Source organism: Mizuhopecten yessoensis, unplaced genomic scaffold (assembly GCF_002113885.1).
Source record: "Mizuhopecten yessoensis strain PY_sf001 unplaced genomic scaffold, ASM211388v2 scaffold4477, whole genome shotgun sequence".
Taxonomy (NCBI): domain Eukaryota; kingdom Metazoa; phylum Mollusca; class Bivalvia; order Pectinida; family Pectinidae; genus Mizuhopecten; species Mizuhopecten yessoensis.
Genome location: NW_018405566.1, coordinates 75,771 through 129,014, shown reverse-complemented (window position 1 = coordinate 129,014; position 53,244 = coordinate 75,771). Strand labels below are relative to the sequence as shown.

The window sequence follows — 53,244 nt, the reverse complement described above, 5'->3', positions numbered from 1 at the left end:
GTTCTTTTAAATAAGCAACACAATGACTATTCTACGATAATAGGAAAACATTGCCTGACAAGCTAACACGTCTTCAGATTACAATCACGAGCTCTATTAGAGAGAAGAATGCCAGTATTAAAAACGTTCATAGCTTTGTCAGCTTAATGTCAGTTTTGTGAAACGTCCAAATAATACAGGCTGTTCAATTTAATAGATAAAGTGTTTTTAGAGGCTTTCTGATGTATACAATTATATTATAATAAACATCGCATTAACACCAGTTATACACGTGTATAGGTCGTAGGTTGACGCCGGTGTTGACGCCATACACGGGAAGACCATAGGCTGATAATTTTTCAAGTAGAATTGCATGTGTTAGGCTGTGAAATGCTTCTGATAGATCCATTAAAATAGCAGCTTAATACTTTTTTTCTTTTTCATCTAATTCTAATTTCCAGTCTTCAATAATGTTTAATTTATCAAAAACAACAAATGCGTTCCTGCCTCCTACTGAGTGGGTGGATCCTACCGGATCGTAACCCTTGGCTAGCGAAAATGGCCCGTGCCATACACGGGAAGACATGAATATTGACGGGAAAATATAACGTTGCATGCTTTATGAGCAGTGCGTTATATTGTTTATTATAACAAGGTATAATAGTATAGTACAGTGTTATATTGTGTTTATCATTGTATGAGGATTGTAATAGTTTCCACTATATTATTGTACGCTAGCATAGTAAGATGAGTGCTTTACGGTAAACCATATCATTGTTATATTGTACTTTATGATGACCTCTTGTTGCGCACAATAGTGTGCCTGAGTGATAATAAAAATCTCTGAAATCTCTACGTTATTGAAGACAGGTTGAACAAACAAATATATGTATTGTTAAAACACAAAATACCTAAACAAAGTATAGGTAAAAGAATTTGTATAAAGAAATATATCGGCATCACAAATGCATAGAAAATATGATTAAAACGTCAAATTCATTGTAAAAATATTAGAGAAAATAATTGAATTTTCTTTGTACGAGAGATACTGTACATTTTAAGTTCAAAGGTAAGTTGCTTTACCTGTATCTGTTGTCCAATTGACACATGTAGTCAATTATCAGATCATATAGGTCCAATATAAACATAAGTAAAGTATTTGTATTAAATTGACACATGTTTCAGTATACATACATAAGATGCAGTATTTATACACAAAAACAAGAAAAAACCCGTCCTATTCTATCCTACGGTACACTGTCTGACATACTCTTCACCTATTTATATACCAGGTAATCAAAACAACCAACGACAACTCATTGAATGTCATAGCTATTAAAACAGAGTCTTATTATATGAATTTTATACAAAATAGCTTTTAATATAGTAATCTCTGTTGGGAATCAAATTTAATAAAAAATCGAAGCTTCATAAAACAGTAATAAATTGTACAATATTCTACAGAATGCGTTTTATTATCTATACAATTGAAGATTCGGAAAATGTACACAATTAAGTTACTTACACCTTCACGGCAATAAGATCAATGCTTGATAAACCGACAAAAACTATATTCAGATTTAAATTTTCCGAATCTATATTAAACTTATATTTAACGATGACTTCAGCCGCCTACATATTGACCTTAACTCAGCGTTGTCGACGTCTATTGACTAATCTTCTTGTGTTACTGGTTTAGAGCACAATAACTAGTTTTACTGGTAGATCGAGTGGGTAGATCAGGCCTCAAGACCTGATAATTTGAGAAAGCTATAGTTGTACCTAAATTTAGGTGGTCAGAGTAATTTTAATTGTTTTAGGGATTAAGATCGACTTTCGGTAAAAATGACACCCCAATATATGATCAATGTGGGTATCTTTTTTACCGAAAGTCGTTCTAAACCGCTAAAAAATACTTTACTTACGTTTATTTTGGACCTATATGATCTGATAATTGACTACATGTGTCAATTGGACAACAGATACAGGTAAAACAACTTACCTTTGAACTTAAAATGTTTTACGCAATAAAATTATCAGATCCCTGTGGATCAGGCGATATGTGTCACACGAAACTGGCTCTGAGCCAACTAGGTCAGTTCATGACCACACCTCACTAATACAAACTTTTTACATACCTAACCGTTCTTTTAAATAAGCAACACAATGACTATTCTACGATAATAGGAANTTACATACATAACAGTTCTTTTAAATAAGCAACACAATGACTATTCTACGATAATAGGAAAACATTGCCTGACAAGCTAACAAGTCTTCAGATTACAATCACGAGCTCTATTAGAGAGAAGAATGCCAGTATTAAAAACGTTCATAGCTTTGTCAGCTTAATGTCAGTTATGTGAAACGTCAAAATAATACAGGCTGTTCAATTTAATAGATAAAGTGTTTTTAGATGTTTTCTGATGTATACAGTTAAATTATAATAAACATCGCATTAACACCAGTTATACACGTGTATAGGTCGTAGGTTGACGCCGGTGTTGACGCCATACACGGGAAGACCATAGGCTGATAATTTTTCAAGTAGAACTGCATGTGTTAGGCTGTGAAATGCTTCTGATAGATCCATTAAAATAGCAGCTTAATACTTTTTAGGTTGACGCCGGTGTTAAAAGAATAATACATATGGTTGAAACTCGAAGACATTATCCTGATGACATTCGATGAATAAGACAAACTTGCTGTCACATGATGTATTTTTTTCTAGAGGGCGTCCGGTGTCGATCATCGACAATGTGAGTTCGCAGAACAGTTGGGAATTTCCTAATCTATTTATAACTCTTCTTGATGGTATGTTCATTATTTGCCGCTCCTTTGCAACTTGACTCACGTTAAAATGAATTTAAAATGATAAGGTAAATAAAACACATCGTTTTTTCAATTGAACTGTCCACAAATATGCACTCCATTCTAGGATTGACAAAACATGTATTGTTTAATCCATATATGTGAGGATAATTCATAAATATATACAAATATCTCCAGCTTTAGTTCACGCTCAACATTCTCGCTATTCACAGAAATCCACGAGTTATATCAATTGTGTCACATTTGTACACCCTGGTATTCTACAGATTTTACTACTTTTACAGAATAGCAGCACAGTAACAGTAAATAGTTGTATGGTATCTGTACAAACAATAAATGTCCAACCAAATGATGGAAACATTCCATGTAGAAAAATCGACCCAACTAACTTAATCGTAACAAAACACGTATTTCTGGTTAAGGTACGAAATCTATGTTGAATGAATTTTTACTTTGAAAACAATTTCCTTTTCTACAGTCGTGATCCTAATGTTCGTTCATTAGTGAGGCTTAGACTCGAGTGAACATCAAATCTCGTTTGCTTTTTATTAGTAGTGCGCATAATTGTATAAGTTGTCGTTATAATAGAAAGTATTTATTCAATTGAAATCAGGTGAGATTGAAATAGACCTTTGACAAGACAAAAAGGTGCGTGTTCTAGTATGTATGCTTTGTATGTATGCCTTTCCTTTAAAATGCACCAATCTATCATTCAGTTGGTCTGTCATTATAAAATGTATCCGAAGATTGACCTCCTGTTTCACACGAAAAGTGTGTCTGGATTGAATATAAAATCTTGAAATCTTGAAATCTTGAAATGATATCGGGAAATCTGGACATGTATCGCTCTCTCCCACTCGCCTATCTGTCTGTCTGTTTCACTAACACCCTCGTCCGCCCCCCCCCCCTCCCTTTTTTTACAAGCAAGTATACATCTGCTTATGATGGTGATGAACATCTAATATTAGTGAATGCTTTTATTTATTATTCTGATTAGCATGATGTGTTGATTTCTGATCGTAAAATTTTCCCTTTCTCGATAGTTTCTCACACACACCAGTAGACAATTTCTGAAATAGATTGACACACCAATCTCTAAACAAATAGAGGACTAAACAGACTGGGGGCTACGGATGTGAAATATACTTCAACAACCACCATAAAACGGATACTGACTGAGAATTTTGCAGGAGTACCTTGATACACCTTTAACTACACGAATAACAATAGAGAACTCCGAAGGACAAATAAAGATGGAGAGACCCAAAGGAAGGATAACGAAAGAGAACACCGAAGGACAAATAAAGATAGAGAGATCCAAAGGACGAATAAAAGCAGAGAGCTTTAAATGCAAAAAATAGAGAGCTCCGAAGGACAAATATAGACAGACAGCTCTGAAGGACGAATAAAGATAGAAAGTAGTGATGGAGGAAAATGGTGAAATAAAAGAATACAAGCCGGGAGGTCCAGAGGGACAAAGCTATTCTTGCACCACACGTAACACCGTTGATTATGATTTCTTTCGAATATTTTTATCATGCTGATACGTTCAGCAAATTTAAAGAAAGAAGTGATATGGTGATCACTTTGTTACAGTTTATCATTAGCTTACTCTCCATTCAATTTTTTACATATTGTGCCATAGTTAAATTCTTTCAAGTAAACCCACAAACGAGCGCCCGACCGTAGATCGTGGTCCAATACGTTACACGTTCGACTGATTACATACACTGATTTCGTGTAGGCTTACAGGAAGTTAACATTCAACAACACAGGGTTTCCCATTCCTGATGGATATCGTTTTAACTTTAATTTAGCTATTGCAGACGTTTTCTGTTTATATCGTGTCACGTAAAAAGCCAGGCATACGTAACAAACCGCATCGCAGCTTTATACAAAGTGTAGACATCTCTCTGTTATACGGTATCACCCCCATCATGGTCCCGGTTGTTTCTGTAAAAGCCAAGGTAAGGTGGTGTAATGACTGATTATCACTAAAGTGGAAAACTAATGAACATGATACTATGCATTGAATATAATTATTCCAGCTTGTACACTACTTGTTTTAACTACTTAATTGTTTAACCCTTGTTTACTAGACATTAGCGAATATGTATTTACATTTCTCCGGCTGTACCCCTTTCTCGATACTGCAGGGGTGAGGCTCACTTTCACTCTCTGCACAACGTAGGTGGAGTATCGAACATGGCTCTACAAGTTTACAACTACTGTTACTTCTCATATCCCTATTTTATTTAAGAATCACTTCCATATATTGTGCTCAATAACTTCGCGGATATCTTTCATAAAACAAGTATTGTTAATAAGTAGATTGGTAAATATGACAAAAATGTGATCGCTTTGTCCTATCACATCAATAGCCTACGAATTCCTTAACTGTTAACAATAAGCTTACGAACAGTGCAGAATCTGGGCCGCACTTACCGCTTAACTTATTAAATACAAAGACTCCGTATACATACGGAATTAATTTAAATAACCTGTTTAAAGCTTGTGAGCCCTGATGTCTTAATATAAACCCATCCCGGAAGTAAAGTTGAATTGCGCAACGTCATCCAGACAGAACTGGTCGTAGATGAAGGTAAGAGTATTGACTAACTGTTACAGGTTATAGTTAAATCACAATCTATCCGATTCAATACACTGATAACTGCCTAGGTTCGTAGGAATATAACAAACGTTAAGCTACCTTTATTATCGAATACATTGTATCGGCCTTGTTAAGCACTCTGATTCAAGGACATTGAATGTTTTTCTCTCCCTTACAGGACATTGAATATTGTTGTTGCCTTACATGAATTTGAAGATAGGTTTCTCTCCCTTACAGGACATTGAAGATAGGTTTCTCTCCCTTACAGGACATTGGAGATAGGTTTCTCTCCCTTACAGGACATTGAAGATAGGTTTCTCTCCCTTACAGGACATTGGAGATAGGTTTCTCTCCCTTACAGGACATTGAAGATAGGTTTCTCTCCCTTACAGGACATTGGAGATAGGTTTCTCTCCCTTACAGGACATTGAAGATAGGTTTCTCTCCCTTACAGGACATTGGAGATAGGTTTCTCTCCCTTACAGGACATTGAAGATAGGTTTCTCTCCCTTACAGGACATTGGAGATAGGTTTCTCTCCCTTACAGGACATTGAAGATAGGTTTCTCTCCCTTACAGGACATTGGAGATAGGTTTCTCTCCCTTACAGGACATTGAATATTGAAGTTGCCTTACATGAATTTGAAGATAGGTTTCTCTCCCTTACAGGACNACACTGTGATTCAAGGGCATTGAATGTTTTTTCTCTCCCTTACAGGACATTGAAGATAGGTTTCTCTCCCTTACAGGACATTGGAGATAGGTTTCTCTCCCTTACAGGAAATTGGAGATAGGTTTCCCTCCCTTACATAACATTGAAGATAGTTTTCTCTTCCTTACAGGACATTGAAGATAGGTTTCTCTCCCTTACAGGACATTGGAGATAGGTTTCTCTCCCTTACAGGACATTGAAGATAGGTTTCTCTCCCTTACATGACATTGAGGATAGTTTTCTCTCCCTTACAGGACATTGGAGATAGGTCTATCTACCTTACAGGACATTGAGGATAAGTTTATCTCCCTTACAGGACATTGAGGATAAGTTTCTCTCCCTTACAGGACATTGAAGATCACTTGTGCTTCATGTGTTCCGACATCTGGATTTGTAGTATATTGTTCTATCACATCGTTCACGCGCGTTTTAACAATATTAACATAGTCAGTTTCATTACAAGGATCATTATTGAATTTCATTTTTTCTAACAGTACTAAGCATGTTTTCGTGTATCGGCTAGAAATATGGTTTTTGAAAGCAAAACTAGGTGGGATCGATTCCTCGATATCGAAATTCTTCTAACCTTCTCGCATATACATCATCACTGGGTGACTCTTTTACCAAATGGCGATCCAAACCCCTCTGTAAAATCATTCTGACCACCCCAGTTAAGGTCCAAATACAGCGGCAACAAACTATCAGGTACCTGCGGATGACAACACTCAGCTTGCAAGCAGGAATCGACAATACACGACACTCACGACCGCGCCTGGTGATTAAATTATCATAATGTATTTGTTCATATATTTTATATTTGCGATCTAATTGGTATGTCTAACGTCTATGTTTTTAGTAACTCTAGTGTAAATTCATCACAAAATGTTTTTGATAGAATATGAGTGAAAACATTTTCTAATAGACTCAGTGATCAAGTAAATAATATCCTGATGATATTAGACTTAAATTATATCTGTCTTTGTTTTCCCCCAGATCCAGAGTAATTGGATATAGTAGCTGACACTATGTGCTTGTTTGAGATATATTGTGGTAAGTATGCTATCATTAAAATAAACCAGATACACCTATAACGTTACAATAATGACAATCATGTAATACATGGGTGGTTGTATATTGTTTAGCGTCCTACTAACGACTATGGTCATTTAAGGACGTGCCTCCATGTATGTTGTGAATGCGTACATGCTTGTATGTGTGCCGGAGACAGGGTATGATGGTGTAATTGCCTCCTTGTGATAGTGCGGATCTGATGCCGACTTTATAGTGCTATCTCACTGAAATACCCTGTCGAAGGCATTCAGCACAGCATTCCGATCGACCACAGTATACTGACTGGTGAACCAATCGTTGCCGTTACCTTTTAAGCTGAACGTTAAGCAGGCAATAACAACTACCATTTTAAGGACTCGTTGCCTTCTTCACTTGGGCGAACGTTCGACAATAAAGCCAAAAGTGCGGTATTGCCAAGCAAGTAGCCGGAAAATAAAAGGTAGTTAGAAAAACAGAGAGAGATACATGTACCAGTTTTCCATTAACAAAACATTTCAGAGTATTGATGTGTACTTTACACTCAAAAGACCGAAAAACATGCAAGCCTACATAAGTCTCGCCATTGGTGTCAACCACAATTTACGATTGATTTAAAAATCAATTAAAATTGAGTATACTGTGAAATGGAAAATATATAATTAATTGATCAGGCAAAGGGAGATAACTGAATATCTAAACAAACACTAAGCAGGACACAAACACAACCACGTATAAAATCTCTACGAGTGCAATGTTATCATTAAGAACACATACGTATATATATATATTTGGTCACACAGCCACAACCACTTGACCTGACGTCCACGTGTACCAGCACAAAAGTCTTTGATACTTTAGACTGCATAACCTACACAATTGTACTCTTTTTTTAATTTCAAATAGACAAAAGCAATATGAGAGAGATGCGCAAAACACAGCAACATACATGCTCAAATGGATTTATTCATTATTCAGCCTTATTGCATATAAATTCGGATAATGCTGATTAAATTTATCAAGTCGATGAACAAGTCTTTTTCAAATATAACAAAGCTATCGTGATTAACATACTGTATCATCTATTGTATTTAAATGTCTAGTGTTCCGAAAAAAACCACCTCAGCATCTCTTAAAATAATCCTGTTGACATTTTCATCACATAGGGCAGCTTTGTAGGAAAGTGTGTATATATATATGACTGTGATTACTATATCCATTGATAGAAAATAAGAAAAATCAGTATTTATTGTTACACACTATTGTATAGCACACCAGGATATAGTGTTATATTCAATAAAAGCATGAGGGGTAATCTTCGCGAGACACTCAAATTCCTAACAACTTTTGGTTTAGCCAGATACATCTTGTTTAGTGAAAGAATGATTGTTTATGAATAAGGGGTAAAGGGTAGTGCTGTCCATGGAATTTCAAGGTCAGGTGACCTTCAAATTCGTGCTCGCAAAATATGATTCAGCAACAGTACAGTAAGATATTAAAGCATGCACAGAGGAATGGTCCCTACAGAGATAGGACGTGAGAGGTAATTTTATACAATGTATATATTATATATAACATTTTTATACATTATACAATTGTATATATTATATATATTATTTGTATACATTATAGAATTGTATATATTATATATATAATTTGTATACATTATAGAATTGTATGTATTATATATATTATTTGTATACATTATAGAATTGTATATATTATATATATTATTTGTATACATTATAGAATTGTATTATTTGTAAACATTATACAATTGTATATAGTATATGTATTATTTGTATACATTTAGTCAGTGGAACTGTCACCCACAGTCTGTTTTATAGTTAGTTTCTACATAACACTAGTTAAATCGTCATTATACTATTTTTGTAATTATTTCGTAATTGTAGCTCCGACCATTTGTTCTGCCTATGAGGATTAGTACAAATGTAATGCAGGAGAATGTCAGTATAAGATATTGTGGGGTTGATCTAACAAATCTACGAAAGCCCGGGACGGGCAACCGATAAAAATATCTCGCTATAACGACTTACTATCTTGTAATTACCACTCGCTAGTGGATTATTTCAAGGTAGTAACAAGTCCAATGTCGTTATCACGAGATAGCTAATTTGTTATTACAAATTAAGATGGTAAGTCGTTATTACAATATAGCTACGGTGTTTTTTTTCTCTGTGACCCGTACCGGTTTCCGTATAACGTGCTATAGTTTACACAATTTAATTTCGATATTTATTTCCAGGGATCATCCTGCTTACTGGATGTTTCAACATACCAAAGGTTCACAGTCAGGTCACCGACGGGGTTTACTCGAAAATTCGGAGTGGTCACGGCCAATCAGGAGCGACCTTACAACAACCAATCAGGAGCGATCTTATTACAGCCAATCATCCAAGCCTTGACGTAACAAAGGCTTCATTTCATTGTACAGCCGAGAACGTTTGTAATTGCCATCGTACTAAGGACAATGTTCTCGTGGCCGACTGTTCATATTTAAATATCGAAACAGTTCCACGTTTTCACCCTAACGTGACAGTTATCCATCTACAGGGAAACAGGATTACAAACTTCTCCGGTGAAGGGGTTCCAACTTCGGTTGCATATCTGGACCTTTCAGAAAACAAGTTAAAAACGTTCATCGGATTCCCATTCAAGGACATGAACAAATTAGAAAACTTGGATTTAAGCAATAACAAATTGCAATATACTAAAGCGACGTATAACGAAAACATTTTTCAGGGATTGTCTAGTTTGAAAAAGTTGAATTTAAAACGGAACAATATGAAGTTTGCAATAAGACACTTACAGTTTCCAGTCAGTATTTCCCAACTGAAATCACTAGAGACACTGCTGGTAGATGGGGTGGATTTAGTAGGTTTTGATGATAGTTTTATGCTGTTGACTCAGTTAAGTACTTTAGATTTATCCGGAAAAACGGGGGTATGTCACATCAGAACTGTAAGATCCAGCTTCTTTCGGAGTGTTTCTAATGTTGCTAATTTGGATATTTCTGATTGCAATATTCAAATGATTGAACTCGGAACGTTTCGTGATTTTAAATCTCTTCACACACTTAATATTTCTTCTAACGAATGTCTGACATTTCGAGTCCTATCAAACGTCTCAAATGACGTTCAGTACACCCCAGTACGTATCCTGGACGTCAGTCGGTTACACTGTACATTTGGTCCTAGTACAGTGATACACAAGGACGATATAAAACATCTGTATTACACTAACATCACACATTTGTACCTAGGGAGTAATCGGCTGTCTGTGCTTGAAACCGGTGCGGCAAGAGAACTCCCAAGAACTCTCAAATTTCTATCCGTCGCCGACAACGACCTATCTTTCGGACTGTACTATATTGAACTTATGTCCGGAATGCCAAATATAGAGATCATCCATGCGGAACATCAGGGGAGTCCCCATAATCTGGAGTCAGGCAGTAGCGACTGTAATGATTGGCGGGCACCACCATCGTCCCACAACCAGATAACATTCGGCCAATCTACTTCAGAATTACACAGCTGTAACAGAAATCCTATTCGGAAGTTAGGTCACAACAGTAACATTTTAACCAATTTCCCCTTTCCTCATTCGTTAAGAGAGTTTTATTACAGTAACAATGCAATGAATTTTGAAATAGGCTTTGTAGATGCCCAAAAAAATAATATTAGAATTCTTGACTTAAGTAATAACTTATTCCATTCATTGAGAGGCCCATTGGTCAATTTGAAACGTGTTCAATATATTGATTTCTCGAATAACTATTGTACTTACGTTTCCGAGTATTTCTTTTCCTTGGATAATGTTATCAAAACGCTATTGATTCAGAACAATTTGTTAGGACTTGTGCTATATAAAGATACTAGTGGAAACATCTTCAGGAATTTGACGAAATTAGAAATGCTTGACCTATCCTCAAATCACATCTACAATTTACCGCCACTTCTTCTAAAGAACCAATACAAAATGAGAATTCTAAACCTGAGTAATAACGCGTTAAACGAGTTTAGTTTGGACTTGTCACATATGAAACACTTACAGTATCTGGACCTGACGCATAACCAACTGAAAACGATCAAACCGGACCAGAGGGACCAGATCGATAAGTTAAGGGGCAACAATGTGACGCTTAATTTAGAAGGGAACCGTATGACCTGCTCCTGTGACCAGCTAGACTACCTGAAATGGTTAGATCATAACAAAGGTTTATTTGTCAATTTTCATACGTATGAATGCGAATTTCCCAATGGAACTCGAATATCTTTTTCAAACTTTGACCAAACTTTAACTGAAGTAACAAAGTCATGTGACAGCTACATCGGTATTATAGCCGTGTTTGGATCAATGATCGTACTGTCAATATCCCTGACTATCTCCGGTATCGTGTACCGGTACAGGTGGAAACTACGGTACCTGTTCTACCTGGCAAGGATCCGACGTGGCGGTTACACCCCTGTCGTTAGTGCGGTTGACGATGATGACTACGAGTATGATGCTTTCATATCTTATTGTTCGGGGGATTATCTGTTTGTTCTAAAACAGGTAGTTCCCAATCTCGAAGACAGTAAGGGACTAAAACTGTGTCTTCATCAACGGGACTTTATCCCCGGACAGGAGATAGCGCAAAACATCACTAATGCTATTCACCGAAGTCGGAAAACCGTCGTCTTACTGTCTAGGAAATATCTCGATTCCTACTGGTGTAAGTATGAATTCAACATGGCCCGAATGGAGAGTATATATTCAAGGGGAGGTAACACCGTTGTTTTGCTGGTTTTCTATGAGGATATTCCGTCCAGAGAGTTACCGTTTACAATGATGGACCTGATAGATAATGAATCCTACATTGAGTATCCCCGTGACGACACCCACGGTCAGGTAGTATTCTGGGACAAAATGGCTAAGTCGATTTCTCCATATCCGACAATTAACGTATAAATACGTGCCTAGTTCATCGTGGCAGTAGGATTCACCAGCATCTGACATATACTGTAACCCATAATTAGCCAGTATTTTCCCACATCTTCCTTAGATGTTACATTATTCCCCCCTCCGAGAAGACTCGTCCCGACACATAGCCTGGGGAATCCCGTAGGTCATCTCTGTGTAGAACTGGTCTTCCATGATCACACACCGCTACCACCTTATGTAACGTGCGGGCAGTCCCCCATCCAACTAGTGATCACGCTCGACGTTGCTGAACTAGTGAGCGGGTCCCCGGGCTATACCGCACTGCTGGAAAAGCAAGCTTGCCAGTAAGGCAGTATTTTCTCTCATATTCCATAGATGTGAGAATACTACACATCATCACAGACTAAACAATTCAACAAATATTGTTTAATATTCCGCTTCTCAATAAGTCAGTCCTCGAACAAAGTGGGGTCTTAATTATTTTACCTCCTTTTCATAATTCTTCCGCAAACTTTTTGTCCGACGCGTTACTTGTATTGCTTTTTTTTTTAAACTGCTTGGTTGATTTTAAGGAAACATGGCATATTTCATATTTATTGGCATAAGGTGGAGTGCAAGTGACTATTTTTTTATCAGTTAAAAACGTTGCGAACTCATTTTCCGTTTTTCAGAAATTTGTTGTGCTGGACTATTGAAGAACAAACATCTATCAATTTTATCAAAGATAGCCTCCATAATCTAAGGGTCGAAATCAGATATTGTTTGATTTTGCTCAAATTTAGTTTGAAGGCGTTCTTACATTTCGTGGTTTGGCAAGATCGTAGTCTTACTCATTTGCATTCTCACCTGTAAATATATTGTTAATATTACTTAGTTGTCTGTACATTAAATATACTTTTAAATTAAAGTTTAATTCATTCATGTTCAAATCAGATTGAAGTATTCTACTAAATGCTGAAATAAGAGTCAAATGTTGACTTCGTGTATGTTTAACTATAATGATCACAGCAAAACCTTAATATCTCCAATGTGAGAGTGTAACGGATCTTTCGAAACTGCTGCACATTATTTTTCTGAATGTAATCAATATAATAATATTCGCCAGACTCTCCACTAGAGTTTGAATCATGACACAATCATCTGTGTATAAATGTCCTACTAAATGGTTGTAATAGTTGTAATGATATACAAAATAGAGATATCTTATCTCATGTATCAAACTTTATATCGCAATCAAAAAGATTTTCATTAATATAATATTTGACTTCCCGTTACTATTTTTTGGAACATAATTATACATTCTTACATTCGGTTTTTTTCTGGGTTTTTTTCAAGTTATATGTATAAAAGATTTATACACATTTAATTAAAGAATTACTACATTACTTACAGGAGTTGGTGTAGCCCTATTTACAAATTCTATATCTATTTGCTGAAATTGGCTTTTGATCCTTAACAGTGTGTGATGGCTAGTGTGTTATACATATGGACTGTATGGCCTGTATCTGTTGAGGGAATAAATCCAATATCACCAAATATTTATACTCAACAATTTACCTTATATGAATACCAGTAACTCATTGTCTAATACTTGAAACTATTCACTGAAGATAATAGTCTAGTAAATATCTCAAATTAAATCTCAAGAATACTGAACAAGTCTGTTTACATCAAGGAGTTACTTCCCCTTATCCCAAACATCATATCAATGTACAAATATATGTCTGTGTTTCTTACCACCTGTTGTCACTTTAAGGAGAGGACTTAGATAGGCTATGCCTGATGTCTGATCCTATTGACAATTGCTTATATTGTCAATAAAATTTGTTGAAATTGAAATTGAATACCTTAACATTAAGGTACTCACCCTTATTTAACCGGTATCGTCGTCATTGCGTTTTTTCATTTTATCGATTAAAAAATCATTAAATTTTGTACTTGTTTGTTTATTATTTGCTGCTGGTTAACACGAAAAAAAATGAAATAGCTTTTTTTACTGATGACATCACACTTCCAAAGTTCCGCAAACCTTCTCGAAGTTAATTCAAAATAACAAAATCAAAACCCAAAATCTATTAGAAACTCGAAATCTATAAAAAGAAAGAAATCGAAGTTATCAAAAGCAAAATCATTATGAACCCCCAGACGAAACCTGGTGCCAGCGTTTATATAATCTTTCTCAGTCTCACACTCAACTCAGATTCTGCGCTTAAGCCCTTTCTCCAGTATACAAATTTTACAAAACAATTTGGAGGAACTTTGATATTTAGACTTCCGTTATCGATATCGAGACTTATCCCCCCTTTTATATTTGCTATATTGCATGTTTTAGAGGGTTTTGAGAACAGAAATTAAGTCTTGTTTCATAAATACGGGCCCACATGTTCCAGAACTATCAGCTTTTCTTCTGGAACGTGCGAAATCCGCCAGCATGTCTTCTGTCAAACCACGGACGTAGAGCATCATGATCGATGTTAGGGTTAGGGACACTGTGGACAAGTCTCTGATTGCTATCGAGTCGTGGTGCCTGGCGTCAGATTTAATCAAGTTTAATAAAAACATCTCAATTAGAACAACCCAGCAACGTAAACGTTTGGCTACCAGTATCCATCGATCTAGAAGATAATGAAACTAGAATAGGATAACAAATTGATTGGTAAACTGCTGTGCGAAAGTAGCGTCAGTTTGATCGTAACATTGATTACATATATAAATCACATGTACGTAGGTGATGAAAATATGTATTCTGTCTCTCATTTGGTTTTAACAATTTCCAAGACATATGTCTACTAAAAATCATACAGGTTCGGGGAAAGAATTTGCCTGCTGCATCCAAATATATTTAGTCGTAAGAGGCGACCAATAGGAGGCCCCTCGCAGATTCGGGGTTTTTGTTCTCCCTTCTGCTAAGGGGACATCAAAGACAACCTACCATAATCTGCAGCCTCCACTGTAACAATCGAGATATACATATATCTTTTTCTCATTTCTCTACGCTTTCTTTTCGCTTGTTTCCTCCCTGGTACTCGTCTTCACAGTGCCATGGCTGTTCCGAGGACGTTGTTTGAAGGTGACGGAACAATAAATAAACACTTCATCAGACTGTGTTACTGGTTACAAACCGGTACCAGCAGCATTTGCCAAACTTCTGGCAATGATACAACTGTATAATAGCAATGTGGAACCAGTTCTCCTGCGTGCTGGCGTGTCATTGAAAGTGACATAAAAAAGGTTTAAGTCTTCCATAATAGCTGTGTACGTAAGATCAATACAATTATGTGGCCAAATAAAATAAGCAATAGAGCCTGCTGAGGAAAAGGAAAAACAACGACGGATGGGATGGCTTGGGCATGTTTTGAGAATGACACAAAACAGAATTACCAGAGTTGCTTTACACTGGGCACCACCTGCCAAGAGAAAAGTAGTCAGAGGACAATAACATCAGAATTAGAAGAAATGGGATATCCTATGGGCCAAGCTCAGTTCATTGCCAAGGACAGGGGTAGCAGGCGGCAAACTGTTGACAGAACGCCATACCCAGATCTTAGTTGACGTTGCTTTATGAGATATTGCATTTTTGAAAGGTTATGACGGGGTCAAGGTAAGCGTAACCGTATTATACAGATGAACTGTGAATTTCTTAAACTTCTAATTTTTACTTAGGGCAATTTTGAACAAGCTATCAAAGAATCATATAAACTTTCTTGGTCCTCATAAATAAACCGAAATGGCCTTTCTTGATTTTTTGCAATTTTATATTTGTTTACTATCCCACAGAAATGCCAAACTAGGGGACAGTAATTAAATGTTGACATGATGGATGGAAGAATAGTAAACAGTTTATTTTCCAAGTCTATTTAAATGTTTATCTATCTCTTTTACATTACTTAGTTGTCTGGATACTTTTCTGCAGATCTAAGGAATGTGTGTGTTAAATTTAAGTTTGAAATCAATGGTTACAACTGGGTGTTTGACGTCCTGCTAACATTTAATATGATAATTAGTATCAGTTCTGGAGTAAGATCTTTGATTCTTTTGAATGCATGTACTGACAAACACAAGTCTAAAAAATTTGTAAATCATTTTATTATTTTTTTCGTTCCTAAAATGATGTCAGTATTTTACGGTATCATCTGTAGAAAGCAAACAGGTTTGATTAACGCTAACAATTATGTTTGACTCCATACAACTACTGATTTGAAACCTGATTTCTTGCGGCAATCCAGCAGATCAATACTGAATTAACAAGTGTTGCTAGATCAATTAAAAGTCTGAGATGTCCATCATGCATGATTGCAAGTTATTGAAAGCTATTCATTTTGTTGTCCAGTTCATTTCGGAAAAGAAAGCTATATGGGTCTTGTAATCCTCGTTGAACAATACTAACCCAATCCCAAACCAAACCGTAGACTGTTTTCATTGAAATTGTTCAACTGCTCAGCATGAGACGTCATGATCATTTTTTAACAGACTGATTTACCAATCAGAATATTTCAATAAACAAAATAATGTCCCTTGACAAACATATAAGAGTAATATCAGATACAAAAAAAAAAAACGATGAAATCTGTCTAGTTAGAGTTTTGCATTATCGCAACAGCTAAGTAAAGAAAGATCCAAAATATCCCAATATTGCCGACAGATGTTTTTTGATATTTTTAAAACATCCGAATGCAGATGACATATAGATGAGTGATATAATATCGCCAGTATTTGATACGCAAATATTTCAGGAGTGCTTTGAAAACAACGCGCCAAGTCATATCCATTTCGGGAGGGTTCAATATGAGGTTAGGGCAACTTAGGGGATACCGGGCAAGTTCGTCTCCGGGGTAAATCCGGCCACTCCTGATATGTATGGTCTTGAGCAAATATTTATAACTTTGAGGATCTTAGTAGAGCAGTTCACTGGACAGGATATTCACACGAAAATAATGGCGGGAACACTACATGTATACTGTTAGATTACTAAAAGCGAGATGTTTTGGGGTGAGAGTGGAAAGAAAATCATGACCTTAATTTTCTCTATTTTTGCAAAGTTTCTGTAAACCGAGTTGCTACTTATTTAGGTCATACATGTAAGACACCGACAGCTTCACATGTTGGTATACATAAAAGGTTAGCATATAGTTGCGTACTCTATGATATACGGATTTATTGAAATATCAATCTGGGGCAGGTTCGACCCATGCCCATCTTCGCTGGCCAAGGGTTACGATCCGGTAAGAGAAGATAAGTTAAATGTTATTTAAAGTCGGTGGGCATTTTAAAAACAAATAACATAAGCTCTATATAGCTTTTGACCGACATACACGTTACAACTTATAAAGACACTCACACTTGGTATATTAAATTTGGGCAATACAAATATCATATAAGATAAAACACTTCAGATTTCGAGCTATTTTTGGTATAGGCACATACATTTAGTATATTTTAAAACACATCAGATTTCATGTGATATAGTCAATAAATTAGTACTGATCTGATAAAATACATTTCAAAATTGAGATAGCGCAGGTGTGTAGAGGTTGAGGTTTCATTTGCAGGTTGAACATTTGCATTGTGTACCGTTCCAGGAGATATTATAGATTTTGAAGTGAGTGAAGTTATTTGTTGTCCTACATGTGTTGGGTAGATTGTTCCAAAGGCAGGCTGCTGTGTATCTGAAGATTTCATGCCGTATGTAGTGGTTCTAAATTGTGGAATGTTAATATGTTGGTGTATCTGAAACTGTAGTTTTGGGGTTTAGGTGTGACAATGTTGTGGAGGCTTGAGGGTACGGTTGTGTGTATAATTTTGTTTTTCTATTGCTATTTGTCTCATTCTTCTAATTTTTAAAGTAGGTATGTGTGCCCGGGTCAACAGGTCATCGTAAACCTGGGAAAGTCATCATAGATAAATCTGAGTGTCCTATACTGAATTTTCTCTATTTTTGTATCATTTGCTTCAGTGCCGAAGTGCCAGGAGAATGGGCAGAAGTTAAAGTGAGAAAGAATAAAGGTGTGGAATATTGTGAGTTAATAAGTCTGTTTATCTATAGGTGTGTTCTAATTCTGAAAAGTACATTTAGTTGCTGTGAGGCATTTCTGCAAATGTTTTTGATGTGCAGGTCGAAAGAGAGCCGAAAATCTATATCAACACCTATAGTAGTTTTGCACTGTCTACACGTGTAATAGATGTGTCATTGATAAGAGATATTTTGTGACCGGGTCTTTTTTTTATGGCTAGTGCTTGAAAGTCAGTGTTTGCTTTCATTTTGTTTATGTCGAACCAGTGTATGAGATTTTTTTGTGTCTTATTCTAGTGAAGATATAAGTTTGTTAAGATTTGAGGATGATTGTGATAGGGTATTGTTGTCAGCATAGTTATATAGTTGGCAGTGTTGTACAGAGAGGTACATGCCATTTATAAATATGTTGAATGGAATGGACCGAGGATTAAGCCTTGGTGTACAACCTTTTTGATACTGCTCCAGCTGCTGAAAGAGGTTTAGATTTTAATTTGTTGAGTTATGTCAGTTAAATAGTTTTCTACTAAATTTAGTGAAGGTTTGGAAAGACCATAGGCTGATAATTTATCAAGTAGAATTGCATGTGTTAGGCTGTGAAATGCTTCTGATAGATCCATTAAAAAAGCAGCTTTATACTTATTTTCATCTAATTCTTTTCCAGTCTTCAATATTTTTTTATTCATAAAAAATAAATAAAAATGCGTTCCGGTCTTCCTACTGAGTGGGTGGATCGTACCGGATCGTAACCCTTGGCTAGCGAAGATGGCTCGTGCCATACACCGGAAGACATGAATATTGGCGGGAAAATATAACGTTGCATGCTTTATGACGTCATAATTAAGCTAATTACAACGTGGGCCTATCTTACCCCAGACATCCTGTCCGAACTTACACCAAGGCGGTCGTATCTTCCGACAGTAAAAAGTTAAATAATTCTTCAAATACGGACGTTTTGGTATGGTTTTATAAAAGGCGAATATCTCTTCCGAATGGTTTTAACAATTAAATGCCATACTGCCCAATGGGCAGAACTTGTCCCTGTCTATCCAATATGGGACAGTCACATTGAATGAAAATCTCACAGGCTGGCATGGGTTTGGGGAGGGATGATGAGATTTATGAGATTTAGCTCCCCCGCCCCNCTTGTTTGTGAGAGGAAAGTCATCAATTTTTGAGAAAACGACGTAATTTTCTCACACAAACCAATGACGTAACAATCAATACCTGCTCCCAAGAGAAGATAACTCTGCAATACGCAAAGACGGAATATAAATCCTATATAAATTTAAATGGAACAATTTCGGGTATAAATCCTGGCGGACCTGCAAATGTGTATGCAGGCCTTGCAATGCTTTCTCAAGACTCGCCTGAAAGCAGCATCAGATTACTAGGTCCGACCTTATTTAATAAACGAACAACAGTGGTCCGATCGGTTTGACCGTTTAAATGAAAACGGCCCAGCAGGTGTTACTATAATCACGGACTTAGATATCTATTCTAATTCCGTGCTATAATTTCCACTACGAAATTGAATGCCCGAAACGCAATACGGAAATGACGACACGTTGTACATGCACATTTCGATCAAGATAATAGAGTCCTAGCTGTACTTTTTCCGGAAGTACGTCACGAAAATGGACGCTGATGACGATGTGTGGAGCCACCTTAAATTATGTAGAAAACAGTATTTTCGGATGTGTGCCCGCTGACTATGTGTCACTTATTTCATATAAGTTCCAAGCAAAAATTGTTCTTGTAAGATGATTTAGCAACTATGATGTGATTCGATGGTGTTTTTAAAATTTCCAGCTATTTTATGTTTGATTTACCTCCCTTTAGCGGAAAGCGGAAGTGAAACAATTCACAAACATGGCCGCCACTATAGATGTAGCTCATGTGATAACATGGTCTATTCTGATCTCATTAGGTAAGTAGTTAGTGTATTGTCATTGTAATGATATCAGAATAGCACTAAAGGAATATGTTATGCAGGACATATCACCAAATGTTGCTATAACCTGTTCTTATCTGAAATTTAGTTAAATCCTTCCGGGGTGTTCTGATGTATTGTATTGAGTCATGAGACAGATTATGCTTACTTTGTTGACATAAATAAATAATTCTTTTCTTGCATCAAACCCATCATCTCATGAAATCTTAACTTACATGCGTAACAATGTCAATAAAACCATAAGATGTGACCAAAGGTACAGGCACATCAAGTTAATTTTAGGCTTCGTGACTCATACATCTCTAGGGTGTGTTATAATCAATAAGGTTTAGATCTTATTAATTTCGCTTTCGGTGCCCGTGATTTGAAAGTTTAACAAAAATATCTCCCCCTCTCACCACACGGAGAAAAAGCTAATCAGTTTAATAACTTTTAATTGTGAAACCAGAATTGTGTATGTCATTCCTCAAAAGGTGGCGTGTAATATATTGTCATTTTCAACAGTGTCTCTGTTGCTTTAGCAGAAGTTTTGGCTTGATAATGCTTATAGAAATTGGCATACAAATATTAATTACAGCTGATTATTGTTGATGTATTGGTGTGGCATATTTTGATTATCTTGTATTATTTGTCATAATTTGTTACGAAAAAGAGACATTTTTTTGCTGGCAATGGTCAGTATTCAATATTAGTGGACACAGGAATTGCTGCCTCTATATCCACATCAATATAATTTGAAATTCTTTGTGGAAAACATAAAATAAGTCTATATATAAGACGCTGTATGATCATACTTCAACTCAAGATATTTCCAGAATTCAACCAAGTTTTTCTCAAAGTCAAACTCTTTCTTTCCTAGAACTCTTTATCCCAGAGTGGAATAAACTGTCTCCTGATCTGGTGACTTCAGAATCTCTTGACACCTTTAAAACTACACTACACTCTCTAAATCATTAGCATTTCATACACAAATCTACACATCCTTCTTTGCCATGCACACACTCTAGATCTCACAATGCAACCTTACATTGACATAATCTTCAATATGATGAAGTAGGTCAATTACTTGGTAGACGTATGTAACGAGATGAAATAACATGTCGTGTTGTTGATATAATCACATTCTTATTTTTTTGCCATTCTAGTGTGTGGTGTAAGAGTAAGCAACAAGACCTACGTGGAGATCGATGGTGTGTCAGCCTGCTTCAGACGATTTAACGCCACACATCAAATTGGATGCAATTGTAAGAGGATGAACCAACATGGCGTTACTGATCATAGAACTTATGTACCTCCAATTCTACCAGCAATATCATGTACCTCCAATTCTACCAGCAATATCAGTTTCAAAGGCAGTTATTTATATATCAAATATATGTATCAATGATTTTTGGAACATAGATATATGTGAGTCGTGGACTGATGGACTGGACTCACTTTATTTCTTAGTAATGGGATTCATTAAAATCTCAAAAATGATGTTCAGGACACGCCTGTGAAAAAAATCTTTCAAAATTATTGAAAACTTACTTTTCTTTACTGACTTTCATATATATGTGACGATTTAGAGACTTCAACTAATAGTGTAATGAAGTATTGATGGACTTCAGTTGTTGAAGTCACAAATACCTAAAGCACATTTCTTTGGTATTAGACTCAGAAGCCTGTGGCCACTTATCATGGGAAGTTAACAAGTGATCGATAAACTTGTATAGTTAATACCTAATGAATAACAGACAGTTGTGAAAAAAATACTTTTAATTTGTTAAGATCATAAAGAGTCAAGATTAAAAGCCTGAATACTGAAATCAAGTTATACAATAATTTTCAACATCATGTTCTGAAGATATGTGATATTCCTACAGGAACAAAAATGGTCTAAGACTCATATGTTTGAGTTCCAAAAAATAAAAATCATGGATTTAAGTTTAAGAGATGGAGAAACTTATAGTAGCTTTAGCAAAATTGTAGTTTTTTTATGAATTCTTATGGTGTATTCTATTGAATTGTGTATACACGTGTATTTAGACAATAACAGTGAAGGAATTTTTAAGAATTAAAAATGTATGTTACAGCTAAAGCATCAGGGGATGTTGGAGTTGTTTACTATGTGGAGACTGAAGAGGATATCAACTATATCATCAAAACAGCTAACCAGGCCCCATACGCCATCCTGATGGGTCCTATACTGTTTACACTGTAAGTTATAACCTACACTGACAGGGCTCATACAGGTTTACATTGTAAACCCTCCAGACACACAATAAAACAGCTAAGCAGGCACCATACGCCATCCTGATGGGTCCTATACTGTTTACACTAAGTTAGAATCTACACTGACAGGGCTCATACAGGTTTACATTGTAAACCCTCCAGACAAACAATAAAACAGCTAACCAGGCACCATACGCCATCCTGATGGGTCCTATACTGTTTACCCTGTAAGTTAGAACCATCAAAGACAGGGCTCATACATCAGGTTAGCATTGTAAATCCTCTAGACACGTTTCACTAACCAGGCACCGTACACCATCTTTTGATTTGCATATATATACCAAGCTGGAGTTGCACTCACCATGCATGTTGGAACAGATACGAGTGGACTAAATTCAAGAAAAGAAAAATTAAAACAGTAATGGTGTGGAGTGGGAAAAGTTATTCTGTAAAATATGTCTCTGTGTTATATAAATTGTCCTTTGAATACATAAAAAGTTTTCAAAAAATCAGAAACAACAGAATCCTAAAAATATCTTAGGTATATTAAAACATATTCAAATCATTGCACGATATATTGTTGTCACCATGAATCACACATAAAGCTGATATTTACAGGACAAATGTGCAGAGTCTATGGAACTCGGGGAAGATCAGCGGAATGATGGTCATACACTTGGACAAAACTCCAATACCAGACACGTTCTCTCCCGATAACGCCTGCCCCAGTGACCAGTATGGTAAGAACTATAAAGGGCCAGTCGGAGCAATTATAGATAAACATTTTAGATGCTGACTTGTCCCTCAGAAAAGCCTGTTCCTGTGACAGAGTTCTTTCTTAGTATGTTCAAAATCAACGCCTTCAATCCTTTAGTCGTGAAAAGTCTAGCAAAATATGTTATTTATGAAAAGTTCTTTTTTACACATCCAATAAAATGTTTTATGTGACGTTTCGATGACTAGTACGATATGTACACTGTCACCTTCATCAGACAAATGACGAAGCATATGCACACAAAGGTGTAAAATGTGTACGAGTTGTCCACAAAATCGATGTCAATTTCGGCTACGTTGTAAGCGTATGTACAGTAGTTGTAATATATGTACCGAAATGACTTGATTCATCTACAATTGTTTAATACTTGGTCATAGATATGCAAGAGTCTCGATTTAGAACTGGCCCACTGCAGCGTATCCAGATGGCTTCCTTTATCTGCCTCTTGAACAGATTGCTCTCTCTCTGTCCAAATCTTTGGAGTTATCCAAGTCAATCACCTCGATTTTGTGGACAACTTGTACACATTTTACACCTTTGTATGCATAGGCTTCACTGATCATTTGTCTGATGAAGGTGACAGTGTACATATCGTACTAGTCATCGAAACGTCACATAGAACATTCTATTGGTTGTGTAAAAAAGAACTTTTCATAATTCATACTTACCAACATGAAGAAAATGTTTAGAAAAAATAAAAATAAAAATGTTAATGATAATTATATTTACTCCTTTCATTCTCTGATTTATTTTTGTATTGCCTGCACAGTTTATGTGACTAGATGTTTCAGGATCACTCCACAAGAGTGGTGTATATAAATAAAAACTTCATTTATTTTGCTACAATTATGAAACAAGTTATTTCAACTTATATTAATCACTCTTGTTGGCCCGGATGTTAGAGCGGGGGAGGGGGGGGGTCTTAATGTGGGAGGAAACCGGAGTGCCTGGAGAAAGCCCACATCCAATCGGGGAATCAATCCCTGGCTGCCATGGTGAAATGCCAGTGCGCTATCCACTGCACAACCCGACCATATGAGTGGTGTCATCGTCAACAAAAAGATTTCAATGTGATAACTACCAAAGTAATGGGTTTTTTCATGAAACTCCTTACAAATTCTATAAACCACAATTTTTCTCAAGTCACTTTGTTAATAAAAGTAGTTTTTTTCAATTTTCTCTTTGACTACATATTCATAAGGAACATGATGATGTTTTTCATTTCTTACTGAATTTGAAAACTGATTGAGTTGGTCATTTTATTGAAGGATGTGAAATCGGTCACTTTTTTGAGATCCCTGGATTAACTCATTCACCCCTTAGGACACATTTGAACTCTTCCGACTAGTTCATTGTGAAATTTCAGGGGTTAATGAGTTGAAGGTACTATGTAACTCAGGTAACAAATCAGTAACTCTCTATCCACTATGTGTTGTAGGTCTCTACCACGGGAACTCTGACTACGGCAGCTGTACAAAGGGCCAATGGAACCCACACGGCAACAGCATGATGTTCCAGGATTATGCCTTTCCCATCTTTATCTTGAAGAACGAGACGGAAGTGGACTATCTTATACATGATGTAATTATTGGCCAATCAAGTATTCAATCAATGTGTTAATTACATGTTGTATTCATAGATTCATATCAAGGATACTTAACTCATTCATCCCTGAAATTTCACAATGGACTCTCCAACCTTTGAATTGGAAGAGTTCAAATGTGCCTTCAGGGGCTACTGAGTTGTTATCTGTTGATAGGACAACATTAAACCCTTTACAACTACAACCAACATATCAAGGATGAAACGGATTGAAAAAACAAATGGATGTGAAATGTTGTTATAGTAAATATCTGAATCATATGGAGATGTTTTCTGTATTATTTTAACTTGAAGCTTTTATTTGGTACTGCCTGTTTATCGCTCGAGCTGACCTATAGCCAATCTGGTTTTTCAAATGCTTTTGACTTCACAGCCAATGAGCTGTCTAAACTCTAATTCAGGTTGTCAGATACTCCAGACATCATGGACAACCATGGATGCTTAACTTTCTAAACTTTGCAATTGACAGAGCCTGTCGGGCACTGCAGATTGTAGGCGCAGAACAGAGTAGACAGAAGAATGTGATCAATATCTGTCTGAAAACATTAACGCTGTAATTATCATTAGTATAATAATAATCTGTTTTCAGTGCTTTGAGAAGTTCAACAAGCCACTCGCCAAGGGACATCCGAGGGACTATCCTCTCTGTGCTGTAGAGTTGAAGGTAAGACTTGGAATGAGACCTTCAGCTTAAATGTATTCTTTGAATATAAAAGAAAACAAATTTTTCGTTTGCTTCAAATTTAGGATTACTTTGTATCCTTAAATTTTAAAATTATTTTCAATACAGGGATACCGAAATAGATTAGATAAAAATAAATTTCAGCATTTTCAGCGGAAAAAGTACCTGCGCAAATTATACAGGTTTTTACAGTGGTTAAAGTGCTGTAGTTAGAGGATTGCCAAAATAAACATTTTGAGATACATTGAGAATCCAGTCTTACATGTATCAGGCAGGAGTTGGATAAGTATGTGACATAATGTATTGTTTATTACTGGTTAAAATGGTTAAGTTTGATTAAGAATAACTTCAATATTCTTGAATTTAATTTTTGAATAATTTTCAATAATAGGGATAAAAAGAGTGGTACAAATATAAATTGAATTAAACAAAAAACATATATAATTTTAACATCAGTTTTGTAATATTTTATGGAATTTAGTCCTCTGAAACAATTTGATGTTGATAAAATGATTTTGTGCTTTAACTCATACATCAAAATATTTCTGACAATAGCAGCCCTGGAGGTTTCTGAAGTCATAAATTCCATGATGTTTATGTTTCCTCTTTACATGTACTGGGTCCAATGCCTTTGTGACCTATGCACCTCGTAAGACAGTGTCTGAGGCCACCAGTTCCATGATCTATGTCGTTTATTTACCTACAGGACAGTATGTCTGGGTCCAAGGATACCGTGACCTGTGTCCGGCGTAACAGCATGCAGGTCAGTCTTAATCCCGAGACGTACTGCGACCCCCTTGGTGATAACAATATAGTGGCGCCCCTAAAAGCCATACCCAGTACAGAGGACTACCCACCCAAGTCGGTCATTGTGGCAGCTGCTAGGGTAAGAATACTGTTATATGTTTATCTGGGATGGGATTGGCACAGCTTATTTATAATATCCAATGACTATTATATTTATATAAGTATAATATTGAAGTATCTAGGAGTCACTTTGTGTGGATCATGAATTCCCAGGGAGGATCTAGTGAAGGAAGATGGACAATATTCACTCATTACCCTGGTGAGGCCAAGATACAGCACAGATTGACCTGTAATTTCTGTAACCAATTTGAGTTATCTCCCCTATATTATTGACTTGCACATTGATATATGTTTTGAATAGAAGTTGTATCTTGTTTTAACTTTCATTTCACTATAAATTATAATATATATATATACTGTTACATACAAATGCATGCAGGGAAGAACTGATATAGGCTTAGCCTGTTGTTTGATCCTATTCATATACACCATCATGAATAAAATTTGTTGAAATGAAATCTGAGATGAGATGTGTTGTCCGGCTGGCCAGCTGGCAGGGTAACACCAGTATTTCGTCAGAAACAGAGTTTTATTGCATTTTCACCTGCATCCACCAAACTTGTTTTTCACCACTGATTTGTGGGTTCGAGGCTGCATTATATATGGATGGCGAACATGAATGTGTGCGGGCATGTATGTGTGTAAATGTGCGTGCTGCATACATGGATACAGAACATGTCCATCATTGACTATTTGACTTGTTTATCAGCCTGAATCCCCCTCCGTTCATCTGTCTTCTCATCCTCTCTCCCTCTTTCTCCCACTGTCTCTCTATTTAAGTGTGTCACAACCTCAGGAGGTGTACAGTATATCTGTGTCTGTTGGTCAGACAAAAATAACATTTTCGATGTTTGGGAAAAAATTCTTTAAAATTTTTGGAAAAAAGTCAAATGATATTTCATGTCATTAGCAAAATTCCAGAAAAAATACACTGCCTCTGAGTGTAAGAAAAAAAAGTGTCTCCTACACGATATTACCAAGAAAAAACATAGGTTTGTTCACTGCCTGGTAGTCTCAGTCAGGCTGGCGGTGGAATTCACTTTGCTAACCTCACTACACGTATATACATTTAATACCACAAATTGACAGAATCATTTGTTTTCCTACCCAGATGGACACTTTTTCCATGTTTGAAAACGAGTATCCTGGAGCGGACAGTCACGTAACAGGAATTGTGGGACTACTTGCTGCGGCGGAGGCCATTGGTAAAGTGAAGGAGCGCATCGTCAACAACACAAATTCAAAGGACATCCTATTTGCTTTCTTCCAGGGTGTGAGTATATACCATTATTACAGGGCACTGGTGGTGTTTTTTCTCCTGAAACTCTGGCTTTCCTCCACCACCAAAACCTGGCATGCCTTAAATGAACATAGCTGTTAATAGGATGTAAAACACAAACAAACCAAACCAAATGTCTAGTCATTGTAAATAATAATTTAGTCTTGGAACTTTTAAGATAATTTTGTTACACATTTCTGTTTTATTGACTAGTTTTACCTTATTAAGAAGACCTTTGACTGCCAGTGTTATGGACTATTTTTGCTGATCTTATTTGACTACCTATATTATGGACTTTGTTTGCCTGATTCAGGAGGCCTTTGACTACATCGGTAGCAGCCGTGTCGTGTATGACATGGTGAACAAGAAGTTTCCTGAGGAGCCAGTATCAGGAGAGACACACATCCACCCAATCGACCTCCACCATATCTCTCACTTTGTGGAGGTCAACCAGCTTGGTCAGCGTGACAACGGTAAACTGTGGATACACACTGACCCGATCAGCTTCAGCAGCAATAAGACTATTTCTGACGAGGTGAGCTTCCTTTGTAACACAATCTATTTGTTAATGGATTAAAGAGCTTCATAATAAATATATTTTGTCTTGATTTTTAGAAAAATCTAATTTATATCTCTTTAAGTAGTGACACACTCAGCTAAGTAAAGTTAATGGTGTTCTGTACATGTCATCCTATTTATGTGACTTTCTTCCCAACACTACGCTATGTGATTCATTGTCGGAATGTGGAGTTGAATTTGACTCAACTTTCGCTGGTTTAACCCTTTCACCACTGTAGACCATAATGGACTCATCGATATTAATGCATGGTAGAGTCTACTAAAGTTACCTAAGGGTGAAAAGGTTAATCACTTATATATGCCGTTGAATCTATCAACTGGATCAAGAGTGAAGGTTCTGTAGAAGAAAGTCATGTCTAACATTAATATATCAAATGTAATAAACAGATCTAGAAATTTTCCTAAATAATTTTCTGGGTTAAGAGATAGCAGTTTTAGTTTTTCCTATCACATTCATGTATGATGAGTTTTGTTATTTTTTTTGCAAATGAACATGATCAAATTTTTTCATACTTTTGAATTCTATGTCTTATGAGTAGTTCATCTCAAAAACGTAAAAACTTCATATAATGATTTAGAGTTGGTTAATTAGTCTTATGAGTAGTGAAACTCAAAAACGTAAAAACTTCAAATAATGTAAATAGAGTTGGTTAATTAGATCTAACTAATGTTTGTAGGTTGATGACATGATAAAGAAAATCACAGATATAGGAGGAACAGTAGACTTAAACTTAGGTAGAGCAGACTCCTCCAAGCCTCTGCCTCCGTCGTCTGTTCAGCGATTTCTCAAGAAGAGAAAATTCCCAGCAATCGTCATAACGGACCACCAAGCCAGCTACACCAACAAGTATGTCAGAAGCTTGTTAAAAAATATACAACAGAAGTTAATCTCTCCTAAATCCTGTCTTGTATACTAGATAATGGGGGAGGGAGTCTTTGAAATTTGTTCTATTGTACTAGAAAACAGGGAAGGAAGACACGGATGTTTTTTGTAGTTTGTTTGACAACAAGGAAGAGAGTCTGATATATTGTCCAGTATAACTAGACAAAGGGACGGTTGGGTAGCACAGTGGATAACTTGCTTACCTTTCACCAAGGGGACTGGGGTTTGATTCCCCGATTGGACGTGAAAAGGTATTGGGTCACCTGCCTGACCAATTGAGTTTTCTCTGGGTACTCTAGTTTTTCTCACATAAAGATCGCAAGTAGGTTAGCATCTGGGCCAGCAAGAGTGATTTAATATAAGTTGCATGAACTTGTTTCATATTTTATATTTTTTCCAGTTTGTGAGAGAACAAGGAAGGGAGTTTCTGATACCTTTTCAAGTATATTTAGACAATGTGGAAGGGATATCCCATGTCTTGTTCAGATTCTAGACCATACTAGGGAAACAGATATATAGAGAGCCTAGTATGAATTAAATGTTTCAACGATTTTTAATCTAAAGATAAAATATTACATTTATCTTAAAGTGTAAAACTTTAACGTTCTCATTTTCTAACAGTTGTACATCTCTATGTTATTTTATTACCTATTCGACTGTAAGGTACTTATAAATACTAACAGATTTGGTTCAGTAAAATGACTCAGATATATACTACATGTAATTAGGGTGTTGTTAAGTTTTAATTAATTGTGCAGTATAATTATGTTATTTATCTGTAATTGGAAGGTCAGTTCAATAAGTATTATAATAAATACTTCATGATCAGCTTGTTATCAAAAATATAAAACAAAGTAAAAAAAACACCAACAGTTGTACATCTCCAAGGTTTGTGTGGATTTCTTACAGATGAACACTGTGTTTACAACTTGTATTTAATTTACTGTATCTAAATATAAAGCTGAATTGACTCATGACCCTGTGCTGTAGGTACTACAACAGTAGATTTGACCGTCCAGTGACGATCAAGGCTAACTCCACAGATTATGATACAATCACAGAGCAGGCCAAACAGCTCACTAAGGTCGCCACCACTCTGGCAAGGTCACTCTTCCTCCTGGCAACGGGCGAAAACGATACTGACATCAACGCTGATGTAACAAAAGTATGTAAAACATCATGTGATTGGCTGTATGTAACAAGATATTTGATTGGCTGTATTAACAACAAAGTTGATTTGCTATATGTAACAAGATATTTGATTGGCTGTTTGTAACAAGACTTTTAATTTGCTGTTTCAACAACAAAGTTGATTGGCTGTATTAACAACAAAGTTGATTAGCTGTATGTAACAAGTTATTTGATTGGCTGTATTAACAACAAAGTTGATTGGCTGTATGTAACAAGATATTTGATTGGCTGTATTAACAACAAAGTTGATTTGCTGTATTGTAACAACACATTTGATTGGCATATTGGCCATCAAGATGGAATTGCATACCAATGGTTAAGTAGACATTATGAGAGCTGCTAGTTAAAAGAAATGTTGTTTGATATCATTTATTTATATACATAATGTAAATCATTTATTTATTGTGTCCTGGGCCTTTTATTCCATTTTTAGGTCACCTGAGCTTTTAGCTCAAGTGACCTATTGCTATCCGTTGTCGTCCGCCGTCTGTTAACATTTTACATTTTCAACGTAAGCTGAAATATTGGCAAAGGAATATCATTGATACTTCATGGGAATATTACTGACATCTCCCTGACCAAGTGATGTTATTTTTCGGGTCGATCATAAATCCAATATGGCCGCCATGGCCGCCATTTTGAAAAACTATTTCAAACTTAAAGTCTAGTTCTACAGAGCCGATTTAACTGAAACTTGGTAGGAATGATCGACTCATGGTCCCGACAAAGTGTTGTTATTTTTCGTGCTGACCAAAAATCAAATATGGCCATGATGTCACGGCCGCCATTTTGAAAAAAGACTAATTAAAACTTAAAATCAAGTTCTAATAGGCTGATTTAATTGAAACTCGGTCTAGGAATGATCAGCTCATGGTCCTGACAAACTTAAGTTAACGTTTTACTTAACTATTTTTTACTCAAATTGGTACATATTTCAACAACAAATATAAATACTGTAGGACTCAGGTGACCGTTAAGGCCCATGGGCCTATTGTCTATAATTTTACATAAAAAGGGCATTCCAATTTTGATATCGACTAAAACATGCTGAAAAGGCTAGAATAAGTATATGCATTGCAAATGTGTTTTTAATGAATAGAGTCTAAAAAGGGTCAGTGATATCCAAAATAACAAGTACGACATCATGATGTCCAAACATGAGTCATGGCATCCATAGCCTACATGAATGCCTTCTAAATGCTGTGGGGTTATATAATATTGTCTAATACTCCTGTTAAAACTTTCATGTTTTATATTTTGTGATTTTTTCCTCCACAGGTGAATCACATGCTGTACTGTTTCCTGACCAACAAAAGCTGTGACCTTTTCCAGGAAATCATCGACAAAGATAACCTGAACTCATTATGTAGGTAGTGTTCCTTGTCATGTCTCATACATATAACCTGAAACTCATTATATAGGCAGTGTTCCTTGTCATGTCTCATACATATAACCTTGACTCACTATATAGGCAGTGTTCCTTGTCATGTCCTGGACTCATTATATATATATCACTGTAGTCTGTGGTGTATTCAATAGATTGAAGCAGAAATATATCAATATTTTGTAATACTAATACAAGTCTGGAATTGTTCTCTCCTTCTGTCTTTAACCCTTTCACCCCTATGTAACTTTAGTAGACTCTTCCATGCATTGATCTGGATGAGTCCATTATGGTCTACAGTAGAGAAAGGGTTAAACGTATCAGTGACTTGTTGGTCAATGTCTATCAATGTTATCTGGCAGTTCAATCTTAACTTCTTTGTTATTTATACAAACAGTAAGATCAAATATCAAACCAGGATTTCACACCATTAGTGTACTGCAGTTTATTAAAAAGATAACTTTTCATTCCCTATTAATGAGTGAAATAAACATTATTGTCTGAAGAAAACCCAACATAGTCAAGATACTAAATAATGAATAATTAAAGAATAATATTAACATTGTTTGACGTTGCTCCAGTGGAGACTTCCACCCTATACGATACCCCTTCTACAACTTAGAAATCATATAAAATGATGACTAATTAAAGAATAATGTGATCTACCCTGTACCCCTTCTACGTGCACGTGGGCACTTAGAAATAATATAAAATAATGAATAATTAAAGAATAATGTTAAAACTGTGTTGTTTCAGTGAGAGATCTACCCTGTACCCCTTCTATGTGGGCACTTCGTTGTAATAATAGTAATGAATAATTTAAGAATAACGTTACCATTGTTTTGTCATTGTTTCAGTGGAGAGTTCTACCCCGTACCCCTTCTATGTTGGCGTGACGAACACGGATAATCATGTGACTAGTCTAACAAAACGTCTACTAAGTCTCTACACGGGCGATAAGCAGGAGAATGTCACCGAGAGCAACTGTAACGCTCCTGCTAAATACAAGGTAAAGCCATTTTGTAACTGAACTCATTCACCCCCGAATTTTGTAATGAACTATTCCAATCTTTGAATTGGAGGAATTCAAATGTGTCTTCAGGGATGAATGAGTTTATCTGTTTCTTCATTTCGATTGGTTAGAATAATAACATGACCTCCATCATGATCCTTTTAAATTTGATGACTTTTGAAACAAAATGTTCATCAGTACAATTGACTTGACATTTGTTGAGTAACAGATGAACTTTAGACAACAGGTTGGTTTGTATGTTAACCTGATTGGGAATTAGTAGTACATAACATACAATGTATAGTATTTACATGTGGACTGGTGAATTAACACTAGGTGCACATGGATTTTATCAGCAAAAGGTGAATATTTGACAGGGCCAGGCTAGATGGGCTATATTTGCCATTTGCTATTTGGGTTCAGTATTTAATGAATATAAGAGACAGATTTATGTTTTTGAAAAATCCAGGGCCCACTTGTATAAAACATCTCAAAGTTAAGGAACATCTCAAGCAATGTATTGTCTATGGGAAATCTTAGACTTGAGGAAATCTCAGGAGTTGAATTGGTTTATACAAGTGGACCCAGATACTTATAATCAATGTGTCACTATTTTTGTAACATTATAAACAACATTCTTCAGATTTCTCATTATCTCGTAATCTTTTAATACTGAATGCACAGGTACACACAAATACATTACATCACTGGCATACAAGTAAACACAATTACATTACATCACTGGCATACAGGTACGCACAAATACATTACATCACTGGCATACAAGTACATACAATTACATTACATCACTGGCATACAAGTACACACAGATACATTACATCACTGGCATACAAGTACACAAAATTACATTACATCACTGGCATACAAGTACATACAATTACATTACATCACTGGCATACAAGTACACACAATTACATTACATCCCTGGCATCCAAGTACACACAATTACATTACATCACTGGCATACAAGTACACACAGATACATTACATCACTGGCATACAAGTACACAAAATTACATTACATCACTGGCATACAAGTACACACAAATACATTACATCACTGGCATACAAGTACACACAGATACATTACATCACTGGCATACAAGTAAACACAATTACATTACATCACTGGCATACAAGTACACACAATTACATTACATCACTGGCATACAAGAACACACAATTACATTACATCACTGGCATACAATTACACACAAATACATTACATCACTGGCATACAAGTACACATAAATACATTACATCTCTGGCATACAAGTACACACAATTACACTACATTACTGGCATACAATAACACGCAAATAAATTACATCACTGGCATACAAGTACACACAATTACATTACATCACTGGCATACAATTACACACAGATACATTACATCACTGGCATACAAGTACACACAATTACATTACATCACTGGCATACAAGTACACACAAATACATTACATCATTTATTTCAGAGACGACTGTCGATGGATTGTCAAATACTAATTTTGTCAGAATAAATCTATGTATGTTTGCTTCATCATTTATGAATACGCATGAATTCATTACAGGTGTATGGGTACACATGGATGCAAGGTGCGCTAGAGCCGGGCAGTACGAACCGTGAAGGGTCGTGTATACGGAGCACAGTTAGTCTGACCTCAGCCAAATCTCCGGCCTTTGACATCACAGGTTTGTTAGATGAGCAGGAAGGGGAGATTAACACAATTTAATCAAGTACTATTCCACAAATCAATGAAGAGGAGCGAGAGGGACACAGCTGTTTTAGACCCATTACCGATATGTTGTCAATCACGAGTGCCTTCCTTAGACACCACTCCCCATACTCACATCTAGACTATAAGTGATAAATCTATTATTACGAAGTAGTGATTTTGTGTTTGATCCATTTCTTTTGAAATGATTGCATGACTCCTCTCTTTGTTATGTTCGCTGTCATTGGAAACGCCCATCTCAATTTAACCCAAGTACAAGGTACATGTTGTGGACATTTAAATTATTAACTCATTCACCCCTGAAGACACATTTGAATTCTTCCAATTCAAAGATTGGAAAAGTTCATTATGAAATTTTAGGAGTGAATGAGTTTAATAATAAAGTACTCTGGTATCAGTGTAAGGGAGATAACTCCCTTAAGACTATTTTTTTTTACCAAATAAGATTGTCTTCTATATATCAACAACCAAAACAAAACAAAATCTCTGTTACAATGTTACATTCAGATGCATGATTTGATCAGATATATAGTTAAAAAGCATTATATATTTGGGTCTCGTAAGTAATGACGACAGTATGGTCCGACATTCTGACATTCTGCTACCATTAGCCCTCCACCACTGGGTTCTAGGCCTACGTGGGGCAGTCGCCAGGTATAGGCAGTAGGTCAGTGGTTTATCTCTGGGAACGCTGGCTTGCCTCCACGGCCAAAACCTGGCACGTCCTTAAATAACCATAGCTGTTTATAGAATGTAAAACACAAACAAACCAAACCAAATGGTCCAACATGGCCACTGGATCCCTACAAACAAATCTGGGTTGGATGGGGATTACTTATTATTAATAAATACATATATGGGCAAAGAAGTAATAAATGACATTCAGGGCAATCTTCCCTTTGTCAAGACAGGAAAACGAAAATTTACTTATCACAACATATACCGTAACAGAGATAAAAAGTCACCATCAAACAAAAATACGATAAAAAATATATAAACAAACACAAGTTACTTATATAAAATATGCTGTTGTAATAATTTGTAAAAAATATATATGTGGGCAGAGAAGTTATAACGATATTGCAGACATTATAACCATGTCTCAGACTTTAACCTTGTAATTAGCTGAAATATCCCGGTTGAAACGGTACGTGTGGCGCAGAAATTTTCTACGATAAACGAACGCACTTGGACCATTCTATAAGCAGAGCTGAAAATGCACAGTTTTGGAGAATAAAAAACAATGTATCAAGAATATTATGCCCTTTCTTCATGCGTCCACTGAATTACAAAATGTATCTTAAAAACTACATGTATCTTGACATTATGTTGGAAAGAAAGAACGCAAACAAGCGATAGTCAGCATTTTAGTTTCGGTCAGGTACGTCTGGACCCCTCAATCTACACGTGCCGAATTTTCCTTAGGTCAGCCTCGGTACAGATCTGTACCCGTCGTTTTCGTTACAGGTTCAACCGGTTCAACTGTTTCAACCAGATATGCGAATGTACCCTATGATTTACATGAACTAAGTCTCTATTATTTCAATGTTCCCTATGATTAACATGAACTAAGTCTGTATTTCAATGTACCCTATGTCTTTTTTTCACTATTTTTGCAATCAGATTATGACTGGCATTCCGGCGAGTATTCCACCTGGACAGAGAGTAGCTGGAGGCAGGACGCTATCAGTGTGCGCGTGTTTCTCATCCCCAGCGAACAAATGGAGGTATTTTTAGTCTGTGTGTTGACACGCCAGGGTTTTTGTGTATCTGCACCTTAGAGGCACAACTAGGTTGCTCAAGTCCAAATTTCTTATAGCAATAATCTTAAATACAATCTAAATTAAGAATGAATTGAATTTCTGAAAGATGAAATAAAAACAAAGAATGTTTCAATGTTCGTGTTGAATTAGAAATAACTAAATTTCATATCAACATCCTGTCTAGGGCATGTGTATTAAGGAAAATCTTTTTAAATATTGCGAAGTCTTATTTTATTAATCCTGCAGGTTAAATATAAAATTTTGGTTACAAGTAATAAGAACCAATATTTTAACTTTCTATATTGTTGATTTTATTGATGCAAACTTCACATTTTTAAATACTTGTATAACCATAGAATTAGATGCAAGAATGTTGGACTAGATGTGTTAGTTGAAATGCTCCTTAACTTGTCCTTACTTAACACATATTAGATCTTTTTGCAATGGTTTTGCTGTTTGTGTGGTGTTAATAGCATTAAGAAATATTGGTGTTTGGTATGTGTATGCTTGCACTCACACCTGTAGAACATAAAACTTGGCATTCACACCTGTAGAATATAAAACTTGGCATTCACACCTTTAGAACATAAAACTTGGCATTCACACCTGTAGAATATAAAACTTGGCATTCACACCTGTTGAACATAAAACTTGGCATTCACACCTGTAGAACATAAAACTTGGCATTCACACCTGTAGAACATAAAACTTGGCATTCACACCTGTAGAACATAAAACTTGGCATTCACACCTGTAGAACATAAAACTTGGCATTCACACCTGTAGAACATAAAACTTGGCATTCACACCTGTAGAACATAAAACTTGGCATTCACACCTGTAGAACATAAAACTTGGCATTCACACCTGTAGAACATAAAACTTGGCATTCACACCTGTAGAACATAAAACTTGGCATTCACACCTGTAGAACATAAAACTTGGCATTCACACCTGTAGAACATAAAACTTGGCATTCACACCTGTAGAACATAAAACTTGGCATTCACACCTGTAGAACATAAAACTTGGCATTCACACCTGTAGAACATAAAACTTGGCATTCACACCTGTAGAACATAAAACTTGGCATTCACACCTGTAGAACATAAAACTTGGCATTCACACCTGTAGAACATAAAACTTGGCATTCACACCTGTAGAACATAAAACTTGGCATTCACACCTGTAGAACATAAAACTTGGCATTCACACCTGTAGAACATAAAACTTGGCATTCACACCTGTAGAACATAAAACTTGGCATTCACACCTGTAGAACATAAAACTTGGCATTCACACCTGTAGAACATAAAACTTGGCATTCACACCTGTAGAACATAAAACTTGGCATTCACACCTGTAGAACATAAAACTTGGCATTCACACCTGTAGAACATAAAACTTGGCATTCACACCTGTAGAACATAAAACTTGGCATTCACACCTGTAGAACATAAAACTTGGCATTCACACCTGTAGAACATAAAACTTGGCATTCACACCTGTAGAACATAAAACTTGGCATTCACACCTGTAGAACATAAAACTTGGCATTCACACCTGTAGAACATAAAACTTGGCATTCACACCTGTAGAACATAAAACTTGGCATTCACACCTGTAGAACATAAAACTTGGCATTCACACCTGTAGAACATAAAACTTGGCATTCACACCTGTAGAACATAAAACTTGGCATTCACACCTGTAGAACATAAAACTTGGCATTCACACCTGTAGAACATAAAACTTGGCATTCACACCTGTAGAACATAAAACTTGGCATTCACACCTGTAGAACATAAAACTTGGCATTCACACCTGTAGAACATAAAACTTGGCATTCACACCTGTAGAACATAAAACTTGGCATTCACACCTGTAGAACATAAAACTTGGCATTCACACCTGTAGAACATAAAACTTGGCATTCACACCTGTAGAACATAAAACTTGGCATTCACACCTGTAGAACATAAAACTTGGCATTCACACCTGTAGAACATAAAACTTGGCATTCACACCTGTAGAACATAAAACTTGGCATTCACACCTGTAGAACATAAAACTTGGCATTCACACCTGTAGAACATAAAACTTGGCATTCACACCTGTAGAACATAAAACTTGGCATTCACACCTGTAGAACATAAAACTTGGCATTCACACCTGTAGAACATAAAACTTGGCATTCACACCTGTAGAACATAAAACTTGGCATTCACACCTGTAGAACATAAAACTTGGCATTCACACCTGTAGAACATAAAACTTGGCATTCACACCTTTAGAAAGTTAACAATTAACACATTTATACGTTGATAATGGTGCTGTTATAAGTCTGTGTTAGTCTTCACAATAACAACTATAGACAGGGATGAATACATGTAAGTGGTAACAGTGGTGTTGGTATTATTTTCGGCTTGGTGCTAGACAGTAATGTTTAATAATGACCTAAATGCATGCTGTACCTTAATATATAGACTGTATCAATAATACACTCATTTAACACTAACAGTGTGAAAAATAGTAAATTACCTCCCTTTATTCAAGAGTGAGACTGCACAGTAAAATTACTGACCCACTCCCACCTCTCCCACCTCTATGTGATGGAAGAAAAGATACCCCTCCCCCAACACAGAACACACTTAATAAATAAAAAGTGTGATCAGAAAATAAACTAAGATACCAGGCTTTTCGTGGGGACTTTTTTGGGCTGATAATGGGCCCAATTCCCAATTGAAACTATTTCATATAAACGTATATTTTCTTCCCAAAATGAGACAAAGAGGTGCCTTACCAAATTTATGAAGATAAGCCTTGGTTTCCAGCTGTATCATCTACCGTCCACCAAGTTTTGCCTCAAAAACATACTGACAAGTAATGTGTACCAACTCTGCCAATTTGATTTGCTGACTTCTGTATATCTAACAGGGAATCAGCCTGTAACATTACTTCTTCTGATCTTTAGAATCCAATGGTTCCAATACTTAATTTGTCCTCATCTTCAAACTTTATTTTTTTTCAAGATTTTCGCCTCGTAGAAATGTTTTCCTATGGCTTTTTAAAACTTATGGGCCTAACACTGACTTTACCCACAAATGCTGTATGCCACACATGTATACTGGTACCACTCAGACCTAAGCTTATAAGTTATGTTTATTTTTTTGACGGTTTTACGTCTACTTATCTACCGAGCAGTTTAGTTATCCAGCAGACAGACATTTGACTGATAAATTGCTAGGTGTGTACATTGGGAATTTTTTTTCTTTCTGTTTTTAGGTGTACTAAGTGTGAAGAATATGTCACAGTAATATTTGTGTGTAGCCTGCAACGTGAGGCCACACATAGTTATTACTTTGTCGGCGGTTGATTCGTCTGAAACAAAGGTTTCGTGAGATAACTTGAGTTCCCTTGGGTTGATTTAAGTCAAACTTGGTACACATATTGCACACCAAAATAGCTCGGACCAGTTCGCATTACAGAAAATTACGTGCATTTTGTTGTGGAGTTATGCCCCTTTTATTGCCAAATTAGGGCATTGTGTAGTAAATGCAAGAATTCATTTTATTTTTTAATCAATTCCTTTCAAATTTTATAGGGTAATGCTATAGCAATAATGTTCAACATATATTATGGGTTTTTTCTGTCGAGTTGCAACTTTCTGCGTTTTGGTATATATCACACTTGACACAGCAACGCACAGTTCATCGTTTTTTGGCGTTAATTTTTGCTTGTTTACCCTATAACTCAGGCCAAAACATTTTCTCACTAAAAGCGCTGAGCAGGCGACACATCCACTCCTGTGGAATTCTTGTTTACAACATTTGTAAAAGGAAGTCAACTTGGCATGTTTGATCTAATGGTGATGGACTTTCCCGAGTTTCTTACTTGGACATTACTCTGTAGTAGAGATGTGCTGTCTTGTGTTTGTAATTTTGTGTTGTGTGTGAAGTTTGCATACCTGCCAACTTTTTGAAGTTTCTATGGGGGAGATGCTGAAATGCAATGTGTGTATATACCTACTAGAAACAAAATAACCCTTTAAATGACATATTTTGAGTTGATCTTTCAAATGAAATTGTTGGATTTAGAATATAGGAATAGTTAAGCAAATTTGCTGGTTGAAAAATGCAAAATTTAGGGGTAAAAAATTGTGAGTCTCCCCCCTAAATAGGGAGAGTTGGCAAGTATGAGTGTTGTTTTCGTATATAATAGAAATATTGGAGTTTCCTTAGTTTCCAACTGTATTTTCATGAAAACAAAACAACATTCATAGCCTTTCCTGTAGTCTGAAGAACAAAAATCAATAGGTTTTCATTTCAATTATTTAAATGATTTGATTATTCAATTATTTAGAGATTTCTGAGTTTTCATACTGACAAAGAAACTGTACATCTTCTACTGCATAAATGTGTATGAATGTGTATTTTGAAGCTGAGAATTAAAACTTAATATTTTACATCAAAACTGTTTACAAGTTCTGTTCAGGCACGGTTTGTTTTGTGAACTAGCCTTTCTCTGCTTGTGAACAGTTCATATTTTCCTGCTTAATACTTTTTTTTACTAATTATTAAGGAAAAGATTAATTTTAAGTGCTTGTGTGGGAATTCTGTTTGATCAACATCTAATTCAAATATCAAAAATCTGCTTGAAAATAATATCTGATTAATTTTAATGTTTTGCATTAACTGGTATTTTGTCATAGTAGACATTTTGCCAACACGCTTCAAAACACATCAGATTGTGTATATTGCGATATGTGTGCCCTACATTATAGTTATTGTGTTTACAGTGTATCCTGTATCTGCCTTGTCTCTGACACTGAAACCTGTGGTTTGGCACGTTTAATTGTTAGCACGATCTGTGATATTGTTTATTTTGCACCTTCTTTTCCACTCACTGTTTAAATTCCAGGTGGCGCTACTGTGCTCTGGTTTGGCCATTCTAATCATTTCATTGGCCGTTACCTATTTCATCAACAAGAAGTCCTCCATATTGTTTAAGACATTCCAGAATTCTGACCCTCCAACAGAAAACACAAGAATTTGAGAACAAAACATAAAAATTGAGGTGTGTTTTTTTCTTACAAGTTTTCTTGAAACCTTTCCCAGCGTTATTCAGGCTTCCATAGGTCTTGGCAGTAAAGCTTTTGAAAAAAAAATGTGTTCCTCTTGAAAGTTACACTTTCCATAGTTTAATATCCTAAATGCTAGCTATATGCCAACACCTCCAGGGTAGAGGAGACCAGAGCTAGGGTTTGCTTGGCTGAAATCTTACTGTAACTTCTAATCTATCATCCTGTTTAACTTCTATGACTTGTGTCAAACCTCTACAAAGCAAGACTCACTAAGGGGGCTGCGCCCAAGGTCAGGTCACTGTTACTATTTTTTTTAAAAAGACATCAAAATCTGTTAAACAAATAGTTGCTATAGAGATGATATTCTAAAATGGTAGCATGATCATGATCTTTAGCACAAGCACAGCACCTTTATGAGGTGGAAACTGGATCTATCAATAACTGTCATGTAAAATCCACCCTGATTTCCTAGTATAGGGTGGCGGGCTCTGTCAGGGGATCACGGCTATATCATGTGTCATTAGTATGGAGTGGTGTGAATTGTCCCATCCCAAATCCCCCAATGTTAACCCCTCTGCCCTCACTACTCCCCCACCCACCCACACCCCTCTGCCCTCACTACTTCCCCACCCACACCCCTCTACCCTCAATACTTCCCCACCCACACCCCTCTACCCTCAATCCTCTCTCACCCACACCCCTCTACCCTCAATACACCTCCACCCCCCCACACCCCTCTACCCTCAATACTCGCCGCCCACGCCCCTCTTCCCTCAATACTTCCCCACCCACACCCCTCTACCCTCAATACTTCCCCACCCACACCCCTCTACCCTCAATACTTCCCCACCCACACCCCTCTACCCTCAATCCTCTCTCACCCACACCCCTCTACCCTCAATACACCTCCACCCCCCCACACCCCTCTACCCTCAATACTCCCACCCCCACCCACACCCCTCTACCCTCAATACTTCCCCACCCACACCCCTCTACCCTCAATACTCGCCGCCCACCCCCCTCTTCCCTCAATACTTCCCCACCCACCCCCCTCTACCCTCAATACTCTCTCACCCACACCCCTCTACCCTCAATACTTCCCCACCCACACCCCTCCACCCTCAATACTCTCTCACCCACACCCCTCTCCCCTCAATACTCCCACACCCACCCACACCCCTCTACCCTCAATACTCTCTCACCCACACCCCTCTCCCCTCAATACTCCCACACCCACCCACACCCCTCTACCCTCAATACTCCCCCACCCACACCCCTAAATACTCTCCCACCCACACCCCTCTACCCTCAATACTCTCTCACCCACACCCCTCTCCCCTCAATACTCCCACACCCACCCACACCCCTCTACCCTCAATACTCCCCCACCCACGCCCCTCTACCCTCAATACTCCCCCGCCCACACCCCGCTACCCTTAATACTCCCCCACCCACACCCATCTACCCTCAATACTCCCCCACCCACACCCCTAAATACTCTCCCACCCACACCCCTCTACCCTCAATACACCCCCACCCACCCACACCCCTCTACCCTCAATACTTCCCCACCCACACCCCTCTACCCTCAATACTTCCCCACCCACACCCCTCTACCCTCAATACTTCCCCACCCACACCCCTCCACCCTCAATACTCTCTCACCCACACCCCTCTCCCCTCAATACTCCCACACCCACCCACACCCCTCTACCCTCAATACTTCCCCACCCACACCCCTCCACCCTCAATACTCTCTCACCCACACCCCTCTCCCCTCAATACTCCCACACCCACCCACACCCCTCTACCCTCAATACTTCCCCACCCACACCCCTCTACCCTCAATACTTCCCCACCCACACCCCTCTACCCTCAATACTCTCTCACCCACACCCCTCTACCCTCAATACTCCCACACCCACCCACACCCCTCTACCCTCAATACTCGCCGCCCACGCCCCTCTTCCCTCAATACTTCCCCACCCACACCCCTCTACCCTCAATACTCTCTCACCCACACCCCTCTACCCTCAATACACCTCCACCCACCCACACCCCTCTACCCTCAATACTCCCCCACCCACACCCTGTTACCCTCAATACTCCCCCACCCACGCCCCTCTTCCCTCAATACTTCCCCACCCACACCCCTCTACCCTCAATACTCCCCCATCCACCCACGCCCCTCTACACTCAATACTCGCCTGCCCACCCACACCCCTCTACCCTCAATACTCCCCATCCACCCACGCCCCTCCCCGCCATTTCCTGAGTGTCATTATATAGATATATAAATCATACCATACACAGAATCATAGCATGTGTTGCCAGTTTTGATACTTATTCTTTGACTGTGATCTTCAACATACACAGACGTTTGTTTAACTGGATCTGATATCTTCAGCTTGAGATTGTATAATGTTTAGCGCATGACCTTTCATCTGATTTAGCATGACTGAGCATCATTTTTCTGACTTTTGCCTACTCTGATTTATGTTTGGTTTGAATGAATATCATTTAATTTGTCAATTTTTTTGATGATTGGTGAACTAAAAAAAAAAAAATTGTGAATACCTTGTACATGCTTAACGATGGTCAGAGTTTTGTCGTTAAAATACTTTAATTGGCTTATTTTGTGTAAAATCCATTTTTTGTGAAAATTATTTTAAAATATCTGCTAAAAAATTGTTTACCGGTACCTGCATGTTGTGATCAGTTTCAATAGCAATAAAATAAAAAGGAAACAACAACAATTTTAACTCTTTTCACCCCTATGTAACTTTAGTAGACTCTACCATGCATGGATATGGATGAGTCCATAGTGGTCTACAGTGGTGAAATAGTACGGATAATGATTCTCAGTGTACCATCAATATAAATACCCGGTAACTTTAATGGTGGCTGACAATTTCCTGACCTATTTAACTAGTCACATTTTATCTTGTTTTTAAGAACCAATAATATTTTTTGTCTTAAATATTTTATCTTTAAATTGTTAACAATATTTCTGTAAATGTTTCTGTCATATGCATTTTCATATTGATTATCTTTTTTTCTTATACTAGATGACCTTTATTTTGCAACCTATTTTTTGCCTTTTAGTGTGAATTTGGGTTTCGGAAACGTCTTATGCATTAACTCATTCACCCCTTAAGACACATTTGAACTCTTCCAATTCAAAGGTTGAAATAGTTCATTTTGAAATTTCACGGGTGAATGACCTAAGTGATGGTATACTAGTGTGGCACAACAGAATTTAACTAATTAATCTTTTACCCTTTATATGTTTGGAGGACCAGACATTAACAGTAGCCTGCTAGTCTGAGACTAGTGAAATCTCCAACTGGACTAGTGGTTCTAAACACTGCTGGCCCAATTGACTAGTCACAATTTGGTTTTACGGATACCATGTTGAATAATATTGTGGTTACTTGGTGAAATTTGCACATAGACTAGAAAAAAATCAAAATCAACCAGCGTGACTAATAAGTGGTGTTAACTCATTCACCCCTGAAGACACATTTTAATTCTTCCAAATCAAAGGTTGGAATAGTTCATTTTGAAATTTCAGGGGTGAATGAGTTAAAATCAATTTCTAGCCCTGGTTTGGGTTTGAGATATTATTTTGAAATTGTTTGATAAGAAATATTGAATTAATTTGGAAAAAAGTGCAAGACAGTGTAAACATAAAAACATATTTATTAGGGTACGCCTAAGGCTTAAATAATATTGAAGTACTCAGATCAAGTTAGAAGGCAAATATATAATCTGTGTATAATTCCTTTCACCCCTATGTAGCTTTAGTAAACTCTACCATACATTGATCTGGAGGAGTCCATTATGGTCCACAGTGGTGAAAGGGTTATATAAGGGTACAAGTACTTGATTCTGATTGGCCGACACATTGTAGACAGAGCTTCCCTAAAAGGTGATGATTACAGTCTGACAATCTTTGTATGTTCTAGCATAATGAAAATGTTTAAGCTCATCCCTTTCACCCCTATGTAACTTTAATAAACTCCACCATGCATTGATCTGGATCAGTCCATTATGGCCTACAGTGGTGAAAGGGTTAAATATAAGTTTTAAAATGATGCAGACCGGTGTGTATTGAACAAGGATAGAGGCGCCATGATCTGTTATGTTGTTCTGAACATTGCTCTTTGATGCTGTAGTTATGAAATAGAGAGGATATATGTATATATTAGCTGTTCGTATGTCTGTGTATCTGTCCATCTTTCAGCAACATTATCTTTTAAGAGTTTTTGTTTGTTAACAAATTGTTCAAACAGAGGAACAGTACTAAAGTGATTTGAATGATTTTTTTTATTTTTTTTGCATTTAGTACCCTATTCTGTGTGATTTTACTCATTCACCCCTGAAATTTCATAATGAACTATTCCAACCTTTGAATTGGAAGAGTTCAAATGTGTCTTCAGGGGTGAATGATTTAAATGGAGTAACATGCATACTTGCCAACTCTCCCTATTTAGGAGGAAGACTTCCAATTTTGGACCCTTAAATTTGGTAGTTTCAGCCAGAGTTTTCTAAACTATTCCTTTATTCTAAGATCTAATGATCTCATCTGTAAGATCAACTAAAAATAAGTACATTGTAATCCTAAAGGGTGATTTCGGCTCTAGGGGGTAAATACACACATTTTATTTATGTTTTAATTTTGAACATGTAGGCACGAACTTCCTCAAAGCTAATTGGTTGATTTTTCCAGGATATAGTAAATGCTGCTGTTTTAACCAGGAGAACCAAGTTACACAGATTTCCTTGTTAATGTTTACCTTATACACAGACCTTCCAATAACCCGAAACGTTTATTTTAACGACGCTGGACTAATAAAGATCTAGTGTATCATCAGGTGGTGTTTTATACTTAAGTAGATGGTTGTCACTATGTAAACGTTTATTTTGTAGAGCTATAAAATCGCTATCAAACATTCAGTTTCCTCGTTTCATAAGATTTTTATTTTCTAAGATATAAATAAAAATTAATTAATGTTCACTTTTCTAATTTCCTCAAAGGCTCTCTGAACAATTATTTACAGAATTACAAAATCTTCAGTTTCCTAAAATGAAATTATTAAGCAATTCATTCCCAAAATGTCAACATATTGTAAGTAAATATTTAATCAAAGATCATAATTCAACTGTCTTTGAGACAGTATTTGCAATTTAAGTTAAACCAATTTTTAAGCATAACAAAAATTGGAAAGATGTCAGGGTTAATTGATTTAAGATTCACTAATGACCTGTCCTGTCTTTATGAGCCTTTAACTCATTGACCCCTGAAATTTCATAATGAACTATTCCAACTTTTGAATTGGAAGAGTTCAAATGTGTTTTCAGGGGTGAATGTGTTAAGCATGTAATAATAAAAAATAGCTCTTCTATTATGGAAATTCTATTTCCCTAAGCACCAATAGGCCCTTTGCTAGGCTAGGCTTTACAAAAGGCTAATATTAGGCTGAATGATAGGCTATGCATCTATAGGCCCTAAGATATAGGATCGGCATTAAGATTCTTGGATGGCTTTACAATAGGTCAGCTTGGATGAAGGTACGTGTACATGAATAATAAGCATTTTGAAGCACCATATGTGTAGAACAGGAAATTATTATGTTTACCAATTGATACAGTTGTATTTTAGTGCAGTGTACACCTCGAATAGTCTGTCTATTTAATTCTACAGTTAATTGATATACTGTTCGTTAATATAATGACTTTGATATATTTTTCAGACAATCATCTTAGCTACAGGAGTTGTCCTTACTCTGATCTTCCTGCTGCTGGGATACTTCATCCACACCAGGGCCGGAATCATCTTCTCCCAGACACGTTCTTCTAGGTATTACGCTTACTGAGGACGAAACTGCAGACTTAAACAGTAAATGTGAGCTATCTATATATTGGATCATCTTCTCCCAGACACGTTCTTCTAGGTATTACGCTTACTGAAGACGAAACTGCAGACTTAAACAGTAAATGTGAGCTATCTATATATTGGATCATCTTCTCCCAGACACGTTCTTCTAGGTATTACGCTTACTGAAGACGAAACTGCAGACTTAAACAGTAAATGTGAGCTATCTATATATTGGATCATCTTCTCCCAGACACGTTCTTCTAGGTATTACGCTTACTGAAGACGAAACTGCAGACTTAAACAGTAAATGTGAGCTATCTATATATTGGATCATCTTCTCCCAGACACGTTCTTCTAGGTATTACGCTTACTGAAGACGAAACTGCAGACTTAAACAGTAAATGTGAGCTATCTATATATTGGATCATCTTCTCCCAGACACGTTCTTCTAGGTATTACGCTTACTGAAGACGAAACTGCAGACTTAAACAGTAAATGTGAGCTATCTATATATTGGATCATCTTCTCCCAGACACGTTCTTCTAGGTATTACGCTTACTGAAGACGAAACTGCAGACTTAAACAGTAAATGTGAGCTATCTATATATTGGATCATCTTCTCCCAGACACGTTCTTCTAGGTATTACGCTTACTGAAGACGAAACTGCAGACTTAAACAGTAAATGTGAGCTATCTATATATTGGATCATCTTCTCCCAGACACGTTCTTCTAGGTATTACGCTTACTGAAGACGAAACTGCAGACTTAAACAGTAAATGTGAGCTATCTATATATTGGATCATCTTCTCCCAGACACGTTCTTCTAGGTATTACGCTTACTGAAGACGAAACTGCAGACTTAAACAGTAAATGTGAGCTATCTATATATTGGATCATCTTCTCCCAGACACGTTCTTCTAGGTATTACGCTTACTGAAGACGAAACTGCAGACTTAAACAGTAAATGTGAGCTATCTATATATTGGATCATCTTCTCCCAGACACGTTCTTCTAGGTATTACGCTTACTGAAGACGAAACTGCAGACTTAAACAGTAAATGTGAGCTATCTATATATTGGATCATCTTCTCCCAGACACGTTCTTCTAGGTATTACGCTTACTGAAGACGAAACTGCAGACTTAAACAGTAAATGTGAGCTATCTATATATTGGATCATCTTCTCCCAGACACGTTCTTCTAGGTATTACGCTTACTGAAGACGAAACTGCAGACTTAAACAGTAAATGTGAGCTATCTATATATTGGATCATCTTCTCCCAGACACGTTCTTCTAGGTATTACGCTTACTGAAGACGAAACTGCAGACTTAAACAGTAAATGTGAGCTATCTATATATTGGATCATCTTCTCCCAGACACGTTCTTCTAGGTATTACGCTTACTGAAGACGAAACTGCAGACTTAAACAGTAAATGTGAGCTATCTATATATTGGATCATCTTCTCCCAGACACGTTCTTCTAGGTATTACGCTTACTGAAGACGAAACTGCAGACTTAAACAGTAAATGTGAGCTATCTATATATTGGATCATCTTCTCCCAGACACGTTCTTCTAGGTATTACGCTTACTGAAGACGAAACTGCAGACTTAAACAGTAAATGTGAGCTATCTATATATTGGATCATCTTCTCCCAGACACGTTCTTCTAGGTATTACGCTTACTGAAGACGAAACTGCAGACTTAAACAGTAAATGTGAGCTATCTATATATTGGATCATCTTCTCCCAGACACGTTCTTCTAGGTATTACGCTTACTGAAGACGAAACTGCAGACTTAAACAGTAAATGTGAGCTATCTATATATTGGATCATCTTCTCCCAGACACGTTCTTCTAGGTATTACGCTTACTGAAGACGAAACTGCAGACTTAAACAGTAAATGTGAGCTATCTATATATTGGATCATCTTCTCCCAGACACGTTCTTCTAGGTATTACGCTTACTGAAGACGAAACTGCAGACTTAAACAGTAAATGTGAGCTATCTATATATTGGATCATCTTCTCCCAGACACGTTCTTCTAGGTATTACGCTTACTGAAGACGAAACTGCAGACTTAAACAGTAAATGTGAGCTATCTATATATTGGATCATCTTCTCCCAGACACGTTCTTCTAGGTATTACGCTTACTGAAGACGAAACTGCAGACTTAAACAGTAAATGTGAGCTATCTATATATTGGATCATCTTCTCCCAGACACGTTCTTCTAGGTATTACGCTTACTGAAGACGAAACTGCAGACTTAAACAGTAAATGTGAGCTATCTATATATTGGATCATCTTCTCCCAGACACGTTCTTCTAGGTATTACGCTTACTGAAGACGAAACTGCAGACTTAAACAGTAAATGTGAGCTATCTATATATTGGATCATCTTCTCCCAGACACGTTCTTCTAGGTATTACGCTTACTGAAGACGAAACTGCAGACTTAAACAGTAAATGTGAGCTATCTATATATTGGATCATCTTCTCCCAGACACGTTCTTCTAGGTATTACGCTTACTGAAGACGAAACTGCAGACTTAAACAGTAAATGTGAGCTATCTATATATTGGATCATCTTCTCCCAGACACGTTCTTCTAGGTATTACGCTTACTGAAGACGAAACTGCAGACTTAAACAGTAAATGTGAGCTATCTATATATTGGATCATCTTCTCCCAGACACGTTCTTCTAGGTATTACGCTTACTGAAGACGAAACTGCAGACTTAAACAGTAAATGTGAGCTATCTATATATTGGATCATCTTCTCCCAGACACGTTCTTCTAGGTATTACGCTTACTGAAGACGAAACTGCAGACTTAAACAGTAAATGTGAGCTATCTATATATTGGATCATCTTCTCCCAGACACGTTCTTCTAGGTATTACGCTTACTGAAGACGAAACTGCAGACTTAAACAGTAAATGTGAGCTATCTATATATTGGATCATCTTCTCCCAGACACGTTCTTCTAGGTATTACGCTTACTGAAGACGAAACTGCAGACTTAAACAGTAAATGTGAGCTATCTATATATTGGATCATCTTCTCCCAGACACGTTCTTCTAGGTATTACGCTTACTGAAGACGAAACTGCAGACTTAAACAGTAAATGTGAGCTATCTATATATTGGATCATCTTCTCCCAGACACGTTCTTCTAGGTATTACGCTTACTGAAGACGAAACTGCAGACTTAAACAGTAAATGTGAGCTATCTATATATTGGATCATCTTCTCCCAGACACGTTCTTCTAGGTATTACGCTTACTGAAGACGAAACTGCAGACTTAAACAGTAAATGTGAGCTATCTATATATTGGATCATCTTCTCCCAGACACGTTCTTCTAGGTATTACGCTTACTGAAGACGAAACTGCAGACTTAAACAGTAAATGTGAGCTATCTATATATTGGATCATCTTCTCCCAGACACGTTCTTCTAGGTATTACGCTTACTGAAGACGAAACTGCAGACTTAAACAGTAAATGTGAGCTATCTATATATTGGATCATCTTCTCCCAGACACGTTCTTCTAGGTATTACGCTTACTGAAGACGAAACTGCAGACTTAAACAGTAAATGTGAGCTATCTATATATTGGATCATCTTCTCCCAGACACGTTCTTCTAGGTATTACGCTTACTGAAGACGAAACTGCAGACTTAAACAGTAAATGTGAGCTATCTATATATTGGATCATCTTCTCCCAGACACGTTCTTCTAGGTATTACGCTTACTGAAGACGAAACTGCAGACTTAAACAGTAAATGTGAGCTATCTATATATTGGATCATCTTCTCCCAGACACGTTCTTCTAGGTATTACGCTTACTGAAGACGAAACTGCAGACTTAAACAGTAAATGTGAGCTATCTATATATTGGATCATCTTCTCCCAGACACGTTCTTCTAGGTATTACGCTTACTGAAGACGAAACTGCAGACTTAAACAGTAAATGTGAGCTATCTATATATTGGATCATCTTCTCCCAGACACGTTCTTCTAGGTATTACGCTTACTGAAGACGAAACTGCAGACTTAAACAGTAAATGTGAGCTATCTATATATTGGATCATCTTCTCCCAGACACGTTCTTCTAGGTATTACGCTTACTGAAGACGAAACTGCAGACTTAAACAGTAAATGTGAGCTATCTATATATTGGATCATCTTCTCCCAGACACGTTCTTCTAGGTATTACGCTTACTGAAGACGAAACTGCAGACTTAAACAGTAAATGTGAGCTATCTATATATTGGATCATCTTCTCCCAGACACGTTCTTCTAGGTATTACGCTTACTGAAGACGAAACTGCAGACTTAAACAGTAAATGTGAGCTATCTATATATTGGATCATCTTCTCCCAGACACGTTCTTCTAGGTATTACGCTTACTGAAGACGAAACTGCAGACTTAAACAGTAAATGTGAGCTATCTATATATTGGATCATCTTCTCCCAGACACGTTCTTCTAGGTATTACGCTTACTGAAGACGAAACTGCAGACTTAAACAGTAAATGTGAGCTATCTATATATTGGATCATCTTCTCCCAGACACGTTCTTCTAGGTATTACGCTTACTGAAGACGAAACTGCAGACTTAAACAGTAAATGTGAGCTATCTATATATTGGATCATCTTCTCCCAGACACGTTCTTCTAGGTATTACGCTTACTGAAGACGAAACTGCAGACTTAAACAGTAAATGTGAGCTATCTATATATTGGATCATCTTCTCCCAGACACGTTCTTCTAGGTATTACGCTTACTGAAGACGAAACTGCAGACTTAAACAGTAAATGTGAGCTATCTATATATTGGATCATCTTCTCCCAGACACGTTCTTCTAGGTATTACGCTTACTGAAGACGAAACTGCAGACTTAAACAGTAAATGTGAGCTATNCACTTAAAATAATGTGAAATTTATTGAACGAGATATTTTTGAATGGGATTTTTTGTATGAGATTAATTTTGTGTAAGGGAGTAATTGCATAAGAGATTATTAACATGAGAGATTTTTTGAATAGAGAGTCCAATTTATTGTTTGAGTGAATATTTTGCATGAGAGTAATTGAGTGAGAATTTGTTTGAATGAGATATTTTTTGAATGGAAAGTTTATGCATTGGAGTGATTGAGTGAGAGATTTTTATTGAATTGGAGTTGTTACATAAGAGACGTTTTTGAATGTTATCTTGAATAATGTCGTACTTGCCATCTTTTTGAAATTTCCATGGGAGAGATTGAAGGTGCTGCAAAGTAAAAACATATATACAATGTATACAGGTATGTACTACCTTTTCACGTCCGATCGGGGAATCAAACCCCGCCGCCTTGGTGAAAGGCAAGTGGGCTATATCCACTGTACCACCCGACTACTCTAGGTAGTACATACCTGTATACATTGTATATATGTTTTTACTTTGCAGCATCTAAATGTGGCCAACAAGAGTGATTAATATAAGTTGAAATAACTAGTTTTCATAATTGTTCTAAAATAAATAAAGTTTATATTTTCATTTTTATATACTACCGAGGGGAAAATAACACTTTTAAATGGCATTTTTGGGCTGTTCTTACAGTTGAAATCATCAGATCTTAGAAAAAAAAGCAATTTTAAAGCTAATTCACTGGTTGAAAATGCTCAAATTTAGGGAGTCTCCCTCCAAAATAGGGAGGGTTGGCAAGTATGAAATGTGTTAAATGAGTGCTAATAAATGATCTTTTTTTATCATTGAAGAGAGAAGTAATGAATAGGAGAGTAATTGTATGCTTGTGTTATTGATTTATGTTGACATTAGTATTAGCCATTGACTTGAGCATTAGAACAAGTACAAATGATATCTGTAATAACTTTGTCTTAGATTTAAATGAGATTGTCTAAATATTCAATGTCGTGTCAATTGTGTAACGTAAGGTGTATGCTTGCCGAAGGCTTTTGATTTTGATTTTTTTTTTTTGCAATACTGAAAAATATATGAGATGTAATTATTTACTTGAGTATGTCGATACTCAAATTTCATGAACTCTGAAATAAATAAAATTTAAAAAGTCATGAGTGTGTATCAAAGAATAAGATTTGGAGGAGTGATATTTACATTATATTATAAAAATATAACTCTATAACTCTGATTTAGGAATACTTATTTCTAAAACGGTGTGAAAAAACATGCTGAACTTG

At 36.7% G+C, this 53,244-nt stretch overlaps 2 protein-coding genes across 4 annotated transcripts; both read left to right on the top strand.

The window, feature by feature from the left end:
- Positions 1-4,565: 4,565 nt before the first annotated feature.
- Positions 4,566-14,057, top strand: LOC110449069 (toll-like receptor 4). Of its 2 annotated transcripts, none has more exons than XM_021495659.1 (3): positions 4,566-4,778; positions 7,127-7,183; positions 9,447-14,057. In XM_021495659.1, exons 2-3 carry the CDS (start codon positions 7,159-7,161, stop codon positions 12,149-12,151), a joined length of 2,730 nt encoding a protein of 909 aa, XP_021351334.1. In that variant the 5' UTR covers positions 4,566-4,778; positions 7,127-7,158; the 3' UTR covers positions 12,152-14,057. The 2 variants fall into 2 exon arrangements, with proteins under 2 accessions (XP_021351334.1, XP_021351332.1); XM_021495657.1 differs by lacking the exon at positions 4,566-4,778 and adding an exon at positions 5,381-5,413.
- A 5,932-nt stretch (positions 14,058-19,989) lies between these two features.
- LOC110449068 (nicastrin-like) lies at positions 19,990-51,961 on the top strand. 2 transcript variants are annotated; one of them, XM_021495655.1, is made up of 17 exons: positions 19,990-20,064; positions 21,234-21,332; positions 22,164-22,287; positions 22,921-23,042; positions 24,516-24,658; positions 25,269-25,343; positions 26,068-26,247; positions 27,340-27,501; positions 27,821-28,042; positions 28,764-28,933; positions 29,960-30,134; positions 31,439-31,526; positions 32,402-32,553; positions 34,152-34,272; positions 35,940-36,043; positions 41,000-41,155; positions 46,919-46,994. In XM_021495655.1, exons 1-16 carry the CDS (start codon positions 20,007-20,009, stop codon positions 41,132-41,134), a joined length of 2,130 nt encoding a protein of 709 aa, XP_021351330.1. In that variant the 5' UTR covers positions 19,990-20,006; the 3' UTR covers positions 41,135-41,155; positions 46,919-46,994. The 2 variants fall into 2 exon arrangements, with proteins under 2 accessions (XP_021351330.1, XP_021351331.1); XM_021495656.1 differs by lacking the exon at positions 41,000-41,155 and having other exon boundaries at positions 46,919-51,961.
- The last annotated feature ends 1,283 nt before the right edge of the window (positions 51,962-53,244 follow it).

Excerpts from the sequence above, each read along its gene's own strand:
- LOC110449068 (XM_021495655.1), top strand. The coding sequence starts at position 20,007 with ATGGCCGCCACTATAGATGTAGCTCATGTGATAACATGGTCTATTCTG. Across the intron at positions 31,527-32,401 it reads AGATAACCTGAACTCATTAT|TGGAGAGTTCTACCCCGTAC; the intron begins GTAGGTAGTGTT and ends TCATTGTTTCAG. Across the intron at positions 36,044-40,999 it reads TCCCCAGCGAACAAATGGAG|GTGGCGCTACTGTGCTCTGG; the intron begins GTATTTTTAGTC and ends TTTAAATTCCAG.
- LOC110449069 (XM_021495659.1), top strand. The coding sequence starts at position 7,159 with ATGTGCTTGTTTGAGATATATTGTG. Across the intron at positions 7,184-9,446 it reads CTTGTTTGAGATATATTGTG|GGATCATCCTGCTTACTGGA; the intron begins GTAAGTATGCTA and ends ATTTATTTCCAG.